The 69074-nt window shown below is 44.3% G+C and overlaps 7 protein-coding genes and 1 pseudogene across 11 annotated transcripts in view; 6 read left to right on the plus strand and 2 right to left on the minus strand.

Moving 5' to 3' along the window:
* The window catches only part of LOC101755927 (TATA-box-binding protein 2), a 3792-nt gene extending 715 nt beyond the window's left edge, over positions 1-3077 (plus strand). Inside the window, exons 2-9 of the mRNA XM_004963191.3 lie at positions 560-647; positions 1399-1470; positions 1732-1782; positions 1864-1908; positions 1989-2081; positions 2189-2290; positions 2401-2474; positions 2620-3077. Coding sequence (XP_004963248.1) covers positions 560-647; positions 1399-1470; positions 1732-1782; positions 1864-1908; positions 1989-2081; positions 2189-2290; positions 2401-2474; position 2620 — 526 coding nt within the window. The 3' untranslated portion in view covers positions 2621-3077. The remainder of the gene's footprint in view (positions 1-559; positions 648-1398; positions 1471-1731; positions 1783-1863; positions 1909-1988; positions 2082-2188; positions 2291-2400; positions 2475-2619) is intronic.
* Positions 3078-6092: 3015 nt separating this feature from the next.
* LOC101756332 (GATA transcription factor 2) lies at positions 6093-9270 on the plus strand. Its single transcript, XM_004963192.3, has 2 exons — positions 6093-6336; positions 7933-9270. Exons 1-2 carry the CDS (start codon positions 6265-6267, stop codon positions 8797-8799), a joined length of 939 nt encoding a protein of 312 aa, XP_004963249.1. The 5' UTR covers positions 6093-6264; the 3' UTR covers positions 8800-9270.
* An 835-nt stretch (positions 9271-10105) lies between these two features.
* On the minus strand, positions 10106-14574 carry LOC101756742 (cysteine synthase). Of its 3 annotated transcripts, none has more exons than XM_004963195.4 (11): positions 14416-14574; positions 14259-14315; positions 14033-14142; positions 13690-13747; positions 12430-12693; positions 12198-12335; positions 12051-12102; positions 11568-11647; positions 11033-11092; positions 10818-10898; positions 10349-10441 (listed from the first exon to the last, which is right to left on the minus strand). In XM_004963195.4, the coding sequence occupies exons 2-11, from the start codon at positions 14301-14303 to the stop codon at positions 10349-10351; spliced, it is 981 nt and encodes a 326-aa protein (XP_004963252.1). In that variant the 5' UTR covers positions 14304-14315; positions 14416-14574. The 3 variants fall into 3 exon arrangements, with proteins under 3 accessions (XP_014660444.1, XP_004963252.1, XP_012700379.1); XM_012844925.3 differs by having other exon boundaries at positions 14412-14505; XM_014804958.1 differs by lacking the exon at positions 14416-14574 and having other exon boundaries at positions 10106-10441; positions 14259-14303.
* An 11666-nt stretch (positions 14575-26240) lies between these two features.
* On the plus strand, positions 26241-29622 carry LOC101757669 (protein LOW PSII ACCUMULATION 3, chloroplastic). The gene is made up of 12 exons (XM_004963196.4): positions 26241-26646; positions 26790-26820; positions 27114-27206; positions 27297-27359; positions 27506-27617; positions 28054-28139; positions 28237-28295; positions 28386-28488; positions 28593-28653; positions 28807-28889; positions 29021-29101; positions 29239-29622. The coding sequence occupies exons 1-12, from the start codon at positions 26318-26320 to the stop codon at positions 29296-29298; spliced, it is 1161 nt and encodes a 386-aa protein (XP_004963253.1). The 5' UTR covers positions 26241-26317; the 3' UTR covers positions 29299-29622.
* A 280-nt stretch (positions 29623-29902) lies between these two features.
* Positions 29903-32159, plus strand: LOC101758076 (annotated as a pseudogene).
* A 4264-nt stretch (positions 32160-36423) lies between these two features.
* Positions 36424-41338, minus strand: LOC101758491 (E3 ubiquitin ligase PARAQUAT TOLERANCE 3). Of its 3 annotated transcripts, none has more exons than XM_004963198.2 (8): positions 40943-41338; positions 40488-40578; positions 39818-39958; positions 39646-39707; positions 39026-39406; positions 38070-38835; positions 37300-37863; positions 36424-36720 (listed from the first exon to the last, which is right to left on the minus strand). In XM_004963198.2, exons 1-8 carry the CDS (start codon positions 41127-41129, stop codon positions 36696-36698), a joined length of 2217 nt encoding a protein of 738 aa, XP_004963255.1. In that variant the 5' UTR covers positions 41130-41338; the 3' UTR covers positions 36424-36695. The 3 variants fall into 3 exon arrangements, with proteins under 3 accessions (XP_004963255.1, XP_004963254.1, XP_004963257.1); XM_004963197.2 differs by having other exon boundaries at positions 37300-37866; positions 40943-41335; XM_004963200.2 differs by having other exon boundaries at positions 37291-37866; positions 40943-41335.
* Positions 41339-55240: 13902 nt separating this feature from the next.
* Positions 55241-58232, plus strand: LOC101759707 (phytoene synthase 2, chloroplastic). Its single transcript, XM_004963201.4, has 6 exons — positions 55241-55725; positions 56553-56603; positions 56711-56883; positions 56994-57229; positions 57498-57690; positions 57808-58232. The coding sequence occupies exons 1-6, from the start codon at positions 55308-55310 to the stop codon at positions 57955-57957; spliced, it is 1221 nt and encodes a 406-aa protein (XP_004963258.1). The 5' UTR covers positions 55241-55307; the 3' UTR covers positions 57958-58232.
* Positions 58233-59872: 1640 nt separating this feature from the next.
* LOC101755533 (anaphase-promoting complex subunit 5) lies at positions 59873-67726 on the plus strand. Its single transcript, XM_004964161.2, has 20 exons — positions 59873-60288; positions 60665-60824; positions 60933-61048; positions 61156-61393; positions 62026-62119; positions 62220-62298; positions 62397-62482; positions 63135-63267; positions 63370-63402; positions 64108-64362; positions 64673-64750; positions 64873-65144; positions 65604-65663; positions 65792-65859; positions 65963-66068; positions 66158-66299; positions 66523-66621; positions 66736-67000; positions 67167-67234; positions 67370-67726. The coding sequence occupies exons 1-20, from the start codon at positions 60058-60060 to the stop codon at positions 67523-67525; spliced, it is 2739 nt and encodes a 912-aa protein (XP_004964218.1). The 5' UTR covers positions 59873-60057; the 3' UTR covers positions 67526-67726.
* Positions 67727-69074: the final 1348 nt, after the last annotated feature.

Consider the following 69074-nt stretch of genomic DNA (forward strand, 5'->3'; position numbering starts at 1 on the left):
AGCTGGATTAACTAACATCAAGCTGGATTTAGCTAACATCAAGCTGGATTTAGTGTTGGAAGCTCGGGGTTGGTGCTATTTGGGGCATGAATGATGCAGCTGGGTCTGGATGTTACTAGAAGACGAGGTTGATGTTTAACATTGAATGTAAAAGTCTGCTAATTAGTGCCGTTCTTCTCCAGCTTCTGAAATGATACCGGCTCATCAGCTTGCTGAATGCTAAGCTGGTAGCTGCAAGCTTACTAGGTGCCCTGTGTTTGTGTCCTTCTGTGCTTCTGTTTGACCCAATTATGTTGTTGAAGAATGCAGTAGCTTGGTACTCAGTTAAGCAGTCAAGCGCTCTCGATTTGCACTACTTTGGTAGGCTGTTGCGAATTGAACAGAGTTGATTGTCTGCTGCTAGCATCGGTGTCGCCTAGCTAGGCGTCTTACTCTGTTTCCATCTTGGCTTTCACTGCTTTGGAGCGATTCTGCTTGTGCTGTTGCTTTCTGTACTCAAGGCAGAAATGTTGATGTTCCTTGCTGTATTTTGCTTTCTGTTGTTTTGGTCTGGTAACAGGAATATTGTGTCGACGGTCAATTTGGAATGTAAATTGGACCTCAAAGCAATAGCCCTTCAAGCGCGGAATGCAGAATATAACCCCAAGGTGGGATTGTTGTGTCAATGATATTTTATTTGCATGTAGTGCTATGTTGCCAAGGTTCTGCAAGTATTCAGTAATCTCTGGTGCTACGACTCAAAAAAGTATTTTGTTCATGTTTGGTCGTCTGTTTTATGGTTTTCGATAAATGATTGGATCATAATGCTGTACTTCCAGTGTGATCTGTTTTAACATGTAGTCTGGGTAATACCATTGAACTTTTCTTTTCCGTATGCTTCTTACTTACCTGATATTTGTGGTCCCTGTTTGTTGGATGATGAATAACCTGGAATGAGGATTTTATTGTTTCACATGTGATATGTCGATCCACTTGTTTAACCATCTCTTTGAAATTCATGCTTATCACCTTGTACACTTCTAAGAGAATACAGAACATCCCTCTGAAGTCTGAACAAATAAATTTTACCGCTCAGTTTTCTTAAGTATTGGGTTACATAATATGTGCAAAAAAACTACCTGTTCCTACAATTCAGATGAATCTTTTTAATAATTCACTTTTGTGCAGCTAATATGCATCATTGTGATGTGCATATGATTACTTTTACTATGTCTGCATGTCTACTGATATGGAATACTTTTTTGAGGAAATAGTGATACGGGATACTTGATATTAGCTCATCATCGCATTCAGTTCTTACATTTGTGATTTCATTGTCATGCTTTCTGTTTTTATGCTGCATATGTTGTTTCAGCAATGTACTTTGTGGTTGCTCTGCTAACTCCGTATTGAAAACAGCGTTTTGCTGCGGTTATCATGCGGATAAGAGAACCGAAAACTACAGCATTGATATTTGCATCAGGAAAAATGGTAAGTTTTAACCTCTCCTTACAACTGATGCTGTGCATGTTCTTTTTAGGGTTAAGTCTGTACGAGATGAGATAATTGGAAGCCATTTGTGGTTTAGATGTTTTGCTATTGAAATTCGATGTGAACACCTTGTAGATACAGATTGGTTGTTTTTGAGTTATCGTTTTTTTTCTTGACTGTTTCCTTATCTATTTTCCATCTGAGAAGTCATTCTGCTACTTTTGAGCTAATATAAAGAAACATTTTTTTGTGAATTATCAGGTCTGTACTGGAGCAAAAAGTGAACAACAATCTAAACTTGCAGCTAGAAAGGTATTTTGTAGTTCCCTCTTCATGTAAATATGCTTAATCTGCTGAAGGCTGTCTGAACAGTATGTGTTTTGCTGTTTGCAGTATGCTCGCATCATCCAGAAGCTTGGTTTTCCTGCAAAATTCAAGGTACATATTCCATTCTTAAGACGTGTGGTTTAATTCTCTGATAATCATTTGTCACTGAACTAGTTATTCTATGCTGTCAGGACTTCAAAATTCAGAACATTGTTGGGTCTTGTGATGTCAAATTCCCGATCAGGCTTGAGGGTCTTGCATACTCTCATGGTGCTTTCTCAAGTGTAAGTTGCAATCTATGACTTAACCACAGTTCTGCCACCTTCCTTTATTTCTTCATTTTTCCTACCTGTCGTCTGAAACTGATGTTTTGCTTGGCTCCCCCTCGCAGTATGAACCAGAGCTCTTCCCTGGCTTAATATATCGAATGAAGCAACCGAAAATTGTCCTGCTGATTTTTGTTTCAGGCAAGATTGTTCTGACTGGAGCTAAGGTTAGAAGTCATTTCTCATATGTTCGTTTGTCCTGATTGTATCAGAGTATATCCAAGCTATTCTCTTTCCTGGTTTTATTTAGAGTATATCTAAGCTTTTCTCTTTCTAGGTGAGAGATGAGACGTACACATCCTTTGAAAATATTTATCCTGTCCTCACAGAGTTCAGAAAAGTCCAGCAATGGTATGTGGTGCCTAAGTACATGTTCAATGAGCTTGCCTTAATAGGATTGTTATTGTACTATTCTGCTTAGTGGTTGTGATTCCCTATCATTTTGTTTATGGCTGATCACGTTTTCAGAGAACTTATGGTTGCCACTCACGTGCAGATAACTTACTGCAAGTAAAGCAGAAATGCAGAATGGGAGGATGTTATTGCTGGCTGCCAGCTCCAACTTCCAAGTGTACATATATAATCTGGACCTGCGACTGGGAGGCCTGGAGGACATGATGCTGCACATCAATCTCCTGAGCTCTGATGTGGCACACATGTCTTTAACGGTTCAAGTATTTGTCACGGATTGCGCTTGGTTGTGCAGATTCTTGGAAATCAGTTGTAGCTTGCGATGATCTACGAAATGGCAATAAAACTGGAAAGCAAGTTTTTGTCCTGGCTTTTCGAATGGTTGTGCAGATTCGTGGATGTCTTTTCTGAATGTTTCTGATGATTAAAAGGCAATGCAGTGTATGTACTCCCTGACATGTTATACGATACTAAAAGAATAGAACTTTTTCATGGACTGTTGCTAACTGTTGTATTCTGAAGAAGCATAGGCGTTTCATTTCCCCTTGTTTGCTTTCCCATGTTTTGGCATCCTTGGTCTTTATATGCAAAAGAATGGACATGCTGCCGTTTGCTGTGGCTGTTCAGCCTTGGTGCATGGAGCGACTGAATGTTTCTAAATTCCGGCTGTCTCGTCCAGCAATTTCCTATTGATATTCAGTAGCAGTAATGACAGGCCAGGAACCTTCATTCTTTGCTGATGAATCTGTCGGATCAACTGAGACATCATTCTTTGCGACATTGTTTCTTTCTGAAATGAAATGTCGTCGTCATGCTCATGTACTTGTTTCAACTAGGATGCCATTCTTGCAGAAAGCCTGGATAAAGTGGGCACTGTTACTGCAACCAGTATGAACTGACGTCTGGTCAAATTGGCAAAGCCAGAAAGGAAGGACGAACGACATGGCTTTGTGCTCCCAAAAAGTCATGATGACAGCATGGAGGAGATAGGAGGAGAGCATTGGTTATTTGGTTTCTCCTCTTTTACCCTCGTGCATTTTTCTATGTAGTCCATATGTTCTACAGTAAATTTTTAGCAAGCTTCCATTCCATTCCAAAGTATCAGTTAGTACTTGTTTAGTTGTTTGCCAATAATTTGCACTTTGAATTTGAAACTTTAGGGAAACTGTAAGGCAAAATAGGCACATTCGTCCCTCAACTTTGGCTTGAGGGTCAAGTTCGTCCTTCATCTTTCAAATCGGCTAATTTAGTCCTTCAAATTTCGTTTCGGGACCAAACTCATTCCTCAACTTTCAAATTGGTCGATCTAGTCCTAAAATTTTATTTTTTATCAGACCCGCCCCTCAAGTTTTTATTTTCTACTCATTTTACTATTCCGCAAAACCACTTTTTCATAGGTAGCTGGTAGTCAAGTTTATATTGTTCGCTAATTTATTTTTAACTATCTCATCTATCGATTATCATAACCAATGCTTATATTAACTGTATCTATTGCGAATTGTGTGCTTAACTCAACCTTTTTATGCGCAACCGATGCCGATGAGTCACTACTTTTTTGCCACATTGTCCACTATTTTTCACAAACTTTAATCTGAATGCTTACCCAGACTTACCATCTAGCTCCCCAAAATAAAACAAACGATCTTTGTAGGAAACATAAACATAAAAGTGTATGGAGATAATTAATATATTGAAATATAGATTTTTTGAGCTTTTGAGGGATGGGTCTGACCCAAAAATAAAATTTGAGCGATTAGATTGGCCGATTTGAAAATTGAGAGACGAATTTGGCCCATAAACAAATTTTGAGAGATTAAATGGCCGATTTAATAGTTGAGGGATGAATTTGACCCTCGAACCAAAGTTCATGAAAAAAATGTAAGATGAACATTGAAATCACAATTTGCAACAAGCTTTGGGGGCAATGATGTCAGGTGTCTCTTTGGAATGGATGCAAAGGATATAAAGGGAGGGAGGGTAGCTCACACATGTTTAGCTTTGGGGGCTTGCGTTTGCGTCAGCAGCTTAGGACCAGACGAAACTGAAACGCCACGCACCAGCAGAAAAGAGAAGGGAGGGAGAGCAGTACGAAACTTGAAAAGCAACCGGCAGTCCGGCACACTGTATTCGTTTCAAATCCACGCGCCCGGCACCAAAACGAGGTTGGAGGGAGAATTGATACATGTATTTTCCCACCATTAATTGAAATCGACATACACATGTCTACGATATTGTATATGTTTGGATTCCTCAGTTATTGAAGTCGGTAATTGAAATCGATAGACATATATCGGCCATATCTTCTTTCTTTTTTCTTTTTTTTGAAAGACATATCTTCTTCTTTTTCATTCATTGATTCATTCACCTTATGTAGTTGATAGTATTGATATTCCTAGGAATTTGATTTGTTGTCACGGTAGGATGCTTCACCACTAAAGAAATAGGATTGCATTTTCCGAATATAATTTTTTCATGAAAACATAACACCACAATTATAAGGAAAAAACAAAACTGCATCTTCTTTGATGGAACTTCATATTTTGCCCCAAAAATCACCTTCAAACATATAGTTTAAGCTTGATACATATATGTATGCCTATGGTATTTCAAAGAGACTTGTTGCATATACGTATATTTTGCCCAACATAAATTGAAATTGATATACGCATGTCTACAATTAGGGCTAGACCGCGAGCCAAAACTCACGAGGTGGCTCGGCTTGTTTGTAGCTTGGCTCGGTCAATTTTTTAACGAGTCGAACAGCTATTTTTGCTCGTTTTGTAACGAGCTAGCTCGCGAGCTGTCCAACATAGGAAGCCGAGCCTAGCTGTTGAAGCCAAGCCGAGCCAGTCGAGGTGCTCCGTACATGGTGAATTTTAGTGTTTGAAACTTATTATTATTATTTTTTAATATTTATATATGTTGAGATGTTATCCTAAATTTACATCCAGCTCACGAGCCTAACGAGCTGGCTCGAGCTACTAACGAGCCGAGCCAAGCCAACCTTTTTGCTCGTTTTGTTAACGAGCTTAGCCGAGCTAGCTCAGCATCCAGTCCTATCTACAATATTTTCATATGTTTTTCACCATTAATTGCAATCGATAGACATATATCATGAACAACTTCATCTTTTTTCTACCTATATTAATTTATTTGACTGTGATATTTAGAATCACCTAGGATTTTGATTTGGATTGTCGTATAGGGTGCTTCACCCCTAAGGAATACTACCTTTTAGAATATAGGTATTTTCAAAAAAAAGAAAAGAAAAGCAAACACCAATTTTTCCAACAAAAATCTGTTCCCTCATGGAACTGCCTCTTTTACCCTAAAATTCACTTCCAAGATAACCTTTAAGCATGACAAAAAATCTCCAAACTCAAACTTTGATATAACCGACCCAGAAAAGCATGAAGCACGAAACCTAGAGACGAAGCAAGAAAAAGGTGTAAAAAGGGACCCAAAAAGAAAAAGAATTTCCATTTGTAGCCCTTTCACAGCTGTTGCCTACAAAAACCAAGAAACGCGGCGGCTTCCCATAAAACCCCCCCAAATCGCTCCGAAACAAAAAACAAAAGCCTCCCGAAATCCCCTCACCTACTCTTCCTCCCTCCTCCGCCTTCCTCTCCCTCCCAACTCCCTCTGGGCAGCGCCGCCTCCCCGGCGGTTGCCTGCCTGCCGTTCCGGCTCCGGCATCTCCTGCTCCCTCCCGCCGCCGCGCCCCCCCGTCATGGACGTGCACTCGGCGAATGCGGCCGCCGACTCCCTCGGGGACCTGTTCCCGCACCAGGCCGCCGCCTTGGTCAGTTTCTTGGCCGCCTCCCCTCCCCGCTAGAGCTTCTCGTGCCTTGTTGGTCGGGGATTTTTTCCGAGTATTTTCGTTCTAGGGTTTTGTTTCGCCAAGAACTGGGGTTTTCGGTGTTCTTTCTTGGAAGAAAGGAATTGGAATAGGGCGCGTTCTTCTTTCTTGGTTCTTGCGCTCAAGAACCCTGGGTTTAGGCGCAACCTGTTCAAGAATTTTGGGGTCTATTGTGCGGTTTCTTGAGGTTGTTGTTCGCGGAAAACCTAGGCCCTGGTGTTCTTCCCGTGGTTGCAATTTTGGCTTGCATGTTTGGGGAAGAAACGGTTCCTTCGTCTCTAGGCCGTTAACTGCTTTAATCCTCATTTTGGAACAGTTTCCCCGCGCTTTGTTTAATTTTCGCTCATGTTGGACGGTTTCTTTCGTTCTGATAGAAGAAATTTACCGTGCAATTCAACTGTTCTTTCTATAAAGAACTGTCACGGCCCCTGAAAACAAAAGCAGCTTTCTGGGGAAGAACTATTCCATCAGGGCAATCGAGCAATTTTGCGGCCTTATTATTTTTCGCTAGGGTTTACGCGGTGTTCATCAAATTCTGGCGATTGAGCAATGGAAAGCTGTCCTTTTTTGGCTGTTTCTTCGTTGTGAGGTCATGTAAAAGAAGAAGGGGGGCAAATGTGTGATGTTGCTGTTGTGACTTTTATTGTTGATGTGCATATGTTCCTTCCCTCCTGTCATGGTCGTTGCTCAAGTGCAACCATTGTTTAAAACTCTTTAGTCCCTGTGCTATGATGCTTATGCGAGATTGCGATGGCGATATTTTGGTTATGTGTCAATTCGAGTGGAAACTTTACCACTGGAGACAATGACAGTGGTTTCTTTGAGAATTATTCACTTTTGGGTGGAATTCTGAAGTTGTAGAATTAAGGAGATACCTTTTTTTTCTTTCTTTCCTGCTCCCCCATTTCAGAATTCATCACATTTTTCTGTTTACAAAACACGGTTTGAGGTTTTCATTTAGTCCAGTCTGTTTCTAGCATTTACGGCTATTCATTGTATTGTGTGCCAACTGTAGTACTTAATTAGATTGTAATAACTGAGAAACTGCCATAGTTGTTTCTGTTCATGGCACAGCCACAATTGTAAGTGCAGGACTTCTCTGTTCAAATAGCTTGTTCTGCAAATTTGTTTTCCATTAATCCCTAGATGCTCCTAATGCTAAATACTTCATTCATGATATCAGCTACAAGAATTTGATCTATGTTAGTTTTTTCATCAGAAATGTGTTGGAGAGGAGAAAATGATAACTCAATATTTCAATTCTTCTGTCTGGAAGCCATATATAGGAATAATCCCTAGCTGAGCATTTTACACTTGTTTATATGTTCTATAACTAGAAATTCTCCTCATGTGTTTATCTATCCCATCAGATTTTTGCTTGCGCCAAGCCAACAATATAGAACCAGAACTTTGTAAAATTGAAGTTACTTTAAAGCTATGTAACGTTGAATTCTGGAATGACTATTATCTATAGATAGTAATTCTGACCACTGCATTCTTACTAACTGTTTCCACTCCATGCTATTTTTTACTTTTCAGGAGAGTGATGAGAGCAACCTAGAGTGGCTCTCTGGCTATGTAGAGGACTGTTTTTCTAGCTCAACATCCTACACAAATCCTGTCTTCGCAAGACCTGCTCCTACAATGGCAAACCAAGGTGCTGGAAAACCGAAGTTACCACCACCTCCGCCTTCCAATGGCAGGAGAAAGAGAAGGAGCCTGGCCTCTGTTATGGGCAACGACGATGATCAACAGTATATCATCCCATTGTATGTTGAGCCTCCGCTACTCCTAATTGATCAGAAACATTGGATGGCTGAGAGTGAGCTGATACTACCCAAGAAAGACAAAGACCAAGAAGTTTGCCAGCAACAAGAACAAGAACAGGAGGAAGAGAAGTGTGAAAAGGGTGCATTGGTGCCCCGACAAGAGCGGCTGGTGAAGAGGTGTAGCAATTGTTTGTCCTGCGAAACACCGAGATGGAGGAATGGTCCATCAGGGATTCAGATGCTGTGCAATGCGTGTGGCCTGAGGCTTAAGCCAGAGAACAGGTTCGCCACCATTTCTGAGGAGCATTATAGCCAAGAAACCAAGAAAGAACAAGAGCCAGGAAAACGGCTAGATAAGAAGAAGAAGATGATCAAGAAGACATATGTGAGTAAGGAGCTTTCATCGGAGCAGGCAGAGAAGAGGTGCACCCATTGCATGTCCTCCAAGACCCCACAGTGGAGGAGCGGTCCGTTGGGTCCAAAGACCCTATGCAATGCCTGCGGTGTGAGGTACAAGTCCGGCAGGCTGCTGCCGGAGTATAGACCTGCCAACAGCCCAACTTTTGTTAGTTGCTTGCACTCCAACTCTCACAAGAAGGTCATGCAGATGCGGCAGGCCATTGCATACAAGGAGTGAACAATGGCCAAGAATTTCTCCTCAATCTGTCGCATTGGAAGCGTAGGTCTCTTAGATTGTAGTTTAGTTGGTGCTCAGAAGATGAGAGCAGAGTCTGGTTAGTAGGCCTCTTTATTAGCTCTAGCAGTGTCCTGGTTGAGAAACCAATTTGTTAGGTGTTTTAGATGTTGGATTCGATACCATCTGGTGGTTGCTGCGATATTATCCTGAATTGTGCTATGTTTCTTGGCCCTCTCTGGATTGTTTGCAAGGATGAAATTGAGCAGCCTCTCAAATTGTTTTCTTGCATCAGATCCATGCTTGGGAATGGTTACCCCTAGTATGTCATATCTTGTGCAGAAGTCTTGCTAGAGAAGAGAAGCATGAACTGCAAGGCACATCATAGACCTGGTAGTTGAAGCCTTGTGCTGTGTATGCTCCATATCATTTTTGGTAGCTGAAGTTAAATGTAAATATAACTGTGTTTTGGAAGCCCATAAGTTCCTGCTAGATTTGGGAATGTACATTGCCTAGCGCAATCTCGTCCCATATGAATGGCCTGACCTTCAGGTGTAGTTCAATGCTTTGAACCAATGGCTTGCAAGTGTAAGTCCCAGCAGGTTCAGAACACAAAGATATCTGTTTATTACGCTGCTTTTGGGGTTAGATAGCAGAGACAAGTTCATCCTGTTCACTCATTATGATAGGTGCCTTTTCACCTTTTTTGCTGCGCATGGAAGGCATGTCTTTTAGGTCAATTGCAACAATGGCTTATGAGACATAAAGTACCATGCCAACAAAGCATCGTCATCACCCCGGTGATGAATTGAAGCTAGGGACTAGGACTGTCCGTACAAGCACCAAACAAAACCCTAGCTTGCATTTTTGACGGTGGGCATGCTATTGCTACTCCAACTCCAGGTCCAGGGCACCAACGATACGTTCTGACGACTTGCTTTGGTCAAGTCTCTGTGGCTGCAAGAACATGGTTGCAGTAACTGGTGCTGCAACGCTCATGTTGATGGCTGTACGTACTCTGTTCTGGCACTGCCTACAGACTACAGTGCAGGCAGTACAGTAGTGACTCTGCAACGCATGAGCATAGCCCTGCAGCATTACATACACCTTTTTGACTTTGTTGGGCACTCTTGGCCGTTTTTAACCTGTTACTGCTGCTGCAGCAAGGACTAAGCACATCAATGTCCTTCAGTACTGTGTATTCTTCAATGCAATTCTGGGATGAAAATTTTCAACTAATTCAACAATTTGGCACGTCTTAGACGACTTCATTGTTGCAGGATTTCCACAAGAAATCTACAAACAAGGATTCAGGCATGAAACACACTGTAACGCTTTATTTCACACTGGCTGATGCGATATACAGAACAGGGAGAATGTCCAACTGTAAACAGAAGTCTCAAACGATGTTATTCTTCAATGAACATGGCCACACTGAACTGGACATCGACAGACAGATGTATGCTTTAATTAGCAAAAGTAAGAGGCACCGAATCTTTATTTCAGTGAAAATGGAGACCCTCTCTCAAAATAGCTGCTGGAATTGTGTGCTCTAGGGCTCGACCACCATGCTCTCCGCTTCCTTCTTGATGGACTGGAAAAGCACCGACGAGAGGTAGCGCTCACCAAAGCTTGGGAACACGACCTACATATAGGAAATAACGTCAAGATTTTGAAATAATATTTCAAGACTAGGATGCTCACCATAGGATGCAAATGTGAACCACAGTCCATAGTAATGGGACACTATCTAAACTGCTGCAAGTAAAATCTTCCCTTCAATTATTGAAGCATTTTAGTTTCATATTTCATTTGTCTGCCACACGAATTGAGAAGTACATATGTTGCATGGGCAAATTTTGTTTGTCTTCCTATAGGGCAATAATGTTCAAATGTAGAGTAGATGTGTTCATTTGTGTTTCATTAATGATCAGATAAATTTCCATAACTGACCCATGCAATTGAAAGAGCTGTAAACCTACAAGTGCTAGAAATTCATGGGGAGGAGATGTAACACTTACAACAAATAGCTTTCCGGCATTTTCAGGCCTCTTAGCAAGCGTAATGGCTGCAGCCGCAGCTGCACCAGAAGAGATTCCAACCTACAAAAATTGACATCATCAATGGCCAAGGCATGCAAACACCATCTTAATGATCCAGAAGTAGAGAGGCTCAAAGAAACAATGAGAGCACTAGTTCTGAATTATAATAAGTAAATTTCAGACAAAAGACTTACCAGCAACCCTTCTTTCAATGCAAGAGCCTTTGCAGTCTCAATAGCTTCATCGCTTGAAACCTGGGAAACAATTGAAGGCACAAAAAGGTGATGCCATGGTAGAAGGTGAATTAAAAGACACACGAGTGCGTGAAAATGTGGATCAACCACAAACTTCTGTTAATGGTTGGGGTTGGGGGAGGAGTAGGGTACTGTAACCAAAATGAGTAAAAAAATAGTGTGCTTGTTTACGCATTTCATCTGATCCCAGAAATAGGTCTCTAACGACATTAACATGGTCTCCAATTTAACACTTGATTAATTATATCAAAATATATCGTTTCAAGTAGAAATGGTTGCATATTCTGAAAATGTTTTTCGTGATGAATCTAGCAGCACCAATCTTATAAAGTGATACCAATCTATATGGTTCTTTCTTTAGATATTGATAATCAAAGCTAAAAAGGTTGAATCAACAATCTCAAATGGACTTAAATACTTGAGATCAGAGTTAATATGTCCTTTCTACGATCCAATTTAATAGAGGAGAACATACTTGCAGAGTTTCATCAATGAGGTCGACATCCAAGACCCCAGGAATAAAACCAGCTCCAATTCCTTGAATCTTGTGTGGCCCTGCATTATGGGCATTTAATCTAAATGAGTCCAAAACAAGCAGCATCAAGAATATTTTGTTAGTGCAAAATGGTTCCAAGGTTATCTTTACTTGTATTGTTGAACCAAAACATAAGCTTCCTTACAAGTTCACATCACCTATTAGCCATCTGATAATTATTTCAAACACATCTATCCAAATAGCACCTTTTAAATCTCCATTTACAAAAAATATTTCACATGACCAAGTCCTAACCAATGCAAATGATAAAAGGGAAACTCTTATGGATTTTTCCTCAGATAATGGTAATTGTGGGAAACTTAAAAGCAGAGTACTATTAGCAGTGTAACACTTATAACTCAAAAATGATAATAAAACTATGTTCTTTGGAACAGAGGAATATATTCAAGATGCAAACTTTACCAGGTTTTCCACCATTTAAAATAGCACTCTCTACTGGCTCCACACCATAGAGCTAACATAAAGATAAACAAATAAAATCAGATACTTTGTTTCATAAAGGAAACAAATGCAATTATTATATAAGCTAAAACTGCCATGCATACTTACCTTGACATTAGGATTTTGCTCCCTGAGGTATCGGCCAGTTCCAGTTATGGTTCCTCCTGTCCCAATACCAGATACAAGGCCGTCAATTTTTCCTGCTGTAGCTTTCCAGATTTCAGGCCCCGTGGTCTCATAATGAATCTGCATAACATATTTCAGCATGAGATATCAGAAAGTAGATATCAATAAGAGCAACAGCATCTTCCCCAAATATAAATGCTATATTATGCTGCACCTTTGGGTTAGCAGGATTTTCAAATTGTTGAAGGATGTATGAGTTGGGTGTCTTTGCTTGAATCTCTTCCGCCTTTTTGACAGCTCCTTTCATTCCCAGGAGTGGGTCAGTAAGGACCAGTTCAGCACCAAAAGCCTTCAATATGATTCTCCTCTCCATGCTCATGGAAGCAGGCATCGTGAGTATAAGTTTGTAACCCTTGGCAGCAGCCATAAAGGCAAGTCCAATTCCTGTATTGCCGCTAGTTGGTTCAATCAGCACACTCTGGCAACAATTTACATGGAAAGCAAAATATTAGTAAATCCAATATTAACATTCTGGAATTTATACGAATATAGATTTAAAAGAAGTTCACTGAAAGTCATGACAACCCCATAATTGAATTCCCTTGCCGCTATGGAGATTCAGTTAAACTATTTCTAAAACAAGGAAACAACTATTTTTAATCTTATAAATGGTCAAAATTAGATAGACACTTCAGTAGCTGATACTAGCACCATCGAAGCCAAACAAATGGCTTCAGTTTAGTGCTGGATCAATTGAAAATGCTATGTGTAAGATGGAATTAACAAGGCCAGGTTAGGCACAAGCAATAATCATTAGGACATTTCAGCTGCAGAATAATGCTAATGGGATTCTCCATCGAGGACTAGGACAGCTACGCTATTGTAGGATGGGGAGGGAGCCATAGGATGGGGAGGGAGCCATCCAACAACTGTACATTATGAACTTATAATCATGCATTCGAATGGAGAGAAATAAAAACTGCTTTGCCCTCATCTAAGATGATCTGTAAAGCTTTTTTCTTGTGCTTAAATATATACTGACCAAAGCACTATGTTAATGATGTAAACGCTGCACTATATAACGGTTGAAGACTAGTGACACCAATTTATTTATTGTGCCTTCACCACATTACAGATCAGAGAAAATACTTTTAACTTAAGCATCTGCTCCATTCAGATACTACTAGGCACGAAAGAATGCAGAATATATTAATCCCATAGTCTACTTCACAAAATAACAACCACCAGATATGGAACATGCAGACCAGCACATTAGATGACTTTCTTATGCAGACTAGATCTGTCAAAATGAAAAATGGAGGAGCACATGCTTCTGGATTTGATGGTATAAGAATTAGTATTCCTATCCAACATACATGTCTGAGCTAAGGCAATGAACACTGTGCAAATCAAGAAAACAAGTTATTTCCCTTGGAACAACAAAGGAAATATTCCAAAAGGTTCAGTCACCCACCGTGCCTGGAGTGATGAGGCCCTTCTCCTCTGCGTCGGTGATCATGCTGTAGCCAATCCTGCACAAAAACAACGACACACAGCGTGAGTTTTTAGCTGAAGGTCCTGAAGGTAAAGGAAGAACAAAGCCTTACAACCACAAAGCACCTAATTGACAGAAATATACTCAAATGATAAGGAAAAACTTGAAATTCTACTCAAGTAAACCATCGATCTGAAGTCGCGACAAAAAAAAAAACTTCAGTCAGCAGAAAGAACCGATCTGTTTCACATAATCCATCACCCGTTGTACAGTAAAAAGGATAAGGAGTGAGAAAGCTTTGAAGAAGAAGAGAAGAGCCCACCTATCCTTGACGCTGGAGCAGGGCTCCATGGACTCGAGCTTGGCGGCGACGCGGCCGACGCACCCATTGGTCACCTTGTTGAGGTACACCAGCGGCGTGTTCCCGATCAACTGCGCATCACAAAAGATTCAGTTTTTACGGACGGGCCACACACAAACACCAGCCAAATCCCCGCCCACAAGAAGCCGGCGGAAATCGAGCGGAAATGGACGGGGTGGGTGCTCACCTCGGTGACATCCTTGGCGATCGACGGCGACGAGGCCTCTCCCATTGGGTCACGCAGCTGAAAAATCCAAGGAAAAAAAGGATAAATCTTTAGTCCTAAATAGATAGCACAATCGGTTTCTCCACCAATTGGCGGGGATAGCAAGAGGAAAACCTACGGATTTGGCGCAGGAATCCTTGCTGCGGGGGGAGGAGAGGGGGTTTTCTGGAACCGGCGGCTGTTGTTGGAGTGGGAAGCCGCTGGAGGGGTGGCGGCTTTATGCAGGCGAGGCTGGGGAGAAGAGGAGGGGGTCCGCGTGGTAGAAAGAAGACCCGGTTCACGGTAGACTTTGTCACTGAAGGTGGGGCCTTCCAAGGAGGTGCCTCCGATGTCTGGTGCACCTAGTCCGTCGACGGCTGGGGGACGGAGGACACGGCGTTCGTTGAACCTGGACGGCGTTCACGGAGATGAGCATACGGAGAGCAGCCGGAGTTGGCGGTTGGCGCCGGCGGCGTTACCCTGGTCCAAGCCATGGAGGAGTGCGCCACACACGCATGCTACACCCAGCAATGCAAGTACGATGCTGGATTTAAATAAGTTTGGAGCTTTGAATTCCTTGTGTTCTAGATGATGCAATAGAAAATTAGGAGATGACTACTTGTTTTTAGAGCTCAAAATTATCAACACGTCGATATCTCATCTCTCAGGTAGAGTGGTGGGCCTAACAATTTGGGTGTGTATGAATAATTTTATTTTTTTTTGGTATGTGCCAGGTAGACATGACCAAACCAACTATAAAACTCTGCCACTAGCCACAATACTAGGATTGTGGGCGGCATCAGGAGCACTCGTTAGAGTATTATCGAGTCTAATGGGAAAAATGAGAGTTGAAAGAATTAAAAACAGTGAATTTGAGATGATCAAGACATCTAATTGGAAAGGGCGCAAGACTTTAGACATCCCCCCAACGATGACGAGTCAGCGAGCTCTTTTATCTTTGTAATATCACAATACGTGGTAGAAAAGATGCGAGAGAGTATACCGTCTCTTCTTCTTCTTGGTAAACCAACTCATAGAGAAAAGCGGGATGCACGCTTTTATTGATGAGAGTGGTTGTGGGGCCCAAGATATTTTGAACAATATTTTATATTAAATAAATAATTGAAAAAAATGTAATCTATTTTTTCTATCTTTTCGAATGAGGTGGATAAATTTAGAAATAGTACATTATCTCAACCATTTAAATTTGAAATGGTCATATAAGACATCATAAACCAAGCCAAATTGGAAAGAGAGGGATGCAAGACTTAGGATGCAATTAATCCAACATGGATGTAAGGCAACATAATGGGGATAAAACATTGTCTCGGGTGGAGCTGACTTATAAAAAGGGTGAAGAATCATTATTAGCTTAACTGCCGCCGAGAGCATATTCATTAGTAGAGAACTGACTTTTGATGCGCCCCCTTTAATCCCGGTTTAAAATAGGCTCGGTATAAAAGGGGTGCGCGGAGCTTTACTCCCAGTTGGTATTTACAACCGGAACTAAAAGTCACCTTTTGTCCCGGTCAAAAATCAGCCACCCATGGGGGACCCTTTAGTCCTGGGTGAAAAAATCAGCTACCTATGGGGGACTCTTTTATCTCGTGTGGTAAGAATAACCCGGACTAAAGGTCACCCTTTTAATCCCGGTTGGTGTTACCACTCGGGATTAAAGCTCACGACACCAACCGGGATAAAATGGGGTCTTTTATCCCGGTTGGAAACTCCAACCGGGATAAAAGGGTCCCTCACGGGTGGCTGAAAAAGAACTAAAACCCTCATACCCTTTTATCCCGGTTTGTAATACCAACCGGGATAAAAGGGTCCCCACGTGTGGCTGGGGCAGAACTAAATTCTTCGGACCCTTTTATCACGGTTTGTAATACCAACCGCGATAAAAGGGGGTCTTTTATCCCGATTGGTGTTTCCAACCGGGATAAAAGGGTCCCCCACGTGTGGCTGGAGCAGAACTAAATTCTTCGGACCCTTTTATCCCGGTTTGTAATACCAACCGGGATAAAAGACCCTTACAAACCGGGATAAAAGGGTCTCCCACGAGTTAGTATAAAAGGATTGGATCCCCTATATAGTTAGATGTGGTGTGTAGGTGGGATGGCAAGAAAGCTATGCGCGAGGCTTGAGATCGTAGGTTCAAATCCCACGAACCGCGCACGTGCATATTTCACGTGACTTGTGGGGGGCCTCTCTGGGACCCCTCGGGGATTTATTTATTTTGCAATTTTTTTTTTGCAAAACCATTTATCCCAGTTGATATTACTAATCGGGATAAAAGGGGGCCTGTACCGCGCCTGGCGTGGCAGCCCATTTAGTCCCGGTTGGTATCTTTAGTCCCGGTTGAGGGACCCGGTATAAAAGACACCCCCTTTTGTCTCGATTGTTTTATCCCGAATAGTTTTTCGAGAGATTTGCACATTTCCAACCGGAACTAATACTCAGTTTTCTACTAGTGATTCCTATATATATACATCAAATTGGTCAACGCCCCTCCTCGTCTTGTGAACTATGCTTTGCTCCTACTACAATGATCAACCAAGCATCACAAAAAGATCGAGTTGTTAGAGGGTCCTCGCCCATGTTCGTACAGAGTAGACAACACACGTCATTTTCGTAGGCAAGAAACACCACCCCTCTGTTATCTTCTTCTTTTCTTATCCTGTTCCGATCCGCTAAGCAAAATCTAATATTTTATGCACCACATGATCGATGACGTTGCTTTGTTATTGGCTGTAAAGATAACATTATTGGTTGTTCCGAATGAAGCAACCTTAGCATTTGGCTCGTTGCTGCCAGTTGTTCATTCTCGGAGAGCAGAGAGGACGATCTCATCGCTAACGTCGCCATCCGATCCGGCCGGCGAGGAAACGGACGCCGGCACCAAGGGTCGTCCACGGCCTTATCCTTCTCCCTTGTAAATTGTAATTCGATTGATTATTTCATTTTTCGCCAAATATCAAGAGATAAATGAAATGAAATGAAAGGAAGTAAACTAACTTTTTTTTTTCCGAACAACAAGTAGACTAGCAGCCTGCTTGGTTCCCAGCCGTTGTCTGCCACACCGCAGTTACGGCGCCGCCGCCGAAGATTTGGCGCCGATTTTCGACGCCGCAGTTGCGGCGAGTTTTTTTAACTGCGAGTGAACTGAATTGTTGTGGTGCGCCGAAGCTTGCTCACCTACCAAACAGCAGGCCAGGTGGACGTGGCGTGCCGCAGTTTAGGCGTGGCGCATGGTGGCCGTTAACCAAACGTGCCCTAGCTTTCATCAAACTTATTTGTCCAAACAATGATATTTTGGTTTCTTGTTGCTACAGGAACTGCGTGCGTGCGTGCTGTGCTAGTAACGACAGTTGGTTGACTTGACCAGGGTTGCTTTGCATTGCATTGCGGTAAGAAAGTCAAAGTCATCCTACATCAGTGCACACAGTCATGATCCGTGTTGCGTTCCAATCCAAAACTTCATTCATCCTACATCAGGAAACGGAGAGATGGAGACGGTGAAACATCTAAGCAAGCAACACCGATGGACTGATGGAGGTAGCAGCGACCTCATCATCTATCGGTCGAGGACATGATGAATGTGCATGCATGACGTGTCCATGCATATGCGCAGCACTGTCCAACCTGCTGCAACGACTTTGAGAGAAGCATCTCGTGGCTCATCTCTCATCTCAGCTCATGCAGTCGTGTGTGTGTATACATACATACATACATACATACATACATATATATATATATATATATATATATATATATATTAATTAGGTTCGTTTGCTTCTTTAGTCCCTCCTAAAGTTCCTATCACATCGAATGTTTAGATACTAATTAGGAGTATTAAATATAGATTAATTATAAAATTAATTGCACAGATGGGGGCTAATTTGCAAGACGAATCTATTAAACCTAATTAGTCCATGAGTTGACAATGTGATGCTACAGTAAATATATGCTAACGATGAATTAATTAGGCTTAATAGATTTGTCTCGCGAATTAGCCTCCATCTGTGTAATTAGTTTTATAATAACTCATATTTAGTTATTCTAATTAACCTCCGAATATTCGATATGCAATAAACAAAAGATCGAAATATTTTTTTTCCGGTCAGGGGAGGGAATACATGGGCGAGGCCACAGTACGTGTCATGTCAAGAAGTCGCATGCATCGTGTCAATTCAATCGCGTTGTTGTTTTCGATACAAAGCAAGAGGACAAGAGAACAATGTGTCCAGCAGCAGATACAAAACGATGTTTGGTCCTGGTACGGCAGATTACTGGGGGCTGTGTTTGGTCCTGGTACGGCAGATTTCTGACAGGGAAATCCGGATCGATACTCGCAGGGAACGATACTTGTTCGAACTAAAATTTATATCACATCAAATATTTGAAGGTTAATTGAAATAATTAAACATGAAACTAATTATAAAATTAATTACACAGATGGAGGCTAATTCCCGAGACAAATCTATTAAGCCTAATTAATCCATCGTTAGCAAATGTTTACTATAGCACCACATTGTCAAATCATGGACTAATTAGGCTTAATAGATTCGTCTCGCAAATTAGCCTCCATCTGTGCAATTAGTTTTGTAATTAGTTTATGTTTAATACTCCTAATTAATATCTAAACATTTGATGTGACGGAAATTTTAGAAGTTCCTAAAGAACCAGACGGGGCCTTATAATATATGGGCGTGACTCGGCTAAAGTTTAGCACTTGTCACATCGAAGGTTTGGATACTAATTAGAAGGATTAAACATGAGCTAATTATAAAACTAATTGCAGAAGTCATGGGCTAATTCACCAGATGAATCTATTAAGCCTAATTAATCCATCATTAGCAAATGGTTACTGTAGCACCACATTGTCAAATCATGGGTTAATTAGGCTTAATAGATTCATCTCGCGAATTAGCCTCCATCTGTGCAATTGGTTTTGTAATTAGCCTATATTTAATACTACTAATTAGTATCAAACATCCGATGTGATAGGGGTTAAAGTTTAGCCGTAGGAAACAAACGCCCCGTATGAGATTCCTTTGCTGTTACCACACACATGGACGATGGATCGATCTCCTCACCAGAAGAGAATTTGTGCTATACTTGTGGCTGCTGCTGGCCAGCCAGCAATTTACAATTACTATAGCGTTAGTTTGTTGCCTTGTTGGCTCCTGCAGCTGCAGCTACAGCGAGTCGCGAGTCGCAAGTCGCAAGCAGCGCAACCGAGTAGTCTAAATAAAATCGATTGCGACAATTGGCAGTAGTATCATCGAGGCTCAGGTTGTGAGAAAAGTAATATGTTATTTTGTTTGGAAGCTCATATACATTACATATGAAAGATATATATAGAGAGAGGGAAATAATGCAATGCATTATCGACGTGTAAAATATATATTATCAACGTGAAAAACAACTAATAATTTGAAACCAAGGGAGTATCAATCATCGGAGCATCCGATCGATGAGCTGCATGCATGCCGCCCCCTGGAATGCTCCAAGAGCCATTGTTTCTCCTTTCATTTCAAACAAAATAAAAAAAAATGGCCTGCTTTGTAGTTACATTAACATCCCACGCATGCAGCTCGTGCCCGTACCATATACTACTACAGAGGAGCGTACATGGTACGGGCCTCGGTCATGTCGTCGCGTCCTCCGGCGAGTGTCACAGTCGGCGGCGACGAGCAGCGGAGGCCGGAGGAGCCAGCGACGACGGCCGCCGGGCCTCGTCTCGGCCTCAGCAAACAAGCAGCAGAGAGATGGGCGTGGGCTGTGGGCCGACTCATTTCACGGCAGAAATGGGTCCATATAGTGCTTAATTAACCCTTCCTTAACGAACGAACGAATGCATATGATTCAGTTAATTAGTCCCGTACTGGCGAGCCAAGGTGGCACTAATGCACTCAAATGTGGGTCCCAGCAAGTGAGCGATGTGCCCCTCATGGCGGCACACCCGGAGCACGAGGAACATGCTCCTCCTCGTGTGGCTGGTGGTCTTGTGTGCGGCATGCACACCAAGCAAATACCCCAGCAAGTTCATCGCCACCAGGATCTGTTACTTGCAGGCGCATGACACATGCGCTGGGCAATCTTTTTTCTCTCTCATTTTTTTAATCTCCTTCACTTTCTTAGAGAGAGATCTGATAATACTTCAGAAACAAAGTTCCAAGTCATTTTGGGTTTTGTATGTTTGAACCGTCGCTGATGTGTTGCAGGCAAATTAAAGCGCCGATGGGATGGACTGAATTAATTCAAGCCTGAAGCATGAAGATTTGGAGTCTATACAGCGATCAATTTTGGGGTCTGTCAGGCTTGGATGTCATCAGACAGTAGGGTTCATCAACCTGCTGTCAGTGTCAGGCAAGGCCTGAAGATTGCAACCATTCATGACGAAATAAGTTAGCACCGACTGCAAAGGCTTGTTATTTTGTGGTTAGCAGAAAATGTTACTATTCTGCTCCAAGCATTGGGTTCGCCAATGAAATGTGGCCACGAGAGATTGTGGTGTAACATCTAGTCATATACAACGGCTATCATGGATGAAAAACCTGAAGTTATTCTACCTGAAACTATGCTATCAGTTCAGATAAAAACGAAGCAGAGATCTACCTGAACGTCAGTTAGAGATCTGTGACTCTACCGGGCATCAGATGCAATGCCAAGGGAGAGACGAAGCAGAGACTCACTCGGCCCCCTTCACCGCTCTGCTCTCCGGCGAGCCTCCATGTGCGCCTTCACCTCCAAGGCTTGTTATTTTGTTAACAGAAAATGTTTTTTTTTCTTGCCCGAAGCATTGCATTCGTCAATGAAATTTGTGCCATGTGGTCAACAGAGGTTGTGGTGCAACCTCTAGTTAAGTACAAGGGCTATCATGAATGTTAAAACCTGAAGGTATTCTACCTGAAACTCTGCAATGAGTTCAGATAAAGATGCTGATAACACTCTGAAGACGATGAAGCTCTGTTGTCTGTCAGATTTGGCGAGAGCTCGCCTCTTCAAAGTTCAAACAGCAGGGTTCAGACTGTCATGCACAGCAGCACAGGTTCCCGAAGATCTCCTTCAGTCTCGTCTTGCTTCTTGCATCACATCGGCATTGCAGACATTCAACATTCAATGGAGCAGAGAAATCAGGAGCAGACGGCATTGTAAGAGATATGTTGCTAGATGTACCGCCCCTGGTCAACGATGCGGTGGCTGCCCCGTGGACCACAGCCGGCGAGGAGGCGGCCCGTGGTGTAGACGGCGCCGGCGGCGATCGCGTGGATGCGGTGGCGCGTTTGGCCGGGGGATCCACGGCGCTGGCTGCGACGCCCCGAGGAGAGTACGGCTATCTGCATGCTTCGACGTGTTACCAGCACACGACTAAACAAGCCATCGCTCAGCATGATATTTTGATTTCCTCCAATACTTCAGTGTTCCCCTGCTCTATGTGGATGAGATCCTTGGAAGATGAACACAAGTTACTCATAACACTACCCATATAACAATTGAATGGCATCCATGGCATGGGATTATATACGATAGTCTTTGATATTGATCTAGCTTGCAAGCATGTAACCGTTGTTGCAAGTCATCCAATAACTGTTCAGATCATTCATCTATCATGATTGCCCTCCAGATCATGAGTTCCTTTCGCAATGCATCACTGATCAGTGTTTTTTTTTTGCCTGGTACCAATGTTGTGTGACATGCATGAAGCCTGAGCCTGAGCCGATCTTGAAATTAACTTCGCTTTCCTCTTTATCTTTATTTTCTTTTTTATGACACAAATAAGAAAACACCCATGTTCATAGTTCTTACAAGTTGCCAAAAAAAAAAAAGATCCTGCACACAAGTTACTCTTAATACTATACTACCCATGTAACATTTGAACGGCAACAAAGGCATGAGAGTATATATGGCAGTCTTTGGTATTGATCTAGATTGCAAGCATGTAACTGTTGCTGCAAGTCGTCCAACAACTGTTCATGCATCATTCATCTATCATGAGTGCACTCCGGATCGCGAGTTCACTTTACAATGTTCTCCTATTAGTCATCAGTGTTATGTTTGCTTCGTGCCAGCAATGTCGTGTGAGACATGAAGCAAACAAAACGAAGAAGCGGCTAAACTTATACCACTATACATGTATAAACGTGTTCATATTTTTTATTTTATTTTTATGTGAATTTCAAGGATTTATCTCTTTTTTTAATGGCACATCTCATGAGTATTAACACGGAGGCTCCAAAACGAGTCTCTGATTAGTAATAATATAGAAGATTGCATTATCTAGTTGCATGTGTAGCTGGTTGTAATGTATAGTGAAGATGAACAATGTCAGACAGATACAGAAGTTCTTGAATCCGACATTTTTTTTAAAAAAACAATGATTGATGGCTTCGTTGACAACGACCACCGCACTTTGGTGCCGCACCACCACATCACACATGCGCTCTTATCCAGATCCAGCTTGGTAGCAAACTTGATCATGTTATTGATCATGCCATCCATCAAGTCAGCAAGAACTATGAACATGGGCCCCATTCCAGCGTTTAGTGCAAGCTTTGATAGAGTAACCACACCCACTGTTATGGCTCGTGCCATCTCATATAGAAGTGTTTGCTGGCCCTAAATTTTGTAGCAGACGGTGAGAGAAATATTGCAATATGGCAGGGTAAGGAAGGGTATGCTGATATGACTCGTCGAACTGTCGTGGATGCATTCGGCTACACAAGTGAAAGCTTGTAATTTGGTTTCCTCCAGTACTTCATGACTAGCTGCTTGAAAGAGAAACGCAGGTTACTCTACATATGTTTGGTAACATTTTGAATGGCATCCAAGGCATGGGAGTGTTTGTTTGTTTTTATATATAAAAATACTCTTGTAAGCAGTTCATGCAAGTAATCCAACAAACTGCTCATCCATATCATTCATCTACCATGAGTGCATTCCAGAACCATGAGCTCTTTTCACGATGCATCAATGTTTCATTTTACCGGGCGCCAACGTCATGTGACCTGAAGGAAATTGAGAATGAGATTAAGTGATTAACTGATGGTATGCACACGGATGCTTTAGTAATAAGCCTCGTCGGGCTTTGCTAGCTAGTTGCCACCCTTGAATAAAAGGATTTTTCGTCGTCAACGTGGGTAGGTCTACAACTAACATCCCTGACCCTTACCCTCCTTATGAGCCATGATCACCCTGTCTTGCGTTCACGTCGCCTAGGACGGCGCTAATGGCAATCGTGAACTGGTGGTCTAGTGTTGTGTGTACACGCAGCAAGGAATCCCTCGAGCGATCAGAAGATCACCAGTTACTGAGAAGAAGAAACGCATGGCACATCTGTGCATGTAAATGGTTCGCACAAAAGTCAACCGATCTTGAAATTAATTCCATTTTATCGCGTTATCTTTATTTTTCTTTTTTATGACACGAATTAAGAAAAGATCACCTGTAAAGTTTAGCTTGTCGAAAATCATGAGACCACGCTGAGAAGAAACACATGATTCACAGAAAAGTCGACCAATCTTGAAATCGATTTCATTTTTTCGTGTTTTGGTATTTTACCCTAGCTATTAGAAATTATGCTGCCAATTCATGTAAAAATCATGAGAGTACACGGACCGTGAAATATAATGATTCACACAAAATTCTAATGTTCTTAAATCAATTTCAATTTCTCGTGTTATTTTTATTTTCTTTTTTATGACGGGAAACAAGAAAACGCCACATGCAAGGCTCAGTTTCTGAAAAGAAAATGTGAATCCATACTTGCGCTCATCAAATCTTCATTTTCGATGCAAGGTTGTAACATTTAACATTATCCTATGAAAATTATGCTGTTATATCAGAGCACCTCGGAAATGTGAGTATGGATCTCTCCTGTCCGTAAGAACCGGCATCTTCAGACTTCCAGGTTCAAGTCTCTACAACTTAACCAAACCATACAAGCAGGAGTAAATGCTTAATGGCGGGTTTCTCCTCCAGTTTGTTCGTCCGGCCGTGAGACCAGAAATTCATCATACCCGCTGGCACCAATTAGATACCATGGGCTTCATGCCGTTGTTTAATGCAACCTTAGATACAATAAAAGGCACCCGCCATAATGACATGTACTATCATATGTAGAAGTGTTTGTTGGCTAAACAGGTTTGCTGAGAGTAGAGTATTGTGAAAAAATGATTTAAACGGGCGGAAGATGGCCATCAAGCTTGCCGAGTTAGGGGGATGCATTTTTTTAAAACATTGGCAGGAGCACTGCCTTGCATTTAAGAGAATTAGAGGTTCCAAATTACAGGAAAAGTCTGTTACATAAGAAAGAAAGATTCACCTATCCCTCTCACACTACTATACTAAAATGAAAAGTAAACATGAAGACATTAAGATACATGGAGCTCATCTCCTAACAATGGAGTCCCACACAACTGTCAGTGTGTTATGATGTCATTTTAAATTAGCCCGAACACTTGATCAAGCCGAAGCGTACGGGGATGCATTTGGCTGCACAAGTAAAGACTCACCATAGTAATTTGGTTTCCTCCAACACTTTAGAGTTCTCTGGCTAATGTGCACAGCTGCTTGCAAGACAAATACATGTTACTCAGTGACATTCAAGACTTTGGGAGTATATATAATAGCCTTGTAAGCATGCATTTGTTGGTGCAGGTCATCCAACAAGTTTTCTTCACCATTCATCCATCATGAGTACACACCAGAATCATGAGCTCGTTTTGCATGGCATCAGCGTGTTTGTTGGTGACACCGAAACGTGAAATGGTGGTGTTTCTTGTTCAGATGCGTTGATGGCAACTGTTAAGCCAGAAAAGAGAAAAAACAATGAACAAGTAAACTAGACTATCTACCACTATGTGCTTGGGTAAAAACATCGGTTTACTGGCCCCATAATACAACATGTGATTAGTACGTTCCAAAGCTTGATCAGAGGGCCTACAACTGACGGTCCTCAAATAACACAGACGAGACTAATCAGCACATAGGTCCCAACCTATGGCTTAGCACATAGGACCCAACCTGTTGCTATAACCTATATATTTCCGCCTTGTCTCTATTTTATCATTTTGTGTACTTTAAAAGAGAGATAATACACTTGAACCTATGTTTAGCGAGTGACGAGAAATCACTCGACTTCTACCGGTTCTATAACATTGCTAAGCAGTAAGTCGTTAATATCTTTTTAAACATGTGGCAAAGATATCTTATAAACAACAAGGATGTCATGCATAGAGTGGGTGTCATTCAACTCCTAGACTTAATGCATAAAGAAAAATTATTGGACAGAGGTGATATATATAACGAAAATACATGATTATCATGCCCCAGGGCTTGCCTTAGTTGTCCAGCCTTATTTTTTTTCAACTACCACTTCTTATGTCATAACTCATTTGCATAAATATATTGAGATAACTGTGACTGATTTACACCTAATATAAAAATCTACCCCAACCAACAAAAATGGCTTTACAAAATCAATTTAAACAAACTTCATTCTGTGCCAAAATGGCTTACTTTAGTCTGTTGGTTTGATTTTTGACAGCTATGACATGGCAACGCTGTGTTGACGATGGCATTTGGCACTAGCTGTGAGGGCTGTACGAGCGCCTGCCTTGGTAGTGAAGCTCACCAACGTTGTGTTGCAGAATTGTCAATGTTGATGTGTTTAAAATCTCACATTCAGTTACGATGGAATGCACAATATCCTTCTGACGAATTTTTATCTCCTCAAAATTCACTCTTCGACTTTTTCCATTGAGACAACTTGGCAATTACTCAAAACAAATATCCTTTTCAATGCATTAGAAGATTGCAACCTCTTATTTCCAATACACCAGAAGATCTCAGTAAGTCAGTATCTTATTTCCAATACACCCGAAGGTATCTTTTTTATCTTCTAATAAAGTTGTCAATTTTATAATCATTGTTCACAAATACAGCAGGACTCGATTGGCCTAGTCGGAGTCTCGCGCCAGCGGCCTGTGTCGTCACTCGTCGTCTCCTCTCCTCCACTCCTCCCTCGCCGCACGGCCATGGCCGCCCCGGCGCCCACGGCTCTCTCTCTCTACGCCCGCCACTTCCGCCTGCCGCGCGCGCCCTCCGCCGCCTCCTCTCCCTCTCCGCCTCGCCTGCCGGCCACCGCCTACTCCTCGTCCTCCTCGCGGCGGCTCCGGCCCCGCCGCCTCGCCGTCTCCCCGCGCGCGGAGGCGGGGACGGGGACCGGCACCGGGGACGTGGAGGCGCTCAGGGCCGGGGTGTCCGTGTACAAGCCGCGCTCCTACGACGTGCTCGTCTCCGACGCCGCGCGCTCCCTCGCCTGCGCCATCGACGACGGCAAGACCCGCCTCGAGATCGAGTTCCCGTAAGCTCACCCCGCGCGTGCGCGCTCTTCGCTTTGTTCCGTCGCTGTCCCCATCGCCTGCATTCTCTTCTTACCGCTGATTTCCTTGTTGTTTCACGCCTTGTTCGTGGGTGTCTCTGCTTCTGAATTGAGACGATGTAAAGGCCTCTGCCAAGCAGCATCTCTTCTTACAAGGTTATTACACCTACTCATCACATTGTGCTCATCCTGCATCGTCTGTTCTTACTAGTTTTGACACCAATTGTTGCCGCACTATGAATTTTCTGGATTCTCGAATTTTCTGTACTCCTGAGGCACAATGATTGATTATATCGAATTAGAGATTCATGTCAACAATACTGATTTGCTACTAGTTTTCGCCACTTCTTTTTTCCTGAACAGATCATGTCGATTTCTGCTATTACAGTACTACATATATGTGGTATTATGAACTACTGTTTGTGACCATCCTACCTTAACTTGTGCAGGGCTCCTCGGATGAGTTCATTGATGCTAACGTCCAGCTTGCTCTTGTTGTTGCAAGGAAGCTTAAAGAGCTCAAGGGGACCAGATCCTGTATAGTAAGTTCAAGCTTCATACGCCATTCCTGATGCAGATACACATCAGATGTGCAAAGCCATGCTTATTTACTCTCTTCTAGTTGATTTCAGGTGTTTCCTGATCAACCTGAAAAGCGCAGGGCCTCACAGTTGTTCAAGACAGCTATAGACACGGTAAACAATGCGTCATGGAACAATATCTTTATTAGAGGGTGGAAAAAAACAGTTTTTCTGTTTGTGCTTTCCTGAAACTTTGGTAGGAGCTTGCTTATAGTAGCATGTCATTTAAATGCTCTGATTTCTGTTTCCGCTTTCTTTAGATTGAGGGTGTAACTGTCAGTTCCCTGGATGATGTGCCCACCGACCCTGTCAACAGCTTCTTCAAATCAATAAGAAATACACTGGATTTTGACTTTTCAGATGACAACGAAGGTAAATTATCTTGATCCAAATACATTTTGAAAGCAATAACTATGCGACCTCAAGTCTAACATGAAATTGTGGTTCATTTTATTATGTCAAAGAGTTCATACCACTCTGCGGCATGGTAGCCTTCTTTTATAGAGGAGCAGCATACATGCTAAAATGTTTATTTTTAATGGCAAGCCTTTTCATGTTAATGAATTATCACAGCTTCAAAAAAGAAAATAAAAGGGTTACTGATTAGTGATTAGTGAATGTGTGCATCAGCTTTATGCATATGAATCAAGCATAGGCGGATTATTGATATTCATTATGATGCTATCATCAGAGCATAAGTTCAATTTCCATCATAGAAGAACAATCAGTCAGTTTGGACCCTATCATAATTCTCATATAAACATCCCCTAATAAGTTAGTCATAACTAGTTCTCTGGTGTGGATACAGATCGATGGAAATCTGATGAACCACCATCATTATATATATTCATCAATAGCAGCACACGTGACCTTGCTTCTATAGAGAAGTATGTGGTATGTCTAGGATACGATATGCTTCTTTCCTTGGCAATGTGCATCTATGTGTTATCACATACGGTTGATTCCTTCTTTGTGCTTTTGCTAATTTCAGGAGAAGTTCGCCACATCTGTTCCCGCCCTTCTATTTAACCTTGAATTAGATACTTTGCGGTATGTGTCATATATTCCATTCAGTAACTTGTTGATTCTAAAACTTTTTAGTGCATTATGAGGCAGCGGCTTATGTAATTCATCCTCCAGATCTGACTTGGGGCTTCTGGGATTCCCCCCAAAAGATTTACATTACCGGTTTCTTTCTCAGTTCACCCCAGTATTTTATATCAGGCAGCGTGACTACTCCAAGGTATTAATTTGTTTTACTTCTATCCACCTCGGCTCCTAGCGATGTCCTTTGTGTTTCTGGCATCCTGTACCATCTGTGACTAGTTTCCCTTCTTTACCGTGTAGACAATTGCAGTTACTCCGTACATAGTCAATTACAGTGGCGCTGTATTCCGCCAATACCCAGGTAATCTTGGAGAACATTTTGGCTTATTTAGATTTCTTCACTTGAAAAATTTATGGTTTGAAACATAGACCTGCCGTGCTGGGTTTGCAATAGAAGACCGAACTGAATAAATGCATCATCAGCTACTGACCTACAAAGTTTCTGTTTGTTCAGGCCCTTGGCAGGTTATGCTGAAGCAGGCTGATGGTTCTTATGCATGTGTTGCAGAGAGTGCAGCTCGGTTCACTTTAGGACAGGTCAGACCATAAGTTACTTGAATGAATTTAGTTTACCTTTTCCTGCTCTCGTGTGTGTTTGAAAAAAGTAAGAAAAAAATACTAACTTCGTTCGAGCTTGTTGCGTCTGCCATTCAACATCTTGTCTTTAGGCCAAAGAAGAACTGTTGAGGGTTATCGGTTTACAAGAAGAAGAAGGAAGCTCACTTGAATTTCTCAGAAGAGGATACAAGGTTCAGATCTCATCCCAGTCAATAGTTGATAGGACGAATACGCTCCATTGCAATTTCGAACTTTGAAATTCAAAGTGCCATCTTGCATAACTTAATTTCTTCAAAGCATCAGTTTTACTAGAGTTTCTGTGATGCAGAATGCTACATGGTGGGAAGAGAACGTTGATCAGGAGACGTCGGCCGCATGGCGAACTTGAGTTGCTGCACCTGCTGGCTGGATATTGATCTGATCAACAACAAATGGAAATACCAAACGAGTTCATGACTTGGTGTAAACGAAATTACAGAAACAAGGCATGTACAGTGTGGCATTGCCTGTGCTGCAACTACGTGTATGTTTTCCCTTTTTTGTGACTTTATGGTGGTTGAGTTTTGGCTATGTAAAACCTGAAGGTGCAACTGCAAAAATGCAGGGAACTCCAAACTTGATTTAAAATCTCGTGACTCGTGTTTTGGGTGCCATGTATATTTCTACAGTAGAACGTGTGCTTGCAACAAGACATTCATGTATGTTGTTGCTATGATGAACAAAAATAAAATAAAGCGCACATTGTGAACCAAGCAAGCACGTTTGACGGTATGGCTGGCAACGTCTACTCAAAACAAATATCCTTTTCAATGCGTTAGAAGATTGCAATCTCTTGTTTCCAATACACGAGAAGATCTCAGTTTTTCAGTATCTTATTTCCAATACACCCGAAGGTATCTTTTTTATCTTCTAATAAAGTCGTCAATTTTATAATCATTTTATACTTGTTCACAAATACTCGTTTTTTGTGCATTTTTTATTATGCAGGAGACAATGTCCAAGGAGCATGCTATGCGTTTCCCCTTAGTGGGAAGTGCTATGCTTTTGTCATTGTTCCTTCTATTCAAGTTTCTTTCAAAAGACTTGGTCAATGCTGTGCTCACTGCTTACTTCTTCATTCTTGGCATTGTTGCTCTCTCGTAAGTCCAAATTTTCTTGGAATATCTTTTGTAGACATGTGTACACTTAGTACTGTACTTATGAGCTAATGAATGCATTCGTTCCCTTGTCATGCAGAGCAACATTGCTTCCTTCTATAAAGTGTTTTCTTCCAAAAGAATGGAATGATAATCTCATTGTTTGGCGGGCTCCACTTATCCACTGTATGATCCTCAACTCTCTTTGATGTTCATTCTTGTTGGTCCAGTTGTGCAGATCTTGAGATGTTACTGCATCTATGTTTTTAAAGATATCCTGTTGTGCTATTTGATTGTATCTTCAATACTGCTGTAATTGAAATAAAAAAAATGTGGTGGCTGAGAGTCGATACACGAACTTATTGTGTGGCCTGAACGATTTTGAACTTTTCACAATTGATGTTTTCAACCTACAAACAAAATGATGTTGCTCCATCCAGATACGGCCATTTTTATGTGTAATTAGAAAAAAAAAATACTGACATGGAAATACATTCTTGTTGACAGCATTTCATATGGATATAGAAGCTTCATTTTTCTTTGTGAAATAGATGTATCATGTGCCAGTTGCCTCCCTTTACAATCTTTATTCTTGAAGATGGTTTAAGTCCATGAATTGCTTATTTCAGCACTCTCGGTGGAGTTCACAAAGTCACAGATTGTTGCTTCAGTCCCGGGATTTTCTTTTGCATGTGGTATGCGTCTAAGAAGCATTGGCTAGCGAATAATGTTCTGGGAATCGCTTTCTGTATTCAGGTTTGTTTCTATGATTTAACATTAATATGCATTACTAAAGATTATGGGGTAAAACCTTCCTGAATTTGATTGTTGTCATCACCAGTTTTACTTCACCAGAGTCTTAACACTTCAATTTTGTAGGGGATCGAGATGTTATCCTTGGGATCATTTAAAACTGGGGCCATTCTGTTGGTAAGTTTTTTTCACCGACTTTTTGCATTGGTTTGAACACATATATTTGATATTTCTATTTTCTGGTATAACTTCTAAGAACACATCCTCATCATTGCAGTTATAAACATGTTCTTATTTTATCATCTCTGCACTATCATGTTTTTTTTTTCACAACGGAAGTGTGTTATATATGAATAATAAATCTGAATCATCAGGGCCTAATGTAACTTGGGGTTTGTTTTTGGCCTACCAAAGGAACTATCTGTTATGCACTACAGAAACTGAAAGTACTGCTTGCTGTGCTGTATATGGATTTAAATTTGTACTGTTTCTAACTGCGGTCATAATTTCAGTCAAAGATAATTGTGGTCATAATTGTATCCCTATCCTCTTAACATGTTCGATATATTTTCTAATCTTTACTAGTGTATCATAGAGTCAGATTTCAGACCATACTTTTAGTGTTCTCCCCCCTCGCCTCTCCTCTTTGACCAAAATGACTTTTTACTGCAATATCTGTCCTAGCTGTGGTGACATATTGGCGAGTTAACTTTTATGCTTTGACTTTTTAGTATGCACTCTGCCATACCTCTTGAATTATGAAAAAAATAGTTTTCTCGTAATATTAGCAAGCTTTGATTTATGATCACATTGTTTCATGAATATTGAAATATGGAACCTTATACTGGTTTATAATAGTTCTGAAGTAATCGAGACCTTGCATTTTTTACTGCACTGTTTCTGAAAATAATAGCTACAGCAATTTCATCAGTTTTCGCTGAATTGATTTCTGCCGTTTGTTTCAACATAGTGCCACTGTCTCATTCTCTATTCATTTCTTGACATTCATATGTGAATTCATTTTCAGGCTGGACTTTTTGTGTATGACATTTTCTGGGTGTTCTTCACTCCAGTTATGGTCAGTGTGGCTAAATGTTTTGATGCTCCGATAAAGGTCAGTGCTCGTTGTTAGTGAGCTGTCTTTGTTAATACCGTTGTTGGTTGGTTCCATTTCATCGTTAACTAATCTGGCTCTGCTTTGTTTTCCACAGCTTCTGTTTCCAACTGCAGATGCTGCACGGCCATTCTCTATGCTTGGCCTTGGTGACATTGTGATACCTGGTTAGTAGTAAAAAATTCTTTCTTTGTGCTATTTTGCATTCTGCTTATGTTTGCAGTGAATTGATTCTTTTCCAGTTTTCCTTATTGAATGGTAATATATCAGCCAGCTGCCACAGTATGAGTGCCAACTTCATTCTACATGATTATCTGCAGCAAGCTGCTATCTGTGTACTGGGACCTTCTTTCCAGTTAGATGAATGACAGAAAAAAAAATAGATGCCCAATGGAAGCCATAGTCAAACACCACGCAAGGCATAAGGAGATGGAAGTATAAGTGAAGTATAGTTGCGTTGACTCAAGTATAGCACTCCTGCAGGATGTCCCATATTCTTGTCTAGGTTGTGCTTCCACATTCCACTGATCTGATCTTGACTGGAAAATGTGGCAATGCATTGTGCATGCTCATGCTTAAACTTATGGAGAGATCAATCATATGAGATGAAGGGAAACGACCTGGGTATGGGTCGGATACTCGAGTACAAGTGAAGTGAAGTGTATGACTGAATTTCTGAAGATCGATCAGATCAAGGATCATGCCTGATGCTCGGCCTCAGAATCCATCCCAAGTTTGTGCCGCCGCCGCCGCCGCCACCGCTCGCTGTTCAAGCTCGCCGGCGGCGCTTGGACTTGCTGCCTCGCTGACGGGCCAAATCCGTTCAGCGGGCCTCTAAAAAGGTCGGGCTCATTAGCTCAGGTAGACGGGCCTTCTCTTGGCCAAGAGAGCCTAGTCGTCAGGTCGTCGTATCAGGGCCGCAGTCTTTGGATCCAACGGCTGCAGAGGCCCCAAGCCCGGACGGTAAACGAAATACCGTCCCCCACTGACGGGGTTTCGTTTACCATCCACCACGGGCACGCCGCTGCCGCTCTGCGTTCCGCGTCGCCGGCGGCGGCGATCAAATCGCCGGAGGAGAAGGACTGAGTACTCGTCGCTCCATGTGGTCGGCGGAGTATATGCGGACCTCGCCGGGGCGGACCGGGCGAGGCGTGTGGCCGCGCTCGGCGGCACGTACTGGTGCCGCCGCCGCTGGAGGATCAGTCTCGCACGCGAGCGGTGGGCGCGGCAGCGGCCAAAATGTCATGGTGCCTGGCCTGACTAAGCTGAGAATTAGAACGTGCCACAGCCCACAGCGGAGGCGGCCGCCATGCTTTTGGCTCGCAACAGAGCGTCACTCTGCCGCTCTGCTGCTTGACATGGCGCCGCCCGTCGCCGTCGCTACCCCCTGCGCCGGCACTCCAACATGCATCTCCCGCAGGCGTCGTCCCCAGCGCCGGTGCTCCCAGCAATCGCTATTTCTTTTAATGTATCTGGTGCAGTCCCAATGCCGCAATGACCGCATGCCTTCTTCCCCAGCCCCGGTGCCGGCCTCTGCATTTCACTGTCGCTGGATCGATCGGTGGTTCGGTGCGTTGCAGTTCTGTCCGTGTGGTCTATAGATCTTGCTTTTTTTTCAATAAATAGTTCTGATAACGTCGGTTCTTGATAAACTGAAACAAGAGATTCAGGGAAGCGACATGGTCGGTGTTTCAGTGAGCACATCAGGTTGGTGCCTTTTCTCTTGTTTATGATCACATCAAGTACTAGATTCTATTCGGTACATGCAAATTACAGCTAGCGATAAGATTAATTCTACCATCTAATACGAGTCTTTGTTTCATTTATAGACACAAAATGGATTCTTGACTCTTGCATTGCCTCGTACTGTAGTTTGTTCAAGAATTCTCTGTCTTGTAAAACATCTTGTGTAATATAGACAAGAAGTACTTTCTTGCGGCACAGAGACACGTCATCAAGCACCCTTCGTCTATTACATCAGTATTGAGTTGTTTGACAATTAAATCTTTGACCTTTCATGGGTTCTGAGTTCCAAGAAGTTACTAAACTAACAGCATTTTTTTTTCAAACTGAAAGAAAGGATATCCGGGAGTGCTTGAGCCCGTCATAAGCTTCTTGGTAAGTTTCATTAAGAGAAAAAAACCTTTACTTTTATCTCCAATTGGACACTTTTTTTTGTAATTTCAGCATGTAAATTTGTGGTGTTTACATTTTTTTAGATCTTATACCACTGTTTTTTTTTATTTAATCTGCAGGATATGGAAGTGTATAAAGAAAATATACGGAATGAAGCAATGAGAAGTGAAATGCAAGTATGCATAAAATATTTTAAATGCATAGTAAATGTATAACATTTAGGGCACCATATAAAATCATATCCCTTCTTGTATATAATATTTTAAAATACAAGTATATAAATGAAGAGAGAGGTTTGCTCGTTGATATTTTGTACTCCCTCCATCCCAAATTATAAGTTATTTTGACATTTCTAGGTTCACAAGTGTTTGTATGTATCTATATATGCGACACTGAGTATCAGCATACCCACCGCGCCTTATAATTTAAAAGCATCGGGAACGCCCATTCTCCTTGCCCGCGATGTAGAGTCGCCAACAGGTTGCACCAAAAGCCAGGCAGTTCGGCGTCATGGCCGACGACGGAACCACGCTAGCGTCGACGACGAGAACCACCAGCGGTCTCCGGGATTGCTGCGCACGTCCCATTGGCCGACGATGAAGCGTGAGACAATGTAGTCATATGCCTCACCGAGTTACTGAGAGTGAACTCAGCAACACAAGTCAAACGCAGCAGAGTGTTTTGGTTCCCTCCAATGATTCAGAGTTCCATGGCCAGTATACACCACTCTAGACCTTGGCAAGTTGGCAGTGAAATCCAAGTTGTTTTTGAAGCGGGGAGTAAGAAACAGGTGACAACAGGAGCCAGGGATTAAATATGAGACATGCCATTGAGCTGAGCATGCGACCAGCATCTGAGATGGAGTAGGAAACGGTGAACGAAGACTGGAAGGAAAGATGGTCGACTGGGTACTTTGGTTTCCTCCCATACTTCAAAGTTTCCTGCCCTACATGTATATATCTGAAAGAGAAGCACATGTTACGCTATTCCTTGCAATCCAAAGGCATGGAAGCATATCAGCATTTATATATAACATTTTTCTAAGCATGCATGCATCCGTTGGTTGCAAGTCATCCATCAAGTGTTCATACATCATTCATCGATCATGAGCTCTTTTCACAATGCATCAGTTTTTTATTTGGCGGGTGCCAATGTCGTGTGAGCTCTAAAGAAATGTTATTACCCATCATGAAGTCTTCATTTTCACGATGCATCCGTGGGTGCAAGTCATCCAACAAGTGTTCATATATCCAATCCAATGGAACATGGCTCTGGTACTCTTCTACAATCCAGCTCAACTCTTAATTACTTTTTTGCTCACAAACATATAAAAGTTTAGCCTGGTTCATTTTTAGCCGCATCCTGAAAATTTGCATGCTAAAATTTTAGTACTGTACATGCTTCAGTTTTTGCCATCCTGGAACGAAAAGATTTATCATCGTCCACTAGCTCGTCGTGTATGTAGCAGTGGCTACGAAATACGAACTGAGTCTTAGACATTTGGGCAGCCAAGAATTGGCGACATCGAAATGCAGAATTTTATGTACAATAATTTTTGTGCAGCGTCGATGACAACCATCAAGAAGTGAACTGAATTGTACGATTGAATTCTGAAATCAAATAGTCATTAGATATTGATATCGCGAGAAGGAAGAAGCTGGCTATAATCCTGCTCTCAAGCCACTGGTCGTTTGTCCTAGGCGGCCACAGAACACAATTAGTCTACCGCTTGGTGTGATTGTTGTTGCAGAGCGGCCTTCAATATCACAGCGTTGCCAACCACCGTGTAAAAGCGTCGCCAACGTCGTTCTCTACATCTGCGCGATGTAGAGCGGGCAACAGGTTGGAAGTTGGGTGTCATGGCTGACGACAGAACTGCACCACTCTTCCCCTTGAGCGTTGGCGAAGCCTTCGCGATTGCTGCGCACGTCCCATTGGCTGACGATGAAGCATGCGATTGCTGCGCACGTCCCATTGGCTGACGATGAAGCACGAGACTATGCAGTAATATGCCTCGCCAAGTTACTAAGAATGAACACAGCTACACAATGCAAACACAGCAGTGTCTTGGTTCCCTCCAATGCTTCAGAGATCCAAGGAATACACGACGACTCCTTAAGAGTTAAGACCCTGCTGACAGTGAAGTTCAAGTTGCTCTCTACTTCTTGTAACACTTTGAATGGTATCCAAGGCATTGGAGTACATGTATGATAATATGATAGCATGGTAGTGCTTTTATTAAGCATGCATCCGTTGCTACAAGTCATATATAGCAAGTGTCCATGGCTCCATGCATGCATGATGCATCATCCATCTTCCATGAGTTGCACGCTGGAACCATGCATGCATGAGTTCGTTCGATGGCGCATGATTGTGTTTGTCTGGTGCTTTTTTTTTAAATAAAGGAATAATATCACATTCACAAGTGAATGATTACAGTCCAAAGAAAACAAAAGCAGTACTTAGACCACCGAAAGCTACAAGGCAACACAAATATAGTTCAAAAGTAGCAGAAACTAGGCACTGGCACTGATCCTATTCCTGGACAGCCACCCAAACTTTGTTGAAAATCTCCATGATTGTGATCTCCAACTTCTGACAATTCTCATTCAAGGTGATCTTCTCTTCCTTTATAGATAGCAGCGACTAGCATCTTGTCCAATATGTTCCCCTGAAGATTAATTGCATGAGTTAGATTTGGACTTCTTAATCACCACATCATTCATAGTCAACCATATTGCCCAACAGAGCACCGCAGCACCAATTAGAATCAGGTTTCTAATCTTGATAGAAGCATTTCTAAACCAAGACCCAAATAGATTCTTTATATTTGAGGGAGGTTGAATACCAAACGAGATGTAAACAGCATTCCACATCGATCTAGCCAAATGACAATAAAAAAAAAGATGCTGGATCGTCTCTTCCCAATTACAGAAAAAACACTTAGTACACCCTTGCCAATTTCTCTTCACCAAATTATCTTTCGTTAAAATAACCCCTTTAAACACTTGTATCTTCAAAGGAATTTTTAACTTCCAGGAACAGTATTTAGATGGAGGTTCTCATTAAATCTGCATACTTAGAGCTTACCATAAAGCAATTGCTTTTGTTTAAACTCCATATGAAAACATCATTCTGATCATTTAAGTATACAAAATCACGCATACCCATCCGCGAGCACAGGAGGTTCAATCACGGCACGTCACTAAGTATATAAAATAACAGAACAACTTCTTCTGACCTGCCCTACCATCTTTGCTTCAAGTTGCTCTCCTCGTTGCTCCAAGTCGATCCCTCGTACGCACGCCTCCTGTACGAGTGCCTGGAGCTGGATTTCCGACTCCTAGAACGCGCTCGCTCCTTCCTCCTACCATGGAACTCCTCATCGTAGTCATGGGACGCAAAGCTACCACCGTCGTCCAGGGCACGTCTGTGCTGACCACCGTCCCTTGGACTCCTAGCAGGATGCGCTCCCACCTTCTTCCGGCTATGAAACTCCTCACGGTAGTCATGGGACTCAAAGCTACTACTGTCCACAGTACGCTGACCGCTGTCCCTTGGACTGCTGCTAGCAGGATGAGTTCCGACCTTTTTCCGATTGTGATACTCCTCATAGTAGTCATGGGACTCGGTGCTGCTGTCCCGCATCTCTGGAACCGATCTGCCCCCACTCCTGGATCCTCCTTTCTGAGTCGAGGCGCGGGAATGATAACCCTCTGGTTTTGGAGATTGTGGACCTGCTCCCTTGTGGCTGTTGGACAGACTTGCGTGTGCAGAAGCTTCATGATCCTGGAAAACTGTGGGCTGGAATCCACTGCTGCAGAAATCAATAGTTAGAAATGGTCAGTGTAGCAATTCAGAGTTAAGATATGGACAATGAATTGCAAGGTGAGGAACTGAGAATCTACTAAATATGTCTCCAGGGACAAAAAAAAATTCGTACAATCAGCATAATCTTGTGATTATCAGTTCATTGTGGATCTATATTTTAACTCGATATAAACCTGCAACTCTACATACCTGTAATAGCTTGCTGGGTAGCCTTGCATTCCAGGAGCGTGCAGTGGTAAGTTACTGATACCATTGACATTATACAGGCCCATAGGGTAGCCGCTGGAAGCCATATTAGACATAAAGTACATGCTGTAAGGATCAGCTCCCCAAGGCAGTCCTCCAAGTCCAAATGAAGAGTTGTAGCATGATGGCTCAAATGGAATGTTGCAATCATAATCATCACAGTTGGTGTCACCCTTTCCAGTTGTGCCAGCCTTCTTTTGCTTCTTTGATGACTTACTCTTAACCACTTTTCGCTGAAGGTTCCCTGAAACTATTACTACCCCATCAGGTGGCAACCGTTTCTGACGTCTTAGTTCTGGAGCGGTTTCCATGGCACCTGCCACTGCTATGGTCTTCTTCACTGATGCTTTTTCGGTCTCTTCAGTTTTACTCTGGAGATCAGAATGTTTCAATTTCTCATGATGACCTACTGGATTCTTGCACACAGTTATCAGGAGACTGCCTTCAGCAGCAATTGATGGCGCACTGTCCATATGTTGCTTGTTGTCCCCTTTTAACACAGCTGAAGCGGAGAAGCTGATAGATTTGCCATCTAAATTGCTGCTAATGGAGCTTGCAAGATTCCCTGTACCACTTGAAATGCCACCACCCCTTGATGACAACATGCTTGAGATTGTACTTCTAAGAGTATGATTGGGAATTAGGTCATCTACAAGTATTTCGACACCACAAATGCAATTTGATTGCGCAATAATGTAGTCCCGGATGCCTGATGACAGAAAAACAAATAGGCTGGTTGGGGTTATTTTTCATGCAGTATGAAATTGAAGTACCTTCGATATACCCATATTTGAGCTACTAACACCACTAAATTCTGAACACAGACATATTGCAATGACTAACAATTAAGATTTCAAGGATACACATGCAATCCATTTTACTAAATTTGCACCACTTACATTTATCACAGAAACTATCATAACAGCACTTGCTTGTCAACATTGCGTCTGTCATAACCTTCTTGCATAGTGGGCAGTGGAGTTCTGCTGGCAAGCTATCACTGACACTGCTAGACATGGCCCGGGCAAGTTCTGCTGGGATGCCATTATCAGAGCTAGATATTATGGGAATCAGTGAACTGGTTCTTCTGGAATCATATTTCGTGTCGCCATAATTTGGGCAAGAATGAATAAAGTGCCCTGGGACTCCACATTTGTGGCAGATATAGCCAGGTGGAGGTGGCTTGCTCTCTGATGGGCAATGCCAAATGAAATGTCCAGGAATATGACAAATGCGGCAGACATAGCCAGGAGGCGGTGCCTCTCCTTCCAACGGACGACCTTCAAATAAATATTCAGAGTCAGAGAAGGCATGGAAATTTCTTAAATATAATGAAAAATTGTGAACAAACTCTTAAGGCACTTGTAAATACAGTTCTCAGTTGAATGATCATAATTTAGCATGAATATTATCTAACTATAGCATACCATCAACACTGAACAGTAGATCAGGAGTGCTGCGCTTAATGATTAGTAAATGTCAAGGCAGTGTCGAAGTAGATGCTAAAACTATATATTACCATAACGGTGGCCCAACTGTCCACCTCCGCCATCATATCCACCTCCAGATGAAGAAACTCCCCTACATAAGAAGGCAAATCAATCAATATTACAGCAGGTATATACATAAGGAAATTGTTTGAGTTTTCCAGGCTACTGCCACAAAAGGGTACAGCGGTATATATATCTTACCACTTAATCTCAGCTGCATCAATCACAGTTCTCATTGATGCTGCCTCTTCATCATCAGCTTCAGTAAATCCACTTGATTTCAATGTTGATTCAGTAACTGGCTTGTTGGATGCCATCCCATCATTCTCTAAGACTATGGGCCTGAAATATAAATACAAGCTCAGTTACACAAAAATACAGATAATTTTTAGTATGTTATCGCCTACACAAGATTTCCCTTGATACAAATTTTTAGTTTGGTAAAGAAGATCCAAAAGACTTTATAGAACAGCAGCACTATCATCCGCCCGGGGGGCAAGATTAAGAGTACTCCCAAAAGGCCTTGAAAACTCTCTGCCATTTTAACCAGACCTTGTAAGGACAACAAAACATTGCAATTATTTCTATTATGCATGCTGATTTATCACTACCACTACAGAACTATAAAATCATCTTTGACTGAACCGGAAACATATACACTTTAAATGTGAATTTGTCTGCATGAAGGTAATGATTTGCGGGAGACACCAAGTTTCAAAGGTGAACTCTTTGCAATGATCTGCACCCTGCATCACCCTTGATCAAAGTTGCCTGGCTCAAATATTCACCCTCACAAATCCCTCCACGCAAACAGAGTAGTAGCAAGCAAAATTGAGATGGTTATGGAGTCAGGAGAGGAGACAGTACGTACGAAGTGATAATCGCGTCTGTCGGATGTCCAGCAACCCGATGGACCACCACTGTAGAATTTTGAGGAATCAAGGTATTCTCATCAACGTACTCTGCATCCACAAGCAAACATCATGGAAAGCAAGCATAAGACCATGGTAGCAGATGAGCACACTGAACTAACTGTAATTCACCAAACAAAATTATAAAACTACCTAGCATCCCAAGAAGCTGAATCATGAAACTCTAATGCGAACAGATCAAGATTACAGTGGTTGTAAGACATGTACAGCAAATTCCCCTCTTGGAAACGCAGAGAACACCTCGGCATCGAACAGAAATGGATGCCCGGCCGGCCCCCAATTCGCGACACGACCCGATCAAGAAAACCCCATCCTCCTCTACATTGATTCTATACAACACGATCACTCCCGTACGTGTTGGCCGCTCGAATCGGGACGAGAAGATCGCACGCACCTTCCCCGGTACGGGGGTCGCAGAGCGCGATGCCGTCCCGCGGGCCGCGGCCCCGTGTCCGGCCGGTCCCGTGCCGCCCCGTGGCCGCGATCAGCCGCTTGAGCTCGGCGACGGAGGCGAAGGCGCCGGGAATCGGCAAGGAGAAGGTCTGCACCCCGCTCCGGTACCGGTAGTGCACCAACCCCATGCTGGCCCGCCGGAGCTCACCCCTCGCCGGCTGGGAGGAGCGGCGCCGAACCCTAGCGGGTAGCCCGCCCGCGGTGCCGGGGAGTGAAATGCGGCGTCGGAGGAGGCGGCGAGGGGTGTGGTGGGGTTTGGAGGGAGCGAGTCGGTGGTGGCTTCCCCCCGGGAAGGCTGCGGGGAGGGGAACCGCGTGAAGCGGAGCCGGTTCGCGCCGCCGCGTCACCTCGTGTTCGCTCTGGTGGTGCCGGAGACTGTGTTGGGCCGCTAGGCTGTAGAATGTAGACTGGGCCTTGAGGCCCATGAACTTTCTCCTCTCACTGCTGCTTGCTGCTGGCTGGATCGATCGACAAAACAATATGGTGTGTGGTGGGCTTTGGGGCCCGTAACTCTGCGACCCCTCCTTTTCTTCCTAAACCAACAATTATTATTTTCTTCCTAAACCAACAATTATTATACTTGTATAAGAGTTTGTACACCAGATCATACAAGTTTATTATCATTGAATTCGTCCGGATTTTAATACGAGTTCCAAAAAATCGTATTTTAAAACTCTATCATATGATGTCGATTTCAATTATCACAGTATGGTGTTCATACAAAAAGAAAATGTGAGAGTAACTATTTTTTTAAGAAAAAAAAAAGACATGTTACCTAAGGTTTACATATAAAATATACTTTGGCGATCATCCTATTTTCTCAGGACCTCCTAATTTAATTTACTACTCCGGAACTAACTATGGTCCGTCGGTCCACAATGAGAGCCCCCCCCGCTCCCCCTTCCCCCCCACCAGCCCCCACCGCTCCACCACCGTCGCGCCGCCCACCATTGCCGACGCCCACCCAAGCTCAGCTCCACGGATCCCATGTGCAGCCGAACCGCGCCCAGATCCACCTGCCCGGACCCCTATCCCCCACCTCACAGCGAGCCTGGGCACAGTTCACCTATGCCTCCCCACCGCCACCGCCGCGGATCCACCGGCGGCCGCCGACCGAGGTCGATTGGGTGCTGGAATCGCCGGATCCGAAGGTCACCTTGCCGGATCCGCGACCCCCTATTCAAGATCTTCTGCCTGCCGCCCCCAGACCCAACGCGCGGAGTAGGATACGGTCCTACGCGGAAGTCGTCAGCGGAAGAGCCTTCAATACCCCAACTGCTCGAGTACATCTACGCCACCACGGTGACGGCAGCCCCCTGACCCAAGGGAGACGGAGCACATCCGGCGACACGACAGCAACGCGGCGCATTCAAGACCCCGCACCAGCGCCTCCGCCCTCTGGACCTCCGTATGGCGGAGTAATGGGGGCACAGCGGCACATTCCGGATCTCCAGGATTGGCACACCGTGAAGAGCCGACGGATGCGGCAGCAAGCGCGACCCGAGGAGCCGCGACGCGACGGCGGACATGACCGGTGCTGCAGTGACACTTCAAGACGGACATCAAGCCGAGCTCTGCTGGCCTTTAAGCGGGCGACTCAGGGACTTTGCTTCCGCTGCCTCGCCCCCAATCACTTCGCCTCCGAGTGCCGCGACCCGGTGCGCTGCTTCCGGTGCCGGCGCTTCGGGCACAGAGAGCGCGAGTGCAGAGCAGAGCGGCCGCCACCTCACCGATCTGAGCTCCGGGAGCCTCCCCGCAACTCCACACCGCCGGAAAAACCAAGTGACGCTACTCCTGCTCGCCGCCCTCCACCACCCAGCGCCAGACCTTCCACCCACTACCGCCACCCGCCGAACCAAAGCACAAACTACCATACACACCGCAGCGCCTCAAAAAGCCACACCCGCCAATCAGCACAACCAAGCGCCGCCGCACCCAAAATGGCCATCGGTGATCCGAACACCAGGCCGGAGGTTGAGACCGTGTTCGTCTCCTCCACCTTCCACCTTCAGCACGATGCCCGCGACTGGGAAGCTTGTGCACTCGTCCCGTGGGCAATACACCTGCCCCCTGCCGCCGGCGCTAGGGATATCGCCGCACTCCTCACCAGAGAGCTTCACCTGCGGCCGGGAGACGTCACCGTCACTCTCCACCAGCCCGAGCCTTACCTCATCAAGTTCGAGCAGGCGGAGCATGCGGCGGAGGCGCGACGGCGAGGCAGATTCACAGGCGCCGGCATCGACATCTGCCTCCGCACCTGGCGAAGCCTCACCCACGCACTGGGATTTCGCATCTTCTACAGAGTCCGACTCTGCCTCGACGGGATTCCGGCGCACGCGTGGACACCGGAGATCGTGGAGCGCGTCATCGGCCACAAGTGCGCCCTGCAACACATCGTCACTGATCTTCTTCAACCGGCGGACTCCAGACACATAGAACTTTGGGCTTGGACCGTCGATCCGAGTGAAATCCCGAAGAAGGTATGGCTCGCATTCACTAATAACCCAGCAGCAAGTTCATCCTCCTTCGCAGTCTCGGCCGAGCCCTTGCAGCTGCCATGGCAGCAAGGGACTCGGTATGAAGTCTTCATACACCTGCCCCTTCTGGAGGATTACTCGGCGGCGGCGCGGGACCTCCAGCAGGCCATTGACAACCCACAGAGCATCATCCCCATCAGGCGGCGCTACGAATGGCGCTATGGCCTGATCGACGGAGCGCCCTCCGACGCACGCTCGCGCTATCCGGCGCGACTACCTCGACCACCGCGGGAGCGCCCTGCAGCTGACCTCAGCGAGGGGCGGCGCGCCCCGGCGGTCGGCCACAGAACAGAGCCGAGCGGCAGAGCTGTAGCGGAAACAGAGGATGGCGGACGGCGGCGCAACATCTCCACCCATCAAGCCCACAGCAACAGAGATGATCGATCCAAGCGCCAGACGGCACGGCAACGTTGCGACGACCGGCCATTCACCTGGCCGTCCCGTCACGGTGATGATGACGACCAAAGGCGACGACTACACCCACCCAGGACAGGGACGCCACATCAAATCCGACTACTGGGGGTGCGCGGGAGCAACACGCCGTGACCGCACGCGCTCCCCCCCAAGGCGCAACTATGAGCCTCCGAGCGGACGGCGCCACGACGATGACAATCAGAGACTCGCCAGCTTACCTCCATCCCAGCTCCAAGCCCTCTTCGCGGCGCAGGCGACAACCCTAAAGAACTACATCCACCACCAGGTAATCGAAGCACCTCCTTCCACTGACCCCTCCACCTTGGATGCCAGGAAGCGCTTCTGGAAAGCCGGCGCCGACGAGTACCTCCGCAAGGCTTGCTGGCTGGCGGACCGGCTCGGCATCGAGGACGAGGCGACGGGGGAAAAGGTCTGGTCCGACCCAGTTCCACTGCCACGGGTCTTCAACACGCTCCGCTCGGCGCTGATGCAGGGACCGGCGGCGGAGGCGACGGCGGCCCCTCCGACGGTCGAAGAGGTCAACAGCGCCCTCGACGCACTGTGCGTGGCGACTGCGGAGGACCAGCGGATCCAGCACGCCTCGGCCCAGCGGGGGGACTCGCCTAGCAAGGCGGCCCAGCAAGGAGTCTCACCTGGCATGATGGCCCAGCAGAGAAACTGCTCGCCCGGCAGGGCGGCCCAGCAAGGCAGCCCGCCTGGTGGGGCAGCTCACCAGGGCAACCCACTCGCCAAGGCGACCCAACAGCCGCTGATGGGGAGGCCGGAAGCCCCCTTCGGCAGCCCATCATCGCCGCGACAGGAGGTCCGCCGGGGGGACATGGCCATTGTGGCCCAACAACACGACACCGAGCACAACACTGCGGCCCACCAAACAACACCAGTGCCCATACTCTCCACCGCCGCACCAGGCCGGCCAACAGCATAACACCTAACCGGCCCACGCTCTCCCAGACACAATTCTCTGAGCCACCAACTACGCAAGAGCCCCAAATGGAGAATTTGTTCGCAAACCCGCCACCACCGGTCCTTCTACACACTCCACCGCAACGCACACGTAGAAGCCGCACCTTCGACATGACCAAAGTTCGGCGGAGTGCACGTTTAGCTAAAAAACCGGCTATGCCAGCGGTAGAACGTGCGCAGCGGAACCTTTGCAAAAAACTAGGCATCGGAAATGATGACATAACGCCAATTGAGCAGATTTTGCAGGACTTTCTTAACATGTTTCAGGGACCACTGCCGGACTACATTATCGCCGCCATGACTGCCCTTTTCGACCTTGATGATGAAGTGGCGGATCAAGCAAATGAAGCCCTTTTACAGATGGCTGGCGTTGATGTCGACGAGCTCCAACAGATGCAACATGTGGCTCCATAAACCCCTACCGTGGCACTTACGCCAAGCGTCTCTTTATCAGTTCATGCATTGCTACCTATATGTACCTTATATTTATGCTCCTCACCCTGCTGGCTGCGACCTTCGGGGAGGACTCCACCCTAGCCCTGCTGGCTGCGACCTTCGGGCAAAAACCCTGAACTACGCACTATGCCCCGACTACGACTCACCTAAAACAGAGACGCCTTTTCTCACTACTGCAAAATGCGCCGACGATCGCAAGTCCCCAATAACGGCAACTACGACCACAAAGCAACGCGCCCATGGGATTACTACTCGACAAGTTAAAATACAATGGTCGCACCAACTGCAATCCGACCAACCCACCTTCGTGCGCTACAGACATGCTCCCAATGAGTAACAATTTTCAAATAATGAGTTGGAATGTGCGAGGACTAAACTCCCCTGCAAGATGTCTCACAGTACGCGAAACCATAGCGGCTACACCATGCCACATTGTTTGTCTACAGGAAACCAAATTGCAAAATATTGATGCGGCACTAGTACATCTACTAGGAGGGCCTCGCTTAGCAAATTTTACATATCAAGCGGCCACAGGCACAAAAGGTGGCATACTAATACTCTGGGATGACGGAGTTTTTGACCTGCAGGATATCCAAACCAGTCGTTCTTTCATCTCTGCGACAGCAGTAGTTAAACACAGCAACGCCCGATTCCAACTCACGACGGTATACGGCCCGGCACGACACTCGGCTAAGCCTACCTTCCTACGTCAACTACGAGCCATAACGCCTGACGACGACACCCAATGGTTAATACTAGGCGACTTCAACTTAATATACAGTGCAGCAGACAAGAACAATCGCAACCTAAACCGGAGCCTCATGAGGGCCTTCAGGGCAACTCTGAACTTCTGCGGCCTTAAAGAAATTCACCTACAAAATAGGCGTTTCACCTGGAGCAATGCACGACGTCGGCCGACGCTAACGCGAATTGACAGAGTTTTCTGCAATGCACCTTGGGATATACAATTTGATAATCACGTCCTTCACGCCATATCTTCCTCGCACTCAGACCACTGCCCGTTGATACTTGCGCAACAATCAGGACCTCGCAAACCGACTCCTTTCCGTTTCGAAAATTTTTGGGTACGACTGCCAGGATTCCACGAAACTGTAAACAAGGAATGGTCAAAGCCGACTACCCATACTGAGCCGTTCCATAGGCTGGGCTGCAAATTACATAACACAGCCCGCGCACTTCGGACATGGAGCCGAACGCACGTCTCAGATGCTCGTCTAAAACTACATATGGCACAAGAAGTTATTCTACGCCTTGATATAGCTGAGGAAACAAGAACGCTCACGGCGTCTGAACACACCATCCGGGGCAAACTAAAACAACGACTGTTGGGATGGGCGGCCATAGAGAAAGCGAGAAAAAAACAGTGCTCTAGGATAACCTACCTACGAGAAGGTGACGCGAATACAAAATTTTTCCATCTCAAGGCAAATGGGAGGAGACGAAAAAACTTCATCCAGCGACTGAGGAGAGGAAACGAGTGGGCTGTGACGCACCTACAAAAACAACAAATCATCCAAAGCCACTTCGACACCGTGATGTCCGCCCCTCCAACCCGCACCAAAACCTTCAACTGGGAACAACTGCAATTCCCAGCGGTGGACCTATCCGGACTTGACGGCCCTTTTTCAGAGAAAGAAATACAAAATGCAATAGCTGCCCTGCCCAAAGAGAAAGCGCCAGGCCCAGATGGTTTCACTGGATTGTTCTTCAAGTCTTGCTGGGACATCGTCAAGGGAGACATCATAGCAGCAGTAAACGCCTTCCACGCCGGGAGATGCAACGACTTCAATTTAATTAACACCGCAGCTATCGTGCTGATACCCAAAAAAGATGGAGCTGAAAGCATCAACGACTTCAGGCCGATCAGTCTCATACATGCAATAGCCAAGATCATTACCAAAGTCCTGGCCACTAGGCTTCAGCCCTACATGGACAAATTGATCTCGCCAAGCCAGAGTGCCTTCATTAAAGGACGAAGTATCCATGACAATTTCTTGTATGTTCGAAACATGGCGAGAAGGTTCCACAGGCGCGGCACGCCGACACTGCTAATGAAACTGGACATCTCAAAGGCCTTTGATTCAGTACGGTGGGACTATCTGCTTGAGCTACTACAACATAGAGGATTCTCTGCAAGATGGCGTAACTGGATCACGGCACTCCTAATCACATCAACCTCCAAAATCCTAATCAACGGATCCCCATCCGACGCAATAGTACATGGGCGAGGACTAAGGCAAGGAGACCCCCTCTCTCCTTTCCTCTTCATCCTGGCAATAGATCCACTGTACCAACTCATACACACGGCGACAGAAATGAGGCTACTTCAAAAACTGGGCGGACGCACGCTGCGCACTAGCATCTCTATGTACGCTGATGACGCGGCTATCTTTGTAAAACCAACAAAGGAAGATGTAACAAATGTGACAAAACTCCTACACTTATTCGGCGAGGCCACAGGACTCCAAACAAATCTACAAAAGACGACAGTGGCTCCCATTAGCTGCACCAACATAGACATCGATGAAATCCTATCCGAATGGCCAATCACTCGCACCGGCTTCCCACTAAAATACCTCGGGCTACCACTGGCGATAAGGCGCCTCAGGAAGGTAGACTTCCAACCCCTTATAGATAAAGCAGCTAAGAAACTATCTGGGTGGCAAAACCGCAACATCTCACAAGCAGGCCAAATCTGCCTTACCAAAGCTGTACTCTCTGCGCAACCTCTATATCTGCTAACTATCTTAAAACCACCATGCGAAGTCCTGGAAGAACTAGACAAAATAAGGAAGAGGTTCATCTGGGCGGGAGACACTCAGCTAACAGGGGGCAAATGCAAGGTCAACTGGATCAAAACCTGCTTACCAAAGGAAAATGGCGGTCTGGGAGTCCTAAGCCTCCAAAACTTCGCTAGAGCATTGCGACTCCGATGGCTTTGGCATGAGCGGGAGTCCCCGGAGAAAACATGGATCGGAATGGATACCCCATGCGATGACTCTGACCGACGCTTATTCGCTGCATGCACAGATATCACAGTGGGGAATGGATGCAAAACAAAATTCTGGCACGAAGCGTGGGGAAAGGGAGCCCGGCCAAAGGACATTGCGCCCAACATATACAAAATAACTAAGGGGAAGCAAAAAACTCTTGCAGAAGCCTTACACAACAACAGGTGGGTGACGGATATAAACATTCACGCCGGCCTAACAATGCAGCATTTACAAGAATTTATCGCCCTATGGAGACTGGTACAGACAGTGAGCCTCCAAGCACAAAATGAAGACACAATCCGCTGGAAATTCACGCCAAACGGGCAATACTCAACGGCATCAGCATACAAGGCACAGTTCCTCGGATCCACTTCTGCGCCGCACAGCAGCACAATATGGAAATGTTGGGCTCCACCAAAGTGCAAATTTTTCGCGTGGCTGATACTACAGGATCGGGTTTGGACAGCGGACCGGCTTGCGCGAAAGGGGGTCGCCGCACTCGCCATGTTGCCCCCTATGCCAAGTACAACAAGAGACTGCTCATCATCTCCTGACACAATGCAGATACACCAAACGGATATGGAGTTTTGTCACCAGTTGGGCCTCGCAACCCAGCCTGCATCCTTCGGAATGGCCACCATCTACCACCGCTCTTGAGTGGTGGATCAATATGACTACAAGGGCAGAAGCTCCTCGGAAAGGAACCTGCTCGATGGGCCTACTGGTAATATGGGAAATTTGGAAGGAACGAAATCGAAGAATTTTCGAACATCGAGGGATGGCCGCACCCTCCCTGCAGGCGCAAATCAAGGCAGAAGCAGACACATGGATTTTAGCGGGGGCGAGACCACTAGCGCAATTCTTATCCAGAGAGTAATCGAGTCTGGAAAACGAAACCCTGTAATTCTAATGTAAAAATCTGTAACTACCTACTTTATCAATGCAATAGGCACTATCCCGTGCCAATTCGTTCAAAAAAAAAAATTTACTACTCCACGCGTTCACGTGTTGGAGTCGGTGACGAGTCGAGTCGAGTCGAGTTCCCGGTACAAACCCAGGTATCAGCATCGATCTCGCGAGGCCAAACCCAGGGGCCAGGGCCAGGGCGGCGTCCTCCTCTTCCTCCGGGACGGCCGGCTGTCCGACGAGGGGGCGACGGCGATGGCATCGGGCTCCTGTCTCCGTCGTAACAGAAAACAAGTTCCAAACTTTGGGCGAGGTGCCTTGTGTCCGTCGTAACAGAAAACAAGTTTGTCACCTTTCTGAATTCACATTATAATTCTGATTCCCTACATCTAGACAAACACGAGCGAGGAATCATGTATCTTCACAATTCAAGAGGATAATTCATATTCTCATATCCCAACTTTACTTTCCTGAAAATTTGATCTTGGTGGGAGCTGGGGGCCTATCTGTCGATTACAACGATCCTCTGAACAGACGAAACGAATTCGAAAGGGAGAACATCTCCTCATGCAGAGTTCTCTGTACCGGCAAATATTCAGTTGCACTGGACAGTGCGTGGAGTAGTGGCCATTATTGTTCTTTCAATCTTTGCAGTGGCCAACTTGATATACTACCACAGTGCATTTGTTGATGTGTCTCGATGAGATGATCAAGCTGCCGGCGAACAAGCTGGAGAACCGAAAGGAGATTATTGCCTAATACTACATGCTAAACAGAAAATGGACGAGAGAATTAAAAAAAGAAGAAGAAGAAGAAGAAGAGGAAGTCCAAAAGCGCCGGGCACTCGCTTTTCATGACAAGGAGACGCCCAATACAAAAACGGGGTGATTGGACCCTAGTTCATGCCGAATCACAAGCGGCATCTAGCTCTAATGGACTCTCTGACTCTGTCTGATGATATGGCCACCGTGATGGCGATCGATGCATGATTAGGCGCGCTCACATCATGATCATTCTTAATGATTGCTGACTGATGATGATCACATGCATCATGCTGCATCCCCATAGACCTCGTCGTCAGCCATCTGGACATAAAGCTCGCTCTTGGCCGTTTCCGGCGAGCGGCGGTGGCGGATCGTGGCGCCTAGATCCTCCAGACCGCAGTGGGAGTCGTGTGCACTAGTATATGAGCTCGTCGACAGAGCAGGAGCAGTGAAGCCATGCAAGTGCACCAGTTGGCTACTTGACAGCTTGTTTATCGACCGCTTCTACCTAGTAGATAGGCTTACTTGTCTGTTGCGTGGCCATGCTCGAGAGCTGAGAGCTCGCAGCATCTATCTTGTATATGCGTCTGCCTAACTTGCACTCTTGGTTTGCAGCTTTTAATTTGTTTATTATCAGGATGACAGGAGATGAACTGCTCCCACTAACAGAGACAGCAGGGTCCCAGCAAAAATCCGGCAGAGGTCCAAGCACATGACACATATCTAGATAATCTATTGACACATGCCTGCATATCTTCTCCAAGTTAATTATGCCTTGTCAGCACCACATACTGACATACGTACATACGTACGTACGTACGTACGTACATACATACATACATATACATACATATGTACATACGTACGTACATACATGCCGTTTAATTAGCTGCTAGGCTCAAACCATTGTGATTTAGTCATTTGCAAATGCACCACTATTCTTCAGAATTGGCCGAGCGACGGCCAATGAGAAATTTGTCAGGCTGCGGAACGAGGACCATCTGAGCAAAAAGAAAAGGCAGCTAGCGTCCATCAACAAAAAAGCCATTTGTACACAGACAAAAATGAAGCTGATGAACCACTGACTGAAAACACCATATATGGATGCAAAAAAAAGGAAAGAAAGAAAGAAAAATACAAGGAAATCGGGACATTGTTGACGTTTCGTCCGCAAGCTAGAGCAGCATATGCCGACCACGAGAAACGTATCTGCAGATCTGCGCAGGACCAGTACTGAAATAACCCATATGGCTGCAAGCTTGCAGATTATATATGCATGTCTCGATCCATTTACTACTACTGCCTGCTGCTATATAGTCACTGTGTGTGTGTGTGTGTGTGTACACACACACATACGATTATACGATGCAGTTCTGTATTTCTTTGAACTGATTGTGTTGTCTGATAATTACTCGTAGCAAAGCTTAAACCGGTGCCATCGCCATTTACAATGTGCAACCATTCGTGAAACTGACAAGCTAATTAAACTTGGCGGCTGGATCGGAGAGGACGCCGTCTCTGCGAAGAAACTAAAACACAAGAAAATTCATTCGTGTCCTCCAAGAGAATGGCCAACTTTCGAGGACCGCACCAACAAAATCTCTGCCCCTCGACAAAAGTACAACGATGAAAGCATCGACACGTAGCTCTCTCCAGCGGTCCTCGGACGGTAAAACTAAGAGATGATCTAGCTAGTATCACAGTAAAAAATCGATGTGATCGAGCTGCGCCACACATAGCCATCAGCCCATCACTCCTTGGCGTTTGCTCAGGAAGCAAAGCAAGGGTGGCCACGAGAAGCGTATCTCTCTACCTCCGAAACATGCATGTGCTGGGAAGGGAATGCATGTCTGCTTCGAGATCGACGACGTGGCGGAGCCCATGGCCGCCCGTCGATCGATCGCCGTCCTTGTGGATCGGACGACAGGGAGACAAAACAACGGAGGAGCCATCGACGCCGGTGGAAGAGGACACGCTGGACAGCGAGGCAACCAAAGCACTGGTGAAACGCATATCCGGCCGGCGCTGGGAGAATGCACGCATGGGTGGTGAACAGTAACATTGCCGCCGGCGACGTGGTTGAACCTGCGGCTGGTCGCCTTCCTTGTGGACGAGAAGCATATGCGAGCAGCTGATCGGAGGAGGACGCCAAACAGCGATCAAACCAAAGGGTTAATTGACACGATCGGAGCAGTTAATTGGCTGCTGGCGACCAGATAGCTACTACTAAGTGATAAGATCAAGTGATGGATGGAAAAGACCGGGAAAATAATCCACATTTTATTGTCTAATTTTGATTATTCTGTTCGGCTGTTGATTAATAATCCTTTTCTTCCATGATCTCTCTAAGATGATCCTCGTCCATGGCAAACCTAAGGTACGTAGCTGGATCATATGAGTAATGTATATAATGTGCTTCTTACGAGGGTAAGATTGTCCACCCAATCAAAAAGGGAAAAAATGAAATATATAATCAAAAGATATGTAGCTTGATGTAATTGTTTGAGATGAAAAAAAACTTCCATTTTTTTGGAAAAAAAATCAAGAATTAGCTAGATGGCATTTGGGTCGTTGTTGTCAAGTGAGTTCACAGTACTTTCTCTGTTTTTTTACACGTCACATTTGCTTCGCTCTAAGTCCAACTTGTCAAGTTTATTGAAAAATATAATAACATGTACAATACTAATACAAAATATATATATATATGTGACAGTACATGTGTTTGGTAGTATAGTTGTTGTTGTATGTTTTGTTTTACAAATTTGGGTAATTTTAAATTATTAGGATAAATTAAACGTGATAAGTAAAAAAAGGGAGGAAGTAATTACTCCAACGGCAACTAAAAGGCGGCATTATATTTTAACAGCAGATACAATGTTGACGTTATCATCAGGCGCCACGCAACGTAGTAGTGTTTGTAAAATGGCATGTCCACATCACTTTGCTACACTAGTGGAGTATACTTTGGTACTAGCTAGTCCAGTACTAGATCACCACTGCCAGCATTATATTATATAATTAAACAATGGCATGCCGAGGGATCTTGGGCATCAACGATTCTACTAGCGATCGCGACATGGCGCACTGGCGCTAAGCACTTGTACTAATCTCCTTTCTTTATATAGTATCTTTACTATAATAATCCTTGTTAATCAGCAGCATCCATACGACTAAGGCTAATTCCAGTGGAAGTTTCATAGAGGTTTCATGCACATTAAATATGGTGACACATCAGCATATGTAATGACATGGCATGGTAGTTATGAAGTGAGAGAGAGAAGGAGTTTCATCAGGATGAAACTGTGTATACACTGTTTCCAAGACTATGAAACCTATTGAAACTTGCATTGGGGGCTATAGAGTTTCATTTCATCTAACCATATCCAATCACATGCCTCACAATTAAATGTCATGGGCATCCTATAAAATCGTGAAATGAAACTGTGCATTGGGACTCCCTGTTTTATTCATGAGAATACACCTCATGGGATGATGTGGCATCCTTGGAAACAGTGCAATGAAACCTTGCACCGGGACTAGCCTAACGGAGAGATGGATCATCAGGCGCGCGAAGTTATCGATGCGAGATTTCACGTGTTAATTGGACCGTATATCTCCGCTTGGAGATGTATAATAATATGTATATTAATTAATTTTTATACAATATGCAGCGGCGCACTGTCTGCTTCACACGGCGCACTTTCATGTGCTATGTGCTTCTAGCTCGATCTGTGTTCTTCCCAGGGTACCTAAGTAATTAAACTGCTACCGATTAGACTAATCCTAATGTTTCTATGCCACGTCAGTAATGACTTGGCAATGTTTTTATGAAGAGAGGGAGGATAGGGTTTCATGAAATGAGAGATGAGTTTCGTGAAATGAAACCCAACGGGCATAGTTACCAAGTTTGTAGTTTTTGTAACTGTACAATTAAATTGTGCATTGAGACCGGGCTAAATACGTATTAATCAGGGATACGTGATCGTGCATATATGGCCAGTAATAAATAAGAACTTTTGATTCCCTTGAATTATTGGTTACTTTGTTGCGCTAGACATGAAGATGCATGTTACATGTGTTGCCAAGATCATCGCCATGCCACTAGCGTGTTTGGTGATTTGATCTGACAGGAAGCTCAGTACGAAATCAAACCACGTGGCACGTGATATTCTTTGCGGCTTGACATGAATAGCGCGTGCGCAGTTAATCTCTAGACTACTACTACATTTGGAGTCTTGCTCCGTTGTTAGGCTGTTAGCTCATCCAGTCATATTCTCTCTCTTTGCAAGGGAATCTCATTCCGGTCCTTATTTTCTTCTAAGATGCTTTAGTGTATTTTAACCATGGGTAGGTCTAGTGTCGTCATAGAAAACACGAAGCCCTGCTACTTGCATTGCTTTCTTTCAAATATATATGCTGTTCTTTGTTTGGCAATTTCTTTTTTAAAAATATGTTTAATTAATAACGTAGAGCATATACGGGTACCATGTCAATAATGCAACTAAAGATGCGCTCTTATATCTTAGAGGGAGAGATTGTTTACAATACGCATTTCCTGGCATTCCAGGAGAGGTTACATGAGACAAAGCAGTTCGAACTATAAGTTATTAAGCACATCTGAAGATGGAAATTAAAAAAAGAAAAGAACTTGGCGCCAATGTGCAACAAATGTTACTCAAATTTAACACCGTCTCAGTGAGAAGAAGTTGACGTCAGAACTGAATCATCTATAAAAAAGCGATTTATGTATGATACGAAATTCCTTTTTGTTGCGAACAAACATCCTGGTTGAATTCAAAAGTAGCAACGCGGAGGCATGCAAACCAAGACCTGCCCACTACTTTTCTTTTCTTTTCTTTTTTTTTCATCTCGAGCCGACGGAGAGCCACTAGTCAAGGTGCAGCAGCAGCCGCCACTTGTGCGAGTGAACGAAGCAGGAAAAAGGAGGGTAAAAAGGACTTGTGCACTTTCCAGTTCCGCCACCATTAATGGCCCGTGATGCGTCCACGTCCGCATCCAAATCAACGGACCAAACGGCTACCCCGTCCTCCCCCTCCCCAGCCAGCCAGCCATTTAAAACCCAAGGAACCCGAGAGAGGCCGAGCCCACCCAACACCACGAGCACGGGCACCGCGCGCTCACGCACAACGCGCCCCTCCCCTCCCCTATCCCACCGAATCCATCCACCCCCCACAACTATCGCAGCCCGATCCCTCCCCCCGCTCGCCGGAATGGCGGGCTCCTCCGCAGTCTGGACCGCGCAACACGCCTCCTGCAGGCCCCACCACCACCAACCGACGTCCTCGTCGCAGCGGCCGCGGGCGCGCCTTGTCCCCCTTCCCCCGAGGCGGGGCGGAGCCTCCCTCGCGAGGCCGGGCGCGAGCCTCGCCGCCGCCGCCGCCACCGCGGCGCCCGTTGTGAGGACCGTGTCTGAGGAGGCCGTCTACGAGGTCGTGCTGCGGCAGGCGGCGCTCGTGCAGGAGGGCAGCGGCAGGGTCGTTAAGGAGGGGGCGGCGGCGCGGCGCCGGCAGCGCCCGCGGTGGGCGGAGGAGAAGGAGGAGGAGGGGATCGTCGGCTGGGGCCTCCTCGGCGACGCCTACGACCGCTGCGGCGAGGTCTGCGCCGAGTACGCCAAGACCTTCTACCTCGGTCAGTCACTCACTCCCCCCTGCCGCTGGCCCCGCCCAGTGCTAGTTCTTCTTCTCCAGTTGTTAATCGTTGTTAATTAGCAATCACTGTTAATTGTTGGCTGCATAGTACACTAGCACAGTCAGTAGCTAACTAGTAGTGGAGCCATTAGGTTCCATTTTCTACCCAGCGTATGCGATTCTGCAATGGTTTTTATAGTCTCATCTTTTGCCTGCCTAGTATCATATTCATAAGAGTGATCAGTAGTGCTGGAAACTTCTGAATAAAAGCTCTCAACATTCTACTTCCCTATATAATTATTAGGAAGATGCCCCCTCCTCACTGTCCCTACCCAATCCTACAACTCACATGAGGGAGGCTCCTCAGGTCTCGACAACTGTACATGTTCTACGATATTCAGAGAGCAGAATCCGCGCCGACCTCAGTAGGTAAGGAGATGGTGCACGTGGGTGCGGGGTGCCGCCGTCTTGGCCATCTATCTCAAGGGATTTATCAATCGAAACGGTTGTTGGCTTTTTTATTTTCGGCCGTAGAGATATGGTGGACTACTGGCAGCTGATGGATTTCTTGAATGAGGTCAGGGCTGGATTGGTTGGTGGGGTTTAAGTGATTGATCTGGAGGCGCATGGGCTTGATTTAATCCGTCTAGTTTTCTACTTTTTTTAAGCATATGGGATCTCTGACCTTCAAAGGGGTGGTTTTTCTATTGCGGTGAGCATATGGGTCTAGGAGTAGCCGTATCCTCATCATCAATATTCCGATTTGACATCATTTGTATTATGTAGCTTCTGGTGGCTCATGTTAGTTTGCCTCGGTTTACCTTTCAGGCACACAGCTTATGACTCCTGAAAGGCGCAAAGCAGTCTGGGCAATCTACGGTATGATTTACTAATTCCTGTCAGTTTTGGAAACTAACCTTGTTCTAGTTCTTGTTTCTGACATCATCGCTGTTTCTTACATGTTTCTGTGCCCTTCGATTTTGCAGTATGGTGCAGAAGAACTGATGAACTAGTGGATGGTCCTAACGCGTCCTACATCACACCGACTGCTCTTGATCGGTGGGAGAAGCGGTTAGAAGATCTCTTTGAAGGCCGCCCGTATGATATGTACGATGCAGCCCTCTCAGACACGGTGTCCAAGTTTCCGGTAGATATCCAGGTAAATCAGCCAACTGAATTTGCCACAACATGTCTTGGGAACCGTTAAAAGATACTGAATAGTAAAATTAGCAATTTACTGATGTTTCCCCAACATTGGGCCTATTCCAGCCATTCAAAGATATGATTGAAGGAATGAGGCTTGACTTGTGGAAGTCGAGGTACATGACCTTTGACGAGCTCTACCTCTACTGCTACTACGTCGCCGGCACAGTTGGCCTCATGACAGTTCCTGTGATGGGCATCGCCCCGGACTCAAAGGCCTCAACTGAGAGCGTGTACAATGCTGCGCTAGCTCTTGGCATTGCTAACCAGCTGACGAATATTCTCAGAGATGTAGGCGAAGAGTAAGTACCAACTTTATCCACCACTAAGTATATTATTGTATTTTGGATCAGTATCAGGGTTTGACATGGCACCCAATAATTTTTGTATCAAACACTTAAGCGGTATTATCTAGGGCCAAACGCAGTATTTAAAATGCAAGCAGGTGCACTGTATTTTGCTTTGTCTAATTGTCAGCAAGGAACATGTTAAGTTGTCGCTGTTCAGAATTATTTTTCTTCTGTTCTTGATTGTAATGTAGTTTGTTTGTTGTTGTGGATGGAATTTCAGTGCAAGGAGAGGGAGAATATACCTTCCACTGGACGAGCTTGCACAGGCAGGTCTGACAGAAGATGACATATTCAGAGGGAAAGTGACCGATAAGTGGAGGGGGTTCATGAAGGGCCAGATTAAACGTGCCAGGTTGTTCTTCGACGAGGCTGAGAAGGGCGTGGCCCATCTAGACTCTGCGAGCAGATGGCCGGTACGTGAGCCTCGAAATTCTGCATTATCTATGCCTACAATCTGAACCTCCAGGAAAACTGTTGTTTTTTAACAGGCTCTGAATAACTGAACCCTTTGCACAATTCTCCTGCTGCAGGTTCTCGCGTCTCTGTGGCTGTACAGGCAGATCCTCGACGCCATTGAGGCGAACGATTACAACAACTTCACCAAGCGTGCCTACGTAGGCAAGGCGAAGAAATTGATGTCGCTGCCGGTTGCATACGCAAGAGCAGCTGTTGCATCATGATCCGTCTGTATATCAGATGTTCTATTTTTGTTTTCCTTTTTTCTCTCAGGTTCTCTTTCCTTTTTTTTTTTTGCTCCTTTCATTTTTGGGAGATTTGTTGGCTGTTGTATATAATCAGCTTCAGCTGCCTGCATGGCATAAGCCTGTCTGTCACACGCAGTTTTTAGTTCAGGGGACTCGTTTCAGGCCCCTCAATACTCAGCTAGCTCCTGTTACGACATGTAATGAAAAAAGAAAGGTTAGAATTCAAGAAGCATTCCTCTTGTTATGGATAACCTCAGAGACCTTTCAGGTGATGTTGTTATGTTCTGGGTAAAATCAGACTGACTACCCCGCATTCTTTGAATGACGGGCGGTGTGGTTGGGTACGTCAGACTGACTGAAGTTTTGCATTCTTGATGAAATGGGAAGGAATGAGATCCGCAACTGGTTGTGGTCTCTCATTTGGCGCCTTGTAGTGTAGCCGGATCTTGCTGCCTGCAGGATGCAGCGCCATACATGCCTGGTGGTCTGCCCTGCATCTGCTGGATTTTTACCTGTGGCGAGCCATGGGAGTGAGTGTGCACGCGCTGCAAGTGGCATATGAGACATTGCTGCACCTGTGTGGCTGGGAGAGAGGCCTCGTCGTGAGCCACATCCTGTGATACAGCAGGGTGAGGCACATCCTGCAAGTTTTCCCTTTTTTTTTTTGTTTTGAGGGCCATGGCGAAAGTTTCTGGGTACCCCATAAAAGTGTGGAAAAGAAGGAACGAACCCTGAAGACAGGAAGAAAAGGAGGAGGAAAAAAGAAAGTCTATTTGGGCTCTTTAGACTAATTGGGCTTTTCTTGAACTTCAATACTAGAACGAAAGTTTCTTTTTTATAAAAAAAGAACAAAAGCACCATGAAGCTTGAACTATAATGCCGTGCAAATTACCCTATAGGCTATATAGGCCATGCAAATTAGCTCGTTGCACTCCAATGTGCGCTGATATGGCGAGAGGGTCTCGGCACGTAGACCAGTTTTCGCTGACATGGCAAAATAATACGAAGGGAAAATAAACGATAAAAAATAAACGATAAAGGTTGTGGTCGTGGCTGAAACAGCTCCGGTTGTAACCTCTCCGGTGGAGCAGTTTTTTTTTAACTCCGGCTTGTCTGGTTAGAAAAATATTCGACAAAATAGCTCCTCTCCATTGTTTCAAATAGATAAAATTGTGAAATGTCCACAATACCCTTCATTATTTTTTCTTCCACTTTTTCCTTTTTCTTTCGCATTTCTTTTTTCTCCCTTCTTTTACTCCCTCTTTCCTTCATCTCTTTCTTTCCTCTTTCCTCACCCCTATTCTCGCCTTATCCACTCCCGGCGCCTCCGCCCCTAGACCGGCCCCTAGCGCTGCCGTGCGCTGGCCCCCAACGCAAGCTCCCAGCGCTACCAGCCCGCCGGCCCCCAGCGCCGCCTCCCTCCGCCTCGCCCCCCACGGCTCTAGCGCCGTTATCCGCTGGCCCCAGCGCTGCCTCCCTCCGCCTCGCTCTATTTAGTTGTCAAAATTGGGAGTGCCAAAAATACTGTGCCGGCACTGTAGCACACTGTAGCATTTCGTTTGTATTTGTGAATTATTGTCCAAACATTGACTAATTAGGCTCAAAAGATTCGTCTTGCAAAATACAACAAAACCGTGCAATTAGTTTTTAATTTTATCTACATTTAGTACTCCATGCATGTACCGTAAGTTTGATGTGATGGGAAATCTTCTTTTTGCATAGTGCTAAAGTTGGGAGTTGGAGGTGAAGTAAACAAGGGTCTATTTTCCGCCGACCCCAGAATTTGTACTATTGCTGCAGCCGATTTCCTTTATTTTACGACGATTGGCCCAGTTGCTGCACCAAACATATTAGCGTGAAGGCCCACAAGCACACCACCGCCCACAAAAAAAGTTCCACAACACGAAGGCAGCAGGCCAGAAGAAGATTGAAGCCCGCGACGGGGAGGCCCAAAGCCCCAAACCCCACACTCCACCCACGTTCCCTCCGCTCCGCCGCTTCGTCGCCGAGCCAAAAAAAAAAAAGAGGAGGAAAATTTCAAAACCCTCGTGCCCGGCGGCGACGGCCGGCGGCGCCATGAGCCTGTTCGCGGGGGTCGGCGGCGGCGCGGCGGGCGCGGAACCGGCGTCCGCGGGCGGCACCGGCAGGGCACTGCTGGAGCTGACGCCGCACAAGGTCGCGGTGTGCCACCTCGTGCAGGTCTTCGCGCCGCCGGCGCAGGCCGGGGGAGACGTGGTGCCGCCCTTCCCGTTCGAGTCCGTCGCCCACCACAACCGCCTCGGCCTCTTCCTCTTCACTCTCACCCGGGTACGCCAACACGCGCGCTTGCTTGCTTGCTCCCCCCTCCAAATGCTGCTTGCTGCTCATGTTACTGTCGCTGCCCTGTGCTACCTACCTGCATTTGTATTGGATGCGTTAGGATGCCAATGATTTTGGAATTAGTTCCGTGAATCTGTGAAACCCCGTAGCATCTACACTTGTGCTGAACTGTAGACCAAGCTATTTCTTTCTGCGAGTAATTGATTAACCGTTTGCTCGAAATTGTGGCGCTCTGTGGATCTGTTCTAACGGCTGCATTCTTGTGACCGCGCATCTATTTCATCGTCACTGTTTCTTCTTTACGCTGTTTCCTTACATTTCTCGCAGAAGTGAGGCAAGTATGCTTAACTTATTAATCTTGCAGTCGTGCGATGATTTTCGGGAGCCTTCCCTGGAAGAACTTTTGAGGCAGCTGAAGGCAGTAGACGATTTAACTAATGGCTGGCTCTGTGAGCAGCTGACAAGTACCCTGTCAGCGCTGAACTCACCTGATGATTTGTTCAACTTTTTTGATAAGCTACGAGGTGAATGTCACATGATATGCTGATGTTTTCAGTCCTTTATCATGTCTCCGTCATAGAGAGACATCCAAATAGGCAGCTAACTCTGAACTCTGAAATGACTTTTGCCAGGTGTGCTCACTGCACCAGAAGGTGCAAGTGCAGAGGACGTATTTCTGGATCCAAATAGTCAACTTGGAGTTTTCCTTCGCTGCTGCATACTTGCCTTCAATTCAATGACATTTGAGGTGCTTCAAGTAGTATAAGACATTCGCAAAACAATTTGTTCTTCACATTTCTTGCTCCTTTTTTTTTCTTATTTAAGGCACTAATGTGTTCACTGAAATTTGTGTAGGGTGTATGCCATCTTTTGGCAGATCTTGTCATGTACTGTAACTCCACTGATGCTTCATATGACTTGGCAGAAGATGAGGACTTCGATAGTGAAATGAGCAACTTGATGGATGCAGACATAGGTTCTCAAGCTGGTATATTTGAGAAATATCGTCAAGGTTATGCCTCTGACAGCCATATGGGGGAGAGCTCTTCAGCTCTAACTCATGCACCAGGGTTGCTCCATGATTTTGATGAAGGTATATGGGAACTCTAAACCCTATCATGATAACTGCATTGATCTTAGTGGAAGCATACAATTACCTTAATATGCCAAAAAAGAAATAATATAAATCGCATAGACATTTTCCTGTTCAAACTACAGAAAAGAAAAGAAATGATGACAACCCGGAAAGGGCTGTCACTGCCTGAATTAGTACTGATTCTGAGAAACAGTATCCGTTACTAGTATTTTATTTTGATTCCAGGATTAACATGTTACACTATTGGCATTGGATACTAGAGAAGTGCAGCACAGATAATTGCATCTAACTGGATTACTGCTCCAGCTTACCTTTTTGTCATATAATTGTATATATTTATCTGGCCTACCAGGCTTCACCTTCATGTTTCTCTCTCAAATACCCTTCTGAAAGAGTGGAGGATCTGCAAGTTAAATTTTTTGTATAATTTGTGATCTTTCTTTTCTGTACTTATGCTAGTTAATTAATTTATGTTAACAAATAGATTAGGATGTAAGTTTTTTTTTACTTTATAGTTCATTTTCTCAGTACTGTATGTAACACTGTTGGAGAGTAATTTGGTTTTATCTGGCATCAAAAGGAAGATCTTTTGTAAAAATTTAAATTAATATTTTCCCTTTTTATGCTAGCTAATACTTTTAAAGTGGATGACAACCCAACCTGTCTGAGATCGAGGTGGCAGTTAGAGGCATATCTTAACCAACAAGCTGATATTCTCGAGAAGTGAGTATCCGTTGCTACATGTAGTCTACCACCAACTTTTTTTGCTCTTTAAAAAGGTCATGAAAGATAAAATTCTTTAGTGACTACTTTTTTGTTGCAGGGATCCCAGCTCAGTGCCTTTGAATTCATTTAATGCCACTATGACACAGCTTCAGACATTAGCTCCAGAGCTTCATCGTGTAAGTTAAGCCACAGTGAATTAAATCTTCTAGCAGGCTGGAAGTTTGAACATTTCCTAACCGTGTTGATTTTTTCGTATCCATTTTCTGCTTGCCAGGTCCAATTCTTGCAGTACTTAAATGCGCTTTGCCATGATGACTATGTTGCTTCACTGGATAATCTCCACCGCTACTTTGATTACAGGTCAGTCGCATTGTCCCTATTATATGATGGCGTGTGCCTCATATTTTAACCATCTTCTCCGTAATTATGTAGTAGTTTTGAGCATTTAGTGACAAAGTTATGGCTGGGTCGTGCTTGATGTTTTGGCCCACCGTTCTGTTCCTTACAATTGTTCACAAAATATTCACTTTAGGTAATCAATGCCTACTAGCCAAGTATTCCAGTTATAGGTACAGAATGTAGGAATGCTAATCTCCAGTGTGTTTAATGTGCTACACGGCCTTTCGGTTCGCATTTAAGAATGCTGCAGTCTTCCTATTTACCTCAATTTATTTTACTTTCTACATTAGCAAGATTGATGAAATTGTTATAATACAAGATCGAAGGTCCTGATACTTGAGCCTGCCCTTTTGCTAGATCATGAAAGCACATATGTGAAGTAAAGCCACCAGAGGACTATTCATTTACCATTGTGGTTCTTTTATTTCATTGTTCAGTTTTGTTCAATATTTCTGTAACCATTGTTGCCTTCTTGCTAGCTAAACCTTGGAGTCTTTCACTGCAAGTTAAGAAGCTTATGAAATCATGACATGTTCTGCATGAACTTTTATTGGAAACATATATACCTCTTGTAAGCATGTTCTTATTTGGTCATTCTATCTGGTTGATGTAGTGCAGGGATGCAAGGACTTTTTGGTCGTTCTGTGTCTCCAGTGCAAGATATTGTTGTTGGAAACTATGAGAGTGCCCTGCTATGCTTAGGCAACTTGCATTGTTACTTTGGACACCCTAAGAAAGCTCTAGAGGTATGTAACTCATTTAGTTTTCTTGTTTTGTACTATCAGCCTGACACCTTTTGGACCTACTTGTTCATGTTGTTTATGTTCTGCTGGCTTGCTTTCTTCCAGGCATTTGCAGAAGCAGTGCGTGTTTCTCAGATGGTAAGTTACTGAACTGGTATCTATCTGAAATATGATTGTATCCAATGATTTTGAATGAAACTTGAAGTTAAGTTTGTATCCAACTACTAAAGGCTTAAGAGGAAGGCTACAGTCAATTTTGCTATTGCTAAGATAGTTCTGGACAGGTGCTTTGGATTTTCCTATATTTTAGCCAGATTGTTCATCCACAAAATTATATTATAGTCTCCCTGTTTAGTTGTAAATAATTCTGTATTGCACAATAACTTTCATAAATAAAATCTTGTCACCTCATACCTTCAAATTTCATTAGTCTTCAGAAATTTGACACTCCTTGTCCCCAACATGTTTTAATAGTAGCATAACTTGAAAAATGCAGTCCTTTTCATAGAGTTCTCAGTTATGTATGTCCTATCAGGTTCTTAACTTAAATATATATAGCATCTATGTGTTTCCTGGAATGCCGAGGTGACCTGAGGATCATTGGAAGATGGATCTCTCCAAAATTTTAGTTTACAATCCTCATGTTCAAACCCCTTGGTTCATCAGTGTACAATTTTTGTAATATTCGGATTGCTAAATTAGGGATATTTGGTATAAATTCTACTACGTATTTTTGAACAAAATTTGAGGTGTTCTGTGTTTCCCAATGATATTAACATTTACGCAAACTAACAGGTGCTCACCGATTGTGTTAACAGATCCTACATTTCCTTTTATTTTCAGAATAATGATGATTCATGCCTTGCCTATGTACTAGGAGCCATTTCCAATCTATTATCAAAGATAGGCATGTCAAACACAGTTGGAGTAATCAGTTCTCCATATTCACTCGGGACCAATATTGGACTGGGCACACCATTATCCATTCAGCAACAGTTACTTGTTCTTTTAAAGCGATCGCTCAAGAGAGCCGATGTACTGAAACTTCCAAGCTTACTATCCTTTGATCACCTTTCCTTGGCAAAATTTGACCTGAAGGTATGATCTCTGCTAGTGTTTGGTATTGTTTGATTGTAGGAAGATCTCTTTAATACCTCACCATGTTTAAGCTCATTTACTTATCCTCCTATGCATACCTCTGTCCTACTTATATCAACATTTGAACATGAAACAGCTTCAAACTTATAATGTACTAGTCGCTGTATTTATATTACTGTTACTGTTGCATTAGTCCTTGATCTTGAAAAGATTAGATGTGACTTAAGAATATACTCAATGTGCTTCAACTGAGAGTCAGCATCCTTGTTTATCTATCCTTATCTTCTGACTGTAAACCTTGGTTTGTCAGCATGTCCAAAGGCCACTAGTCTCATTTGGACCCAATGCATCTACAAAGCTTAGAACATGTCCTGCAGATGTCTGTAAGGTATGCTGAACTTACTCTAAAGTCTAAACCAAATACATTGGCTCATCCTTAAGAGCAGCTGTATACCTTTGCTTCTATATTAAAGTATTAATAATTTCTCTTGTGCCTTTTTTTTTTTGCAGAATTTGAGATTAAGTTCCCGTGTGTTGACTGACTTTGGTACAGATGTTTTATCTACTTCAAATGAAAATGGTAGTTTTAGCACGTCGTGGCTTAGGAATCTGTCCACTGCTTCTGATTCATGGCGTAGCAATTCTAGGAAATCTACAAAATTGTATAATGACTTCGACAATTTCCATTATCATGCACAACCAAGTCCAATACCTGCATCAGTATTGCAGTTAGCTGGCTCATCATATTTGCTGAGAGCCACCGCATGGGAGCACTATGGGAGGTACTTATTTGTTTTCTGTTAATGCAAGGGTTCAATTTTCGTAGTCATTGCCATACCATTTTTGCCAACTTGTACAGTGGTGTTGTATTGTGGAAAGGGAGGGTTTGATAAGCAACGAACAAGTGTCTCTTGCAACTGCGAGAGAGCACATAGCTGATGAACAACTCAAAAAAGCTTGACTCATTGTGGGTACAATCGATTGATATTTTATTTGGTACCAGGAATTATCAGCCTTGCGCCTATTTGTATCCTTTTGGACAATCCTGGTTTTGTGTAGCTTTAGTGCACCCCCTGATCCACTTATCTGTCTTGTTTGTTGCCGATTTGCTAGATGTTCTTTTCATTACCTTTTTATGGTTGTTTTAGTCATATCAAATCATATTCTAAAGTGGACTATAATTCTACTTGTAGCCTTTCTAGAAAATTAATATTTTCATTTTTTGTCAATCCTCTTCACAGTGCTCCGATGGTACGAATGAATGCTCTGGTCTATGCAACCTGCTTTGCTGATGCTGCAAGGTGGGATTGTGATAAAATTTAGTTACTGTTCAATACCTTTACTGCTTTATGAATTATACTGCCACTATTATTTAACTGTCTCATGCAGTTTTACTGGATTTGTGATGGTGTTGTATTTTTCACTACAGTTCATCAGAGCTGTCTCTAGCTTATGTCAAGCTAATTCAACAATTGGCAGTGTCCAAAGGATATTCCGGTTAGTTCTCATTCAACCTAGATGTGCTATAGGCTGCAGCATCTAAGAGCCGTATAAGTACCCACAGTTTCTCATGGCTTTATATTGTGTGATTGATCTGCAGCTGCATTCTGTGCTCTAAAGCTTGCTGAAAAGAAGTTCCCATCCTCAACAAGTTTGCACATCCAGCTTCTTAGAATGCAGATACTACATGAGCGTGCACTTCATCGGTACAAAGCTGTTTCTACTGTTTGTACACTTCATTTGGTAGTTACATTTGGTTTCCATATTCTGATGTGTGTAAAATTGATCCATTTAGAGGGCATCTGAAAGTTGCGCAGCAAATCTGTGATGAGTTTGGGGTGTTGTCATCTTCTGTTTGTGGAGTAGACATTGAGCTAAAGACAGAAGCTAGTGTACGGCGCGCTCGCACTCTACTTGCTGCAAAACAGTTTGGCCAGGTTCTGGACTCTCTTGCTTGTTATGTTTACACAAGAAGCATGCATTTCATATTCTTTTACCCATTTAACTTGCCAAGCACATTGTATGAAAGATATTTCCCCTCCTCCCCTTAGGCTTTACAGGGGTCAGGAGTCCTCTGGATCCTGAGTATACTCTTGATCATGCCAATACATGGAACTGACAGAATAAGGTCTATTTGTGACACTTGACTTCCTCGTGCAGGCTGCAGCTGTGGCCAATTCCCTTTTCTCTACGTGCTACAAGTACAACATGCAAGTCGAGAATGCAAGTGTTCTTTTGTTACTTGCTGAAATACACAAAGTAAGACAATCCTTCTTCTTCTTTTTTTGTTTTTAAACTAGAGCCTGGTAAATGCTGCATCCTGCACAGAGCAAGCTAATATTCTTTTTCTTTCTTTCTTTCTAATTCTCCCAGAAATCTGACAATGCGGTCCTTGGGCTCCCTTATGCGTTAGCCAGCCAATCATTCTGCAAGTCATTCAACTTGGATCTGCTTGAAGCCTCCGCCACACTTACTCTTGCCGAGTTGTGGCTGGCCCTTGGATCAAGCCATGCAAAGAGGGCCTTGAGTCTTGTCCACCAGAGCCTTCCCATGATTCTTGGTCATGGTGGACTTGAGCTGCGCGCCCGGGCTCACATCGTTCTGGCAAAGTGCCATTTATCTGATCTGAAATTCTCAGGTACTTTGCAGTACTTTAATGTTCCATTGCATGGACGACCTCTTGGCGGATCCTTAATGTGGTCTAGCAACCACATATTGATCCGTGAACTTTTCAAGATATTGATGTGCTTGGTACGTGCACCTAGATTCTTGCAGTTCCCTTTACCACCCGTTTACTCTTGCAGTTCCTGAAGACCCTGAAGCTGTTCTGGATCCTTTGAACCAAGCCACCCAAGACCTGCAAGTTCTGGAGGTGAGCTCATTGATTCCGGCCTATGTCTTTTCGCACCTTCTTAGAACTCAAGATGTTACATAGAAACTGACATCCTGTGCTAGTTGAGTAAAGGCTTTTAACATTCAGAAACACTAAATCCTGTGTGGTATGCAGTACCATGAGATGGCAGCAGAGGCGTACTATCTGAAGGCGATGGCATACAACCATCTCGGCAAGCTCGACGAGAGGGAGGAAGCCGCGGCTCGTTTCAAGGAGCACATCACTGCCCACGAAAACCCGCGCAACGAAGAGGACTCGCTGGCGTACTGAGACCGGCGAAACCGCCGCCGCCGCTGGCGCGCAGGCTCCGGCGACCGTGCTGCCATGCCTTGGTAAGAAAGGCCGGCTCACGCGTGTATGTGTGTCGATTCGATGTACATTGTAAAATCGATGCGACAGTTGTAATGATTTAGAATCATAGATTAATAGAAAGAATAATTAGCATATATGGAGAGCAGACAAATGTAGTGACGGCCTCGCCCTTTCGTTGCATCTGTTGCCAGATTCCTCGCGATGCGTGGTAGGGTCAAGTTGGGGCCCACTGCCACCTTGCAACCACCGTAACGGAAAACGACCTGGGCCCGCAGCTCAGCCTGAGGGACCTCTAGTTTACAGTTTACCTATCTTATCTTAGCTGACTCATTTCTTGTAGTACGAATCTTAAAATGTTAGAATGTATATAAGCTCAAATCTTCAAAAGATACGTAAGAGCTCGAGAGAGCTAGTCCCTAACGAATAGTCACCCTTGTTTTTTTCCCCTCAAGGCCTGGCACTTTGTCATTTCACCTTGTTTCTCTATTCTATTTAACTTTAGGCAGGTTTGATAAATATTTGGTTGGGCAACTAATCGTTAACACGTGTCATTGAGACAAAATGTGTAGCAAGATTTTCTTTGACATGGCAAAGTGTGACTTCAAATTTCTTAGCCACACTTTTTGTGGCTTGCTACACTTGCCTAAAGTTAAGTGTGGCAAAATGTGGGTAGCAACCAAACATGACATGTCCACCAGCAAATCGGCACCTTTGGTACTAAATTTCCCCAACTATCAACTTGTTGTTCATCAGTGTCCAAGAACTAAAACCACATCTTGTTGTTCATCAGTGTCCAAGAACTAAAACCACATCCAGATCAAAATTGCCCCCTCTTTTTTTTTTAAAAAAAAACTCCCTCCGTTCTAAATTGTAAGTCATTCCAACTTATGTTTTATGTTTGACCAAAATTATATATAGAATTACAAAGATTTATAGCACCGAATAGATATACTATGAAAATATATTTATTGAAGAAACTAATGGTACCTATTTGGTATCATGAATGTTAGTACTTTATTGTATAAATTTAGTCAAATGGTTTGACTTTCCAAGAAAGTTGGAATGACTTACAATTTGGAACGGAGGGAATAGCACCTAAAAATAACCAAAATAAACTTTTTTCGAAGCAAATAACCAAAATAAGCTGGATGTCGATAACAAATGGATTACCATCCACTGCTCCTCCAATGGCAAAAAGGGTCACACTTTGAGATTGTCCAAAGTCAATATTCCAAACTCTTCTTGACTGTAACGAGCATATAATACAGCGATCTCACACACACGGGGGGCTACCGTAGGTGTTGCCGGAGGAGATTTAAAAGCTGGGTTTCAAAATTCACCGGCAGGTTAAGTTAGGCTATCGATTCGATCCCGTTCGCTGGGGATTAGATATCCGTCGAGGCGTGACATGTCACCAAGCAGAGGCAAGAGATCACTGCTCGTACTCGACCACTACCAGCATGGCATCCTGATATGATGAGGATAATTGGCGGGGACTTGATAGGAC

This window comes from Setaria italica, chromosome III (genome assembly GCF_000263155.2).
Source record: "Setaria italica strain Yugu1 chromosome III, Setaria_italica_v2.0, whole genome shotgun sequence".
NCBI classification, from domain to species: Eukaryota; Viridiplantae; Streptophyta; class Magnoliopsida; order Poales; family Poaceae; genus Setaria; species Setaria italica.

Bases quoted from the DNA above. Each gene is read 5' to 3' on its own strand.
- LOC101756742 (XM_014804958.1), bottom strand. From the start codon at position 14,303: ATGGGAGAGGCCTCGTCGCCGTCGATCGCCAAGGATGTCACCGAG. The intron at 12,103-12,197 runs GTAAGTATGCAT...TCTTTATGTTAG, and splicing joins AGCAAAATCCTAATGTCAAG to CTCTATGGTGTGGAGCCAGT. The intron at 11,093-11,567 runs GTATGTTCTCCT...ATTGTTTCCCAG, and splicing joins TCATTGATGAAACTCTGCAA to GTTTCAAGCGATGAAGCTAT.
- LOC101758491 (XM_004963197.2), bottom strand. From the start codon at position 41,129: ATGGGGTTGGTGCACTACCGGTACCGGAGCGGGGTGCAGACCTTCTCC. The intron at 39,708-39,817 runs GTAAGATATATA...CTTCTTATGTAG, and splicing joins GATGCAGCTGAGATTAAGTG to GGGAGTTTCTTCATCTGGAG. The intron at 36,721-37,299 runs GTAGGGCAGGTC...ATTAATCTTCAG, and splicing joins AGCAACTTGAAGCAAAGATG to GGGAACATATTGGACAAGAT.
- LOC101759707 (XM_004963201.4), top strand. From the start codon at position 55,308: ATGGCGGGCTCCTCCGCAGTCTGGACCGCGCAACACGCCTCCTGCAGG. The intron at 55,726-56,552 runs GTCAGTCACTCA...TTTACCTTTCAG, and splicing joins CGCCAAGACCTTCTACCTCG to GCACACAGCTTATGACTCCT. The intron at 56,884-56,993 runs GTAAATCAGCCA...GGCCTATTCCAG, and splicing joins AGTTTCCGGTAGATATCCAG to CCATTCAAAGATATGATTGA.
- LOC101756332 (XM_004963192.3), top strand. From the start codon at position 6,265: ATGGACGTGCACTCGGCGAATGCGGCCGCCGACTCCCTCGGGGACCTG. The intron at 6,337-7,932 runs GTCAGTTTCTTG...TTTACTTTTCAG, and splicing joins CGCACCAGGCCGCCGCCTTG to GAGAGTGATGAGAGCAACCT.
- LOC101757669 (XM_004963196.4), top strand. From the start codon at position 26,318: ATGGCCGCCCCGGCGCCCACGGCTCTCTCTCTCTACGCCCGCCACTTC. The intron at 26,647-26,789 runs GTAAGCTCACCC...GACGATGTAAAG, and splicing joins CGCCTCGAGATCGAGTTCCC to GCCTCTGCCAAGCAGCATCT. The intron at 27,618-28,053 runs GTAAATTATCTT...GTGTGGATACAG, and splicing joins CTTTTCAGATGACAACGAAG to ATCGATGGAAATCTGATGAA.
- LOC101755533 (XM_004964161.2), top strand. From the start codon at position 60,058: ATGAGCCTGTTCGCGGGGGTCGGCGGCGGCGCGGCGGGCGCGGAACCG. The intron at 62,483-63,134 runs GTCAGTCGCATT...TGGTTGATGTAG, and splicing joins CACCGCTACTTTGATTACAG to TGCAGGGATGCAAGGACTTT. The intron at 64,751-64,872 runs GTATGCTGAACT...TTTTTTTTGCAG, and splicing joins GTCCTGCAGATGTCTGTAAG to AATTTGAGATTAAGTTCCCG.